Source organism: Pseudophryne corroboree, chromosome 10 (genome assembly GCF_028390025.1).
Source record: "Pseudophryne corroboree isolate aPseCor3 chromosome 10, aPseCor3.hap2, whole genome shotgun sequence".
Classification (NCBI taxonomy): domain Eukaryota; kingdom Metazoa; phylum Chordata; class Amphibia; order Anura; family Myobatrachidae; genus Pseudophryne; species Pseudophryne corroboree.
This window is the reverse complement of record NC_086453.1, coordinates 17,568,912-17,641,000: the sequence shown is the minus strand read 5'-3', so window position 1 is coordinate 17,641,000 and position 72,089 is coordinate 17,568,912. Positions and strand designations below refer to the sequence as shown.

The window sequence follows — 72,089 nt, the reverse complement described above, 5'->3', positions numbered from 1 at the left end:
ACTTCTTCCTGACAGGCACTGTAGTTTACTGATGAATATATATATATATATTCCAATTGAAGTAACTATGTTTAATCCTGTCATAATATATCTCTGGGCAGTAGCAGTTCCATATCCTTTTAAATAGCTAATCTGTGTAGACTATCAATTTTGTATCCAAATACTCTTCCTTCCACTGAGAATTGTATCTTTTAAATAACACTGGCCCTCATTCCGAGTTGATCGCTCGCAAGGCGATTTTAGCAGAGTTACACACGCTAAGCCGCCGCCTACTGGGAGTGAATCTTAGCTTCTTAAAATTGCGACCGATGTATTCGCAATATTGCGATTACTAACTACTTAGCAGTTTCAGAGTAGCTTCAGACTTACTCTGCCTGTGCGATCAGTTCAGTGCTTGTCGTTCCTGTTTTGACGTCACAAACACACCCAGCGTTCGCCCAGACACTCCCCCGTTTCCCCGGCCACTCCTGCGTTTTTTCCGGAAACGGTAGCGTTTTTTCCCGCACACCCATAAAACGGCCTGTTTCCGCCCAGTAACACCCATTTCCTGTCAATCACATTACGATCGCCGGAGCGATGAAAAAGCCGTGAGTAAAAATACTATCTCCATTGTAAAATTACTTGGCGCAGTCGCAGTGCGAATATTGCGCATGCGTACTAAGCGGAATTTCACTGCGATGCGATGAAAAATACCGAGCGATCAACTCGGAATGAGGGCCACTGTTTCCTCTTCTTGTTATATTAACTCCAGAACGGTGTTAAAAATCCCCACTAGGTGTCGCTGTCCTCTCACTATAATCCTTTCAGAACTCAGTTAAATTGTCTATCATAACCTGCTTATACCTGTGGAACAAATAAGGTTCTGTTCATAGTTCTGTGTTTTTTTTCTCTGAGGACACCTATACTCTTATTACTTGAATATAACAAATGTCCAGTCTGTTCTGTTAGTCACTGCAGCCCTAAAAGTTTATGTAATTAAAGTATTCCTCTTAGCTCATGGCAGAGTTGGTAATTACTTATTTAAAACACAGTCATTACATATCCTGTATAGTCTATCCTTTGAAGAGCCACCTATTGTTTGTGTCAGCTAGGATGGTGGTGTAAATGATATGTAATAGAGTTATCACAGACCTTAGTTGTCTTCAGCCATAGCTCCTGCTGATGGCCAATCACTGTAAGGATTAACTCCTCCCCTGCTCACCGATTGGAGGATAGTTGGATCTTACTTTGATCTTGGTATTCACAGCTCTCCCCCGCTCTCTGAAATAGCTAGGAGGCTGCCTTCCTTTCTCCTCTTAACCGTAAGTAATATTTCTATTGTCCCAGCTCTCCCCCGCTCTCTGTGTTAGCTAGGAGGCTGCAAACAATTTACTCACATCTGGGTATAATGATAGGCAACCCGCTGTCCTGCTTTCCTGCTTTGAATGGATTGTCCTTTTTTGTTTCTCTCTGCGGCTCTTGGGTCTCCCTCCTCTTGTCAGCTGTGTGGCTCCCGTGTGGGCTGTATTACAGCTGTCAGCAGCGGTCCCTCCTCCCGATGCCTCTCGTGTACTTCACCACATAGCCAGCACCGCCTTCTTGATTAGCCGCGCCTTCATCCCCCACTTGGGGCCGGGGTCTTGACGGAGGGGAGTCACCGCCAGCGCTGCCTCCAGACGGCCGCGCCTCCAGTCGTCCCCTTGTGTCCGCCTCTTCGGATGGCGGCAGCCAATGCTGGGGCTCCCTTCACCAGCCGCCTCTTCTTCCGCTCTCCGCCTCCGTCGGATCAGGTTGCCAGCCGCCGCAGCTCATCTCATCCCAGGAACCGCTCACAAGGTAGGCTGTTTCCTCTCCCTCTGGCGCTGCGATGTTTACAGCACAGCTCTGGTGCAGCGCAGAGGAGACAGAGGGAAACAGACTCCTCAGCGTCCCTCGTACTTCTCCCTCTGTGGCCAAATCTCTCCCCTTTTATAGTTAATAACGGGGCTCTCGTGCCCCTGTTTTCCCGCTCACTCCTCGCGACTCCCCTCATCATAGATTGTCTCGTGCATTTAGGATGGGGTGCAAAAGACAGCCACGGTCTCGTGCTGACTATAGGGACCATAGACCAATATAACAGACTCATTAATTACCTCAGTTACTCCAATCAATTTATTATGAGGTACAATACATGGTCCCTATGTAACCTATCACATATATATATTTATATAACATTTACAATTTATTTATTATCCATACTTATTTAATGTACATAGCCTTTAGGGTCACATGAACAGAAATCTTCCGTGACAAGGTGACCTCATGGAGACCTGTACCTGCCCCCTGCCATGTCTTACCTTGTCAGGCGTCTACCCTCCCCTTTACAAACTAACCCTAACCATCCCCACCCACAGCCTAACCCTATCCCTACTCTCTCTCATAGCCTAACCCTAACCCTCCCCTCCTGCAGCCTAACCCTACCCTCCCACAGCCTAACCCTAACCCTCCCCTCCCACAGCCTAACCCTACCCTCCCAGAGCCTAACCCTCCCCTCCCGCAGCCTAACCCTCCCTCCCCGCAGTCTAACCCTCCCCTCCTACAGCCTAACCCTCCCCTCCCACAGCCTAACCCTACCCTCCCAGAGCCTAACCCTCCCCTCCCACAGCCTAACCCTAACCCTCCCCTCCCGCAGCCTAACCCTAACCCTCCCACAGCCTAACCCTAACCCTCCCCTCCCACAGCCTAACCCTCCCCTTCCACAGCCTAAATCAAACAATCCCCTTCCACAGCCTAACCCTAACCCTCCCCTCCCATGGCCTAACCATCCCCTGCAACAGCCTAAATCAAACAATCCCCTTCCACAGCCTAACCCTCCCCTTCCACAGCCTAACGCTAACCCTCCCCTCCCACGGCCTAACCATCCCCTGCCACAGCCTAAATTAAACAATCCCCTTCCACAGCCTAACCCTCCCCTTCCACAGCCTAACGCTAACCCTCCCCTTCCACAGCCTAACGCTAACCCTCCCCTCCCACAGCCTAACCCTCCCCTTCCACAGCCTAACCCTAACCCTCCCCTAGTACCAAACCACAACCTTTCCCTTCCACAGCCTAACCCTAACCCTCCCCCTAATACCTAACCACAACCTTCCCCTTCCACAGCCTAACCCTAACCCTTGCCTCCCACAGTCTAACCCTAACCTTCCCCTCCCACAGCCTAACTCTCCGCTGATGGCACGTGAAGAATGTCGACATTTCACAATGACTTTCTGCAGATGAAGACATGTTCAACAGTGCTGACATCCTATGTGTCGACATTGTAATGCCAACGTTATGACTACTTCCCATATGAGGGTACCTTAAGGATATTTAAATGTGTACTAATCCATGACAACCATTCAAACTTTTGTTTTCATTGTCAATTTTATATTACCAAACAAATAACAAGTGGCGCTTGACAGTCAGAAAGTTGAAAACATTTATTTTAAAAATGTATATAAATTACAACAACCTCCCGGGGGTATATAACAATGTTAAAACCTCACAATGATATAAGTGTACAATGTATTATAACTGAGTGTTCAAACTATAATTTTTTGTAATTTATATACATTTTTAAAATAAATGTTTTCAACTTTCTGACTGTCAAGCGCCACTTGTTATTTGTTTGGTATTTTTGCGTTTTAAGGGACTGGCAATTCCCTTTTACAAGAGGCTGCTGACAATCACATTGAAGTGCTACTCACCAGAGCGCTTAGTTCCCTTTTTTCTTTTTTCAATTTTATATTAGATGCAGGGGGCAGTAGGAGTAGAAAGCACAGAGCCATGAGATTGAGGAATACATCACAGTCATTAGTTTTCATCATTGTCTCTCTTTCTCTCTCTCTCCCCAGACACGGGAGTCAGTACAGCGCCAGGACGCAATTTCAGCAGCCAAAAATTCCAGCACAGCCTTTACCTTGAATATGGTGGCACTAGGGATTGGAATCTGTATTCATCTCATATGGATTGCATATGTCATATATTTATGTGTGGTGGTTGGCACGGTGGCCTCTACTTACTATGGGTAAAACAAGAAAACTGCAAAGGTGAAGAACAAAACGCAGCGCAATAACACCTCCGGCGGAAAAGTGTAATTTTATTGTGAACAGAGGCGCAAATATAACCAATCACAGCTGTCCTAGAGAAATCACACATAAAATAAATACATTTTTTAATACAGTTTATAATGTAATAATAAAGTTGTCACACGAGGGCGCTCTGACTGATCCACTGAATGTATTTATCACCCTCATGTATGGTCCACGCATAACGCTTATAAACTGCAGGCTGAGGAGCTAAAGAGAAAAAGATTCCGGAGAAACACAGAAGGCACCAATTCTCACCCATCTGTTATTTGGGATATGTGAATATAATCCAATTTCAGCAAACACCGCGACAATGGAGGGAGTGTGACCTTGGTGAACTTCACCGGAAATTTTTTCCTTTATTGGGAAATATTTCCTCTATTCAATGGACACTTGACTTCATTTATTCATTTATTGTTAAGTGTTTGAACACTTTTAGCCACTTCCGATAGTTTCTTTGCGCTTTTTACACCAATTCCTTTTCTATTCCTGTTACAAGATTGTATTTAATTCTTCATATACTGTACATGCTCAGATCTCCTTCACTATGGGCATTATAGCACTGAGTGGACAAGATTAGTGGGGTGTGGAATGACTGACGGTCTACAATCGTAAAGTCGACACCAGAACGTCAACAGTAAGTACGTCTACATGGTCAGTAGTATGTCCAACAAGGTCATCTAGGTTGACGACCTATGTCACATGCTTTTAGGTCAACAAGGTTAAAAGTTTGGCTTTGAAAATGCCGACACACAAAGGCCGACGTGTGATTTTCTAATCCCTAAATATAAACCTAATCCTATTACTAACCCTAAAGGTGATGACGGCACCTCAGCCGGTCCATAAGTATCACCTGGGACTCTCTATTATGAATATTGGGCCTAATTCAGTAAGGATTGCAAATTTTGCTAATTAGCAGAATTTGCAATCCTTTTGTTAGAATGCTGGGGGGCGCCCATCACAGGAGGCCCAGCCGCCATGTTTCCCCCCCCCCCCCCGTTTTCCGGCCCCCGCATCGCTTCATCTCCTCCCTGGAAACGGAGAATTGCCGCCACCCCCCCCCCCCCCCCCTGCCCCGCGACCACCTCAGCCCGCATCTTTTTCTCATTTTTTGCTATTGGACTGCACACTGCAATCCAACCTGAATCAGCATCACAATCTGCTGCATCTTGGCGTTGCTGCTCTCATCTTCTCCATTCAAATGTGTACATGGGGGGGGGGGGGGGGGAGGGTGTACAGGTAAATGTGTGTCTGTGAGAGGAGGGTCACTAAGGTGATGCATAGATGTAAATTTAATTTATTATTGTCATTTTTTTCCCCAGGATAAAATAAATAAATAACTTACATGTTTTATTGTTCAAAATGTATTTATTGCTAACTAGTTTTTGAACTGATGACTTGCAGAGTTTTAGTTGAGCGAATGTCTCTTGGGAACTGCAGAATATTGCACCGGCGCAGCAGACTGCAGAGCATCAGCTATGGTTACCTTTGTTTTTTATCTTTTCTTTTGAATTAAAGGGGGTCATTCTGACCCGATCGCACGCTGCAGTTTATCGCAGCGGTGCGATCGGGTCAGAACTGCGTATGTGCCGCAGTGCACCGGCGCATGCCAGACGGCCGAAGGCCGTCGGGCCGCTACGATCGCCTCTGCCTGATTGACAGGCAGAGGCGGTCGCTGGGCGGGGGGGCAGAATGGCGGCGTTTAGCCGCCGTTTTGTGGGCGCAGTCCGGCCAATGCAGGCGTGGCCGGACCGAACGGGGGTGGGGGGGGCCACAGCGGCTGCGTGATGTCACACGCAGGCGCTGCGGGCCGGGGAGCGATAAGTAGCTCCCGGCCAGCACGCTAAAGCTGCGCTGGTCGGGAGCTACTGTTAAAGTGCAAAGACATCGCCGCTGTGCGATGCCTTTGTGCTTCTGCAGGGGGGGGGGGGGCGGCACTGACATGCGGGACGGACTAGCCCTGTGCTGGGCGTCCCTCCACATGTCAGTGTGAATGATCGTAGCTGTGTTAAATTTAGCACAGTTGCGATCGTCTCGGAATGATCCCCCAAGTGTAGCGTTTTCTGGAAGGAGCTCTGTACCTGCACGTATTTCTCCTGAGAATGTGCTGCCGCGCACAAGGTGATATAAGATTAATAGCAGCTTATTATTGGATAACTGCGCTGATGCCTTTTTTATTCATTTGAAAAATGTCACTGATTTCTTCCTGTTTCTGGAACTAGTTATAAGAAATAAATATTAGACAAAACCCGGATGTTTATCTGGGCACCGCTGAGTACTGCCAGTGGTTTCTATAATAGGGATTCTATACGTCTGGGGTCATATTTTCCAGGATCGTACTGCTCTTTGGGCCCTCCTCCCGGTGTCCCGAAAAATGTGTTCCAGTTTATGGTGAAGCCGGGCCTGGGCACTGGAGGGCTGAAGAATCACCGGCCAGTCAGTCACCGGAGGGCGGAAGACAAGGTGTGGAGCTGGTCGATGGTGGCCGGTTGCATTTTAGGCGTCGACAGTGGCCCGACGTCGTTTTCTTCCCGCCAACCACACTGACAGAACTGGATGGCGCTGCAGCGGACCATCGGCCTGCATGCTGACAGCCATCTGCAGGCTACAACCTCACTGCAATCCTTATTAATCACAGCCCACACAATGGGGGTCATTCCGAGTTGTTCGCAACGGAGCGATTAAGGCGAAAATGCGCATGCGCATGGTACGCAGTGCGCATGTGTTAAGTAATTTAACACAAAATTTAGTAGATTTACTCACGTCCGAACCAAGATTTTTCATCATTGAAGTGATCGGTAAATGATTGACAGGAAGTGGGTGTTTTTGGGCGGAAACTGACCGTTTCCTGGGAGTGTGCGGAAAAACGCAGGCGTGCCAGGATAAAACACGGGAGTGTCTGGAGAAATGGGGGAGTGGCTGGCCGAATGCAGGGCGTGTTTGTGACGTCAAACCAGGAACGAAACGGGCTGAGCTGATTGCAGTGTAGGAGTAAGTCTCCAGCTACTCAGAAACTGCTAAGAAATTTCTATTCGCAATTCTGCTAATCTTTCGAACGCAATTCTGCTAAGCGAAGATACACTCCCAGAGGGCGGCGGCTTAACGTGTGCAATGCTGCTAAAATCTGCTAGCGAGCGAACAACTCGGAGTCACCCCCAATAGTGATGAGTCTGTAATCTGGTCAGAGTGATCTATAATTACAAGACACCAATAAGCTGCGGAGAGAGCTCGATATCTTTACCGCACAACCTAATGACTATCTCACCCCTAGTGACAGACACAGTAATGCATAGCAACTAACAGGATTTGCGGACTTCATTTTGGAATATTACCAGCCTGCAGCCTTTATCTTATACTATATGTTATGCAGCAGCGTTTCTACAGAGGAGGGGACCCGTGTGCAAACTCCATGTGTGGGACCCCTCCTATCTTGTAGCCGTCACCGCTGCTGTCAGCGCTGAGACTCTGGCACAGTGCTCGTGTTGACAGCACATACACAGGACTCCGAAAAATGGCCGCTGCGCCATTTTTCCGGAGTCCTGCGCATGCGCTGTAGACTCTTGCATTGTGCCAGAGTCTCTAAGTCTCTAGCGCTCAGTGTGCTAGCAGCGACGGTGACGGCTACAGAAGAGGAGGGGGCCCACGTATGGTCACCGGTGGACACTGGAAAGGTAACTTTATCGAATGACTGTGCATGTGTATGCACCGCAATCAGGTCTGAATTACGCCCATGATACTGACAAGAGCTTTCCTTTGTTTCGCTGTCTGCATTAACAATTCAGGTGCTTTAATTGGGAGCTGGCGTCAGACACCCTCCCTGAAAACGCTTGGACACGCCTGCCTTTTTCCGGACACTCCCTGTAAACGGTCAGCTGCCACCCACAAACGCCCTCTCCCTGTCAATCTCCTTGCAAACGCCCGTGCGATCGGATTTTTTCGCACCATCCCGACGCTGACCGGCGATGTCCGTTGTTGATCGCCTGCTGTGTGGAAACGCACCGCAGCGACCAGATCTGAATGACCCCCGTTGTCTGGAGGTTTCCAATTTTTATTGGCTTTCTATATGAAGCTGCGCAGATATTTTTTATGTCAAATGATGTGTTTTAATAAAACTGACTTTCTGTTTACTATTCATTGTTTTCTCCATTAGGGATCTCTTATAATTGTTCTTCAAAGTATACACAGAGTTGCCCCTACGTTATGTCCCCCTGGCAGGCGCTACCCGCACACAGCATGCCCGCTATTCCCACAGTGTAAGGCTGACAGCCTCTGCCTTATACTGATACCAGAGGGGCTTCCCCGCAGCAGCTGGAGCCCCTCTATGGGTTAGGGGACCTGTGTGTGTGACTCCGCCTCCTGAGGGGAGGAAAGGAAGGGATCGTAGTGAGGGGCCGGAAGCCGGGTTTTACATATAAGCTGCAGCTGTCTTTTTCTATTGCTTCACCCCATCATTCACCTTCTCACACACCTCCCAGCTATCTCTATATCAGCAGGACAGTCACACTATTTGGACACAGTCCCGCGGTCCCAACCGTGGCTCGCTGATTCCTGTGGGCAGGGGCAGAGGTATAGCAAGGTGTCATGGTGCCTGGAGCAAGGTATGTTTCCGCACCCCCCTCCCCTGCACTGAATTGGGGGCGTGGCCACCTGGGCCGGTTCTAGACCTTCTGGCGCTCAGAGCGAAAGTTTCCTTTGGCGCCCCCTCCCCACACCCCAACACCCCCCCTTCCCCCGGCATAGTGCGCGGCGAAGGCGCGTGGCAAAAAAAAAAGGGTATGGCTTCATAGGGAAGGGGCATCGCCACAGTTGTGCCGCCTGTAGTTATGGACCCAGTAGTTGTGCCCCCTGTAGCTGTGCCATCTGTAGATTTGCCCCCTGTAGTTGTGTCCCCTGTAGCTGTGCCCCTCGTACTTGTGCCCCCAGTAGTTGTGCCCCCTGTATATTTGCCCCCAGTAGTTGTGCCCCCTGTATATTTGCCCCCAGTAGTTGTGCCCCCTGTATATTTGCCCCCAGTAGTTGTGCCCCCTGTATATTTGCCCCCAGTAGTTGTGCCCCCTGTATATTTGCCCCCAGTAGTTGTGCCCCCTGTATATTTGCCCCCAGTAGTTGTGCCCCCTGTAGATTTTCCCCCAGTAGTTCTGTCCCCTGTAGCTGTGCCCCTCGTACTTGTGCCCCCAGTAGTTGTCGCCCCTGTAGCTGTGCCCCCTGTAGATTTGGCCCCTGTAGATTTGCCCACAGTAGTTGTGCCCCCTGTAGATTTGCCCACAGTAGTTGTGCCCCCTGTAGATTTGCCCACAGTAGTTGTGCCCCCTGGTAGCGCCGCTTACACACACAAAGAAAAAAACAATACCCATCTGTCCCGCTACTGCTGCTCCGTCTCCGCAGTCCTGTCCAGTCTGGCTGCGGCGCGTCTCCACCCGTCTGGCGTCTGACGTCATGACGTCAGCCGCCGGCGCATCACGAAGCACGGAGCAGGGGAGGGAGGTAGAGAGCTGAAGCTGCTCAGGCTCACAGCTGTCAGTGACTGTCAGCTGCGAGCTCCGTGCGGCCAGGCGGAGGTCTCGGTGGAGTCGAGCTGCGGTGCCCTGTACTGTTTTGAGCGCCTGGAGCTCGAGCTCCACCGGAACCACCCTCCGTACGCCCCTGGGCAGGGGGAAGGTTGGGAGAGCCTGTGGGTGATCCCTGAATACATGCCATGCAGGGACGTGAACCTGTGGGATGCCCAGCTGCTGAAGAAGTGCTGGGTACACCCCCTAAAATGAGGAAAATGGGAGATTTGACTTGAAGCCACACCCACCCAAGGTCATGCCCCTTATCAGGAGAAGCCACACCCCTTTTGGAAGCACGCACCTACTTGGGACGATTCAATGTTGGGAGACATACTCTCAGTAGCAGCAGGGGGCCGGGTGTTACAATCAACTGCAGTCTCCAGCTTCTACTACTCACCCCATCATTCATCTCGCAGCAGCAGGGGGCAGGGATGGCTGGCACCGTGATCTGACACAAGGGGCCTAATTCAGACCTGATTGCTAGAAGCGGATTTTTGCACTGCTGCGATCAGATAGTCGCCGCCTACAGGGAAGTGTATTTTTGCTGTGCAAGTGTGCGATCGCATGTGTAGCCGAGCTGTACAAACAGATCTTCTGCAGTCTCTGCGCAGCCCAGGACTTACTCAGCCGCTGCGATCACATCAGCCTGTCCGGGACTGGAATTGACTCAGGAACCCGCCCTGCAAACGCTTGGACACGCCTACGCTTTTCCAATCACTCTCTGAAAACGGGCAGTTGCCACCAACAAACGCCCTCATCCTGTCAATCTCCTTGCGCTCGCCCGTGCGATCGCTTTTTTTGCGGCATCCCATTGCTGCCCAGCGACCCCCGTTGCTGCGGACAATACGCCTGCACATTGCGGTGCATGCGCAGTTCAGACCTGATTGCAGGCTGTACGAAAAATGCAGCCTAGCAACCAGGTCTAAATTACCCTCACCATGACTGGGGGATAGAGGTGTTGAAGCGCACTATGGCAATGCCAGGCTAAGTGTGACATTACATGTCTTACCCGGCTCAACACTGTCCTGATATACAGTACAGTCCATCACAGGGAGCAAATATGGACATTCTGCTTCACTCCACTATGAAGGCTGACTGCCTTAAAGGGGCAACACTCATACCCCTCATGGTTTAATGCCCCTCATGCTTATAATATCATTATCAGCCTTCAGTGGAACTTACATCTTCATTGCTCTTATTATTGCCATAATATGAAGTGTTGCCTTTTATCTGCATAGCATGACGTGTTGTCTTGTGGTGGTACATGGGGGGTAATTCCAAGTTGATCGCAGCAGGAAATTTTGTAGCAGTTGGGCAAAACCATGTGCACTGCAGGGGGGGCAGATGTAACATGTGCACTGCAGGGGAGGCAGATATAACATTTGCAGAGAGAGTTAGATTTGGGTGGGTTATTTTGTTTCTGTGCAGGGTAAATACTGGCTGCTTTATTTTTACACTGCAAATCAGATTGCAGATTGAACACACCACACCCAAATCTAACTCTCTCTGCAGATGTTACATCTGCCTCGCCTGCAGTGCACATGGTTTTGCCCAACTGCTAAAAAATTTCCTGCTGCGATCAACTTGGAATTACCCCCATGTTACTGTGTGTTGTGCCAGCGATGTAACTTTAGGAGAGAGAATTGACTACATAGGAGAGGAATGAGTTAAACATCCTGTGAGGGGTGGACCTAGCTGTGAGGAAGTACAGCCCTTAGGAAAAGGGGAGGGTTAGGATATATATAGGCAGGAGTGGCCATTTTGGGTATCTTTGCTTGTTGAATTTCCTTCCCGCCCTCCCGCCCTGAGGGTAGAGGTTGTGTTTTGTTTTGACGCGGAGTGCATTGGCGTTTAATTGCTTGGCTGTTTTCATTCGTTGGCTATTTATAGGCGGAAAAGAACGGCAGTTTGTAGTTGTATGGTTTTTATAGGTAGTAAGTTTCAGTGTTATATGGTTTAGGTACACTCACCTCCATCGACTTAATGGCCGCTCGACCACCCATCCGGGAGGCAGCGGCAGGGCACCCAGGAGCGGTGGGAAGTCACTGTGGGGGTTGTGTTGACACCTATTACCGGTTTTGATAGGGTGCTGGACGGTTTCGGTCAGTTTACCATTTTAAGTTTACCAATAGTTTAATAGAGCCGTTCTTTTTTCTGCCACCATTATGCCGGCTGATTCGGCATCTTAACAAACTTTTTTCCAATTACAGGTTTTGCTATGGTTAGGGTCAAATAAATAGCTAGCAATTTTTCTGCCAAAATCAAGTCTCCGTGTCTTTATTTACTGGTATAAGAGGTAACTAAGGTTTACTTGAATAAAGGGGGTCCACCAAATATCACTAGGATGTTTAAGGGGGGAATTCAAATGTGTGAAAAGTCAGTTGGGTGCCTGTTTTTTCCTATCTAATAGACAGACACCCAACCGACTTTTCAAACATTTGAATTCCCCCCTAAATGTCCAGACAAGGCCATATTAGATGTACAGCCTGTATTTTGCCATCACACCAATATAATTCTCATATTATGGGGTTTATGTAATGGGGTGCGGTGCACGTTGACTGTGCCGCCAAAATCCCTGCAAATGTGTCCCAGTTATTAATTTTTTAAATATAGCAACCCCAAATGCGCAAATGCTACACCAATGTAACGTGCTGTATATGTGACTTCACTTGGGTTTTATACATGTGATAAAAGTAACAGACAGCAAATATGTACGCAGTCTTTATATTCCTCCAGGTGGGAGAAAGGAACCACTAAAAAGATAAAGGTTTGGGACTTGCTCTGGTACCCTGGCAGCATTCCCCCCCCTCGCCCCCCCCCCCCATGACTAATTGAGCAATTGGAAGTTTCCAGTTAGTTTACTTAGTCATTAATCACACACCTAGCCACAGTGGCCTCCACTTACCATGGGTAATACAAGAAAACTGCAAAGGTGAAGAATAAAACGCAGCGCAATAACAATTTGCAGCGGAATTATTACTATTATTTTTTTTTTTTTCAATTCGGTTTAGAAGGTAATAATAATATTGTTTCCACTTGAGCGACTGGATTTCTGCATAAAGGACGGGCTGGCAGCTCCTGCTACATACATGCTCTATTTGGGGGGGGGGGGGGGGGGGGGGCGCTCCAGGCTGTTCTGTATGATCTTGTACAATGTGATGTTTGCTTCCTGCGCTGACATATAGAAGGATAAAAAGATCTGTTTGCACGGTTGTGTTTCTGCTCAGTGACAGGTTTACTCATTTGTTTGGCCCAGAAGCTGTCAGTGCCTTGTTATGAGCCACACCGCAACCAGCAGTGACCCCCATACATATTGGTGGACATTCCGAGTTGTTCGCTCGCAAGGCGATTTTAGCAGAGTTGCTCACGCTAAGCCGCCGCCTACTGGGAGTGAATCTTAGCATCTTAAAATTGCGAACGATGTATTCGCAATATTGCGATTGCAAACTTCGTAGCAGTTTCAGAGTAGCTTCGCACTTACTCGGCATCTGCGATCAGTTCAGTGCTTGTCATTCCTGGTTTGACGTCACAAACACACCCAGCGTTCGCCCAGACACTCCCCCATTTCTCCAGCCACTCCTGCGTTTTTTCCGGAAACGGTAGCGTTTTTTCCCACACGCCCATAAAACGGCCAGTTTCCGCCCAGAAACACCCATTTCCTGTCAATCACACTACGATCGCCTGAGCGATGAAAAAGCAGTGAGTAAAATTCCTAACTTCCTAGCAAATTTACTTGGCGCAGTCGCAGTGCGGACATTGCGCATGCGCACTAAGCGGAAAATCGCTGCAATGCGATGACATTTACTGAGCGAACAACTCGGAATGACCACCATTATTATTATTATTATTATTATATCTTTGATAGTAATTGCTCATGTGTAATAATTAGACATGTCTTGCTGTATTTTGTTTAATAATATTATTTACACCAAAGTTTATCATTAAAAATGTATTTTTTTGGAGTGATTATTAGTGATAAACAGCATGTATAACTAGTGCTGCCATCTATGGGCAGTGAGTGGAATTTTACATTTTACTGTTAATAATTGCCAATATGTTACAAGTGGCTTTATATGGTTCAATAAACTACCCCCATATGGTGTCGTGGTTTATTGCATCTTATGGATATCTTATGGATATACTGTATCAATATACTACAGCCAGGTATATACCTTTCTGTCTTCTGCTCTGACTGGGTAAATTGTGGATACGTTACAGCTTTCTCTACCATTTCTCCCATTCCTTCCCCCCCCTCTCTCTCTCTCTCTCTGATGCCCTATTCCTCATCTCTCTCTCCGACGTTTCTCCCATTCTTTTCCTCCTCTCTCTCTCACATTCCGTATTCCTCCTCTCTCTCTCTCTCTCTCATGCCCTATTCCTCATCTCTCACTCTCTCTCCCGCTCTCTCCCTATTCCTCCTCTATCTCTGCCATTTCTCCCATTCCTTTTCTCCTCTCTCAATTCCTTCTCTCTCTCTCTCTCTCTCTCTCTCTCTCTCTCTCTCTCTCATGCCCTATTCCTCATCTCTCTCTCCGACATTTCTCCCATTCTTTTCATCCTCTCTCTCTCTCATTCCGTATTCCTCCTCTCTCTCTCTCTCTCTCTCTCTCTCTCTCTCCCGCTCTCTCCCTATTCCTCCTCTATCTCTGCCATTTCTCCCATTCCTTTACTACTTTCTCTCGCTCTCTCCCTATTCCTCCTCTCTCTGCCATTTCTCCCATTCCTTTCCACCTCTCTCTCTCTCTGCCATTTCTCCCATTCCCTTCCTCCGCTCTCTCTCTCTTTCGCTCTCTCCCTATTCCTCCTCTCTCTCTCTTTCTGCCATTTCTCCCATTCCTTTCCTCCTCTCTCTATTCCTTCTCTCTCTCTCTGCCATATCTCCCATTCCTTTCCTCCTCTCTCTCCCTCTCTCTCTCCTCTCTCTCCCTATTCTTCTTCTCTCTCTGCTGTTTCTCCCATTCCTTTACTCCTCTCTCTTTCTATTCATCCTCTCTCTCTCTCTCTCTCTCTCTCTCTCTCTCTCTCCCATTTCTCCCATTCTTTTCCTCCTCTCTCTATTCCTTCTCTCTCTCTCTGCCATTTCTCCCATTCCTTTCCTCCTTTCTCAATTCCTTCTCTCTCTCTCTCTCTCTCTCTCTCTCTGCCATGTCTCCCATTCCTTTCCTCCTCTCTCTATTCCTTCTCTCTCTCTCTCTCTCTGCCATGTCTCCCATTCCTTTCCTCCTCTCTCTATTCCTTCTCTCTCTCTGCCATGTCTCCCATTCCTTTCCTCCTCTCTCTATTCCTTCTCTCTCTCTGCCATTTCTCCCATTCCTTTCCTCCTCTCTCTCTTTCTCTCTACTATTCCTCCTCTCACTCTGAATTTCTTCAGTGACTCATTGTATGACTCTGCCCACCACCAGTATTCCAAACTCAAAAGAGCCACTTAGCTGTAACATGAAATCGGAAAGGGAAACATTGCTGCAGCACCTCTAGTGTGCCTAACACACCGATTGTCCCATGTGTCTCCTACTGACCAGCTGTGTGGAGGCCTCCCGCTCAGCTGTGCTGGAGATTCTTGTCAGCCCGGGCACTTCATGCTGGTCTCTGTTGCTGCTGCCGGTGGCTCCCCAGTCCTGGCTCCTGTGGCTTCTCTGCTGACTTGTTGCACTGAGGGCTGCCACTTTAATGCCTCCTGCTGGGCTAGTACCTTGCACTTGGACATTGCTTTGGCTGCTGGCGAGCCGCAGCCGATGAGGGAGACCTCAGGTGCAAGGACCCGGGAGCCCCGGTTCCTTGCACCTGAGGTCTCCCTGGATTAGTCTGTGGCTGCTCCCGGCCATTACATCTCAAAGATTGTCTGCCACTTTACAGCCTCTTTCCACCATGCTGCATGTACAGGGTGAGCCTAAAGCAATTGAAGCCTGCACATCCTACAAAGGTGAGCCTGCGCATCTTATAAGTGGGAGTCTGAACATTTTATATTGGGGAGAAAGCAAAACTTAAATGGAACACTACTATGTGGTGTAATGTGTATAAGGAGAACTACTGTGTGGCGTAACATGTACAAGGAGCACTACTATGTAGCATAATGTGTATAAGGAGCACTACTGTGTGGCGTGACATGTATAAGGAGCACTACTATGTAGCATAATGTGTATAAGGAGCACTACTGTGTGGCGTGACATGTATAAGGAGCACTACTATGTAGCATAATGTGTATAAGGAGCACTACTGTGTGGCGTGACATGTATAAGGAGCACTACTATGTAGCATAATGTGTATAAGGAGCACTACTGTGTGGCGTGACATGTATAAGGAGCACTACTATGTAGCGTAATGTGTATAAGGAGCACTACTGTGTGGCGTGACATGTATAAGGAGCACTACTATGTAGCGTAATGTGTATAAGGAGCACTACTGTGTGGTGTGACATGTATAAGGAGCACAACTATGTAGCGTATTGTGTATAAGGAGCACTACTGTGTGGCGTGACATGTATAAGGAGCACTACTATGTAGCGTAATGTGTATAAGGACCCTACTGTGTGGCATAATGTGTATAAGGACACTACTGTGTGGTGTAATGTGTATATGGAGCACTACTGTCTGACGTGACGTGTATAAGGAGCACTATTGTGTGATGTATTGTGTATAAGTAGCACTACTGTGTGGTGTAATTTTTAAAGGAGCACTGCTGTGTGGTGTAACGTGTATAAGGAGCACTGCCATGGCATAATGTGTATAACGACACTACTGTGTGGTGTAATCTGTATAAAGGAGCACTGCTGTGTGGTGTAACGTGTATAAGGAGCACTGCCATGGCATAATGTGTATAACGACACTGCTGTGTGGCGTAACATGTATAAGGAGCACTACTGTCTGACGTGAAATGTATAAGGACCACTACTGTCTGACGTGAAATGTATAAGGAGCACTACAGTGTGGCGTGACCATCATGTGACCACTGCCTAGGATCCCGGCGGTCACCATGCCAATGCTGGGATGCCAATCGATCAAACGTTAGACAGTCGGCATGCTGACTAACAGGGACTATTCCCACTTGTGGGTGTCCACGACACTTGAGTGGGAGTAAAACCTGTGGCGAGTGCAGCGAGGGGGCTCTGTGGCGCTTGCCCCCTCACCACCGGCATTCTGCAGTCAGGACCGCCAGTCTCGCAACCCCTAACCCCAATGGAGAGGTGAGTATACTTAAATGGGTGCAGAGCAGGGGCGTAGCTATACTGCACCCATTATAAATTCGCCAGTGGTGCAGGGTGTGCAGTAATTGGGCCCCTCCAGACCCTGGGCCTATGTGCGGAGCACACCTTGCCTGTGCCACCTGGGTAAGTAACAATACCTTACCCATACCTCCCCACTGTCCCGATTTTCGTGAGACAATTCAATTTTTTGGGGACTGTCCCGCTGTCCCACACGTGGGCCACAGTGGGGGTGGCAGCTAGGAGGCTCCTGTCACTCAGTGCTCTGCGCTTGTGCACAGCGTCTATTCACAGGAGACAGATAGACTGGGGGCATGCCAGCCGCTGATACAAAGCTAGGCATGCCCCAAAAGTGAAGCCATTCCCCTTTTGTAGAGGTCACGCCCCTTTTCAGGAGCACACGTGAGTAGTCCTGACTCCTTCTTTGAAAATGTTGGTATGCCTTACCTACACTCTGTGTAATAGTGCTATGTGTTAGTTCCTGACATTGGCTCTGACACATATGCGGTTACTAATGAACTTATAGTATATGCGCTCAGAATTGCGTACAACTGCAGAATAACATTAAGAATTTCTGTCTACATCCAACATACGCACTAGCAGCCCGAATCGCTGATGCTACACAGCAGTATAAATAATAAAACAACCACGCCCACTACGCACAGCGTACAACATCATACACACTAGCAATTGCGTTTGTACTGTAGCTATGTGGCAGCCAAAGATCTTGACCAAACATATACTAAACATCAATACCTCTAGTGAGGCAGGAGAAGCGCAGCCCACTGGTGTCAACTACCCCAATTAAACCCATGAATACATCAATTAAACTCATTAGAACATCAAACACCTTTTTTTTTTTTTTTTTTTGCATTATACAAAGAATCGCATTTGAAAATTATTAAAAAATAGATGACATATTTAATGTATATGCAGTCTATATAGAACCTATAAAAAACCCCTTTACACTAGCACTATTTTAATGCCTACCTATATCTGTCGGGATGCGATCACATGACCGGCGGTCGGGATCCTGATGGTATTGGTCGGCATGCCAACACACCGGGACTATTCCCACTCGTGGGTGTCTACGACAGCCATAGAGTGGGAATAGAAGCTGTGGTGAGCGCAGGGCCGGTCCTAGCCGGTGCTAGGGTGTTTCGCGCTTCCCTGCAAACTGTTAATTTGCGCCCTCCCTCCCATGTGTTTGATGATGCAGTGGTGGCAGGTCCGTCAGGCACCACTGGCACAGTGTTAGTTACGGCCCTGCGCAGCGTATCTAGGGGAGGGCGGCACAGTGGCTGTGAGAGAACACGTGGGGGTTGGGCCGACACAGCAACTGAGTGACACAGTGACTGAACACAGAGAGGGCGATTGTGACACAATGACATAACACAAACTGGGGGAGAGGGGTGACAGAGTGACGTGACAGGGCACAGAGGGGTGTGTGACAAAGTGACAGAACACGGGGGGGGGGGCACAGTGACAGAACACGGGGGGTGAAAGTGACAGAACACGGGGGGGATGTGACACAGTGACAGAACACGGGGGGTGGTGACACAGTGACCAGGGACGTGCGGTGAGCTAAATGGCTCAGGAGGCACTGGCTAGCCCCAGAGCCAGATTTACATGCAATATATGAGCCAAAGGGTACATCTGGGCATTATACACGGGTGCAGCAGTATAAACTCCTGTAAATTTGGCGAGTTTTGATCAGAGATGTGCGGAGAAGTTAGCCAGGTGAGGCACTGCCTCACCTGCCATAGACTTTTTACTCCAGAGTTTTGGCTATAAAAATGATTAGAATAATGCAAAAAAGATATTTCAAACAGATTATTTGTATTTGTCATATACTTTATACAGTCAAAACTCTGGCACAAACGTTAGTATGACAGGAAAGGCTCTGCCTGACCTGCCTCACCCCACCGCACGTCACTGACAGTGACAGAACACGGGGGGTGGTGACACAGTGACAGAACACGGGGGGTGACGCAGTGACAGAACACGGGGGGGTGACGCAGTGACAGAACACGGGGGGGTGACGCAGTGACAGAACACGAGGGGGGGTGACGCATTGACAGAACACGGGGGGAAAACACAGTGACAGAACATGGGGGGGATACACAGTGACAGAACACGGGGGGGATACACAGTGACAGAACATGGGGGGGATACACAGTGACAGAACACGGGGGGGATACACAGTGACAGAACATGGGGGGGATACACAGTGACAGAACACGGGGGGGATACACAGTGACAGAACATGGGGGGGATACACAGTGACAGAACACGGGGGGGGGTGACACAGTGACAGAACACAGAGGAGGGGGGGGGGTACAGCGTGACATCAGGGTGTCTGTAATATCACCAGATCCTGGAGTCTCAGTGGGTATGTTACCCTAGGAGCTTGCAGCCTGGGCCGTACCCTCCCCCTGCAGAATGACCTCTGACCTGATGTGCAGCGCTCAGCGCCGCCCACTCGGGATACCGGATTTCTGCCTCAGTGCTGCCTGTCTCTCTCTGCCTACAGCGGCCACCACAATGCTGGTCTACTTACTTGGGGCCAGACAAGCGCGTTTCCCCTTGTGCGCCGATCACCGCAGCTGTAAAGACTCTGGGGGAAGGGTGCTTCATGGCGGCAGCGGAGGGGCACAGCGTGGCTGATTGCAGCAGCAGCAATATGAGGTTCTTGAGGGGGCGTACTTGCTGCAATCACGCTGGGTGAGCTGGAGGGGTGGGGTTTGCTGAATGCTGACCTGGCCCACTCTGGACTCTGGAGAGGACATGGTTTGTTGTCAAAAAATATAAAATACATATCACACATAGCTGCCGCCCCCCTCCCCCCACATACACTCGCACACACCCCTCCCACACACACACACACACACACACACACACACACACACACACACACACACACACACACACACACTTTGTCAATCACTCTCCCCCAACTTACCATTCTGTTTGTCCTCCTCGGCAGCCTGGTCCCATGTAGCTACGCCCCCCGGAGCAGTGTGGCTCCGCCCCCTTTTTGGGCTGGGCTGTGGAGTGTGACATAACGCTGTCACAGGAAGGAGGAGGCTTCATCATGCTGCCGGCGGCGGCAGCAGCAGCAGCAGGGTCCCAGGCGCAGCACAGGGATGCAAAGCAGGCAGAGCGCCTCTCCTACCCGGTGCCTACCTGCTTTGCATCCCTTTGCTGAGCGGGTAGCGCCGGGCCTGGGTGAGCGCACAGCTCCTATCCGGCTCCCCTTCCTCTCTGTCATATTGTGAAACTCCGCCCCCAAAGCAGAGTTCTATGAGCAGGAGGAGGGAGAGCAGAATAACAGTGCTGGTGGGCTAACGCTCACCAGCGATTATACACCCCTTGGCAATGAGGGTTACCCTTTGCAATGAGCATGGATCCCAGAGCATGACACCCAGCGCATGAAACCCCTGGCAACAAGCATGGATCCCAGAGCATGAAACCCCTGGCAATGAGCAGATCATTTGAAAGTAATTAGAAGCTTTACTGTAGGGCATAATGTATCGCGGGCATTGCAGTGAACGGCATAATATGGTGCAGGGGACATAATACGGTGATAAACAAGAAGAAAATGGGGTTGTACTGCTAGGTGCACAAAACTGAAATAAAATTTAACTTTTATTAATACATTGTATTAAAAGACCGATATTTCGGACAGTGGCCCTCATTCCGAGTTGTTCGCTTGGAAAATTTCATCTCATCGCAGCGATTTTCCGCTTAGTGCGCAGGCGCAATGTCCGCATTGCGACTGCGCCAAGTAAATTTGCTATGAAGTTAGGATTTTTACTCACGGCTTTTTCATCGCTCAGGCGATCGTAGTGTGATTGACAGGAAATGGGTGTTTCTGGGCGGAAACAGGCCGTTTTATGGGCGTGTGGGAAAAAACGCTACCGTTTCCGGGAAAAACGCAGGAGTGGCTGCAGAAACGGGGGAGTGTCTGGGCGAACGCTGGGTGTGTTTGTGACGTCAAACCAGGAACGACAAGCACTGAAATGATCGCAGATGCCGAGTAAGTCTGAAGCTACTCAGAAACTGCTAAGAAGTGTGTAATCGCAATATTGCGATTATGTCGTTCGCAATTTTAAGATGCTAAGATTCACTCCCAGCAAGCGGCGGCTTAGCGTGAGCAACTCTGCTAAAATCGCCTTGCGAGCGAACAACTCGGAATGACCTCCAGTGTGCGAAAAATAGGGTTAAAATTGAATAAAGAATCCAACAATGTGCTCTAAGATATAGAAGTGATGAGAATTAAAAAATGTGTCTGCTCCTTTGATTGCACTGACTCTCTAATGGGGTGTTTTTAAATATATATTTGGTATACTTAATATGTATTATATACCCCTAATAGAGAAAAATACAAAACAATTGAATTTAAGGGTACCGATCCTTTGATAACCCACTGTAAATTGAGTGGACTGTGTTATATAGGGCAGAAATGACCTCCGTAAATTCTGCTATTACCACCTGTCACCATTATCTGCAGATGTTAGGTATTATAGAGACTCAAATTGTGACGTAAGATGCAAGCTGCTCACTATTTTCAAATATATTTAGTGGGGCAATATGCTCAATATAAGGGAATCTACCCTATTCCCCAATTACCATGATGGCAAGATACTGAATACTGGGGGTAATTCCAAGTTGATCGCAGCAGGAATTTTTTTAGCAGTTGGGCAAAACCATGTGCACTGCAGGGGAGGCAGATATAACATGTGCAGAGAGAGTTAGATTTGGGTGTGGTGTGTTCAATCTGCAATCTAATTTGCAGTGTAAAAATAAAGCAGCCAGTATTTACCCTGCACAGAAATAAAATAACCCACCCAAATCTAACTCTCTCTGCACATGTTATATCTGCCTCCCCTGCACTGCACATGGTTTTGCCCAACTGCTAAAAAATTTCCTGCTGCGATCAACTTGGAATCACCCCCACTATTTGTAAAATAGGCTGCTACAGACACACAGACCGCTGATCAAGCTAGTTGCGAAATGCGCGCAACGGCATTGTGGTCTGCTCTGATGCTCTTGCAGTGACTGTTATCTATATTTTTTGTGTACCGGGGCTCCGTGACACCCATCATAACACTACTTTTTATACCTGTACCATATATTAGGTTATCAGAGTACTGCACAGCGAACACGGGAACAAATGCCGATCAAAAGCTGATGCAGTCGAGATACCCATAATAATACTATCTTTCTAATCTTTTTTCATATATTGTAATTACATGACAATTGACAAGCTCTGCACAGTGTGTTTGGGAACAGCGGCCAATCAGACCAGGGTGGATTAGAATTAACAGTGCTCTAGCGCTGTCACTTATTTCAGGAATAAACCTAAATATATCAGTGGGAGCGTAATACAGGTGCAGTTTAGAATAAGAAAACATCCCGCTAATCAGACCACTGCTGAGCAGCTCACAGATCGCTGTAGCGGTATCACACATTCATAGTAGGTTCTCCACAGCTGTTAGTGTGCAATCAGAGGTGTCCCAGCACTACACGGCTAGTACTGGCCAATCTCCAGTCATGTTCCAGCTGGTATGACTGGAGATATTTAGCGGGATTTAGAAATGACAGTACCAATCAGCTGCGTGTATATGCAGAGGACTGTCGGTTAGTAATTAAGAGAAGTCCCACAACATTTATTAGATGTGTTTTATTTTCAGATTATTCACACTGGCAATATAGGAAAATTCAATACCTGAAACTTACGGGACAGATGTGTAATTAATATATACAGATACAATCATTTACCCAGTGTTTTTCAGCGTCATTGCCAACATTGCCCTTGTCAATCCTAATAGTACTTAGGACAATTTATTACCATAGAATGATTAGGGCAATACTTATGTGAATCAATACAAAGGAGATATATATCCATAAGGCACTGGGCACTCCACAGCCATTCTTGTGATTTGTTACATCAGTATATATGGCTTTTTGCACACACAGCTTCTAATTGACGTAGGCTCAGCGGTCTGTGTGTCTGTAGCAGCCTATTTTACAGATAGTATTCAGTATCTTACCATCATAGTAATTGGGGAATAGGGTAGATTCCCTTATATTGAGCATATTGCCCCACTAAATATATTTGAAAATAGTGAGCAGCTTGCATCTTACGTCACAATTTGAGTCTCTATAATACCTAACATCTGCAGATAATGGTGACAGGTGGTAGTAGCAGAATTTACGGAGGTCATTTCTGCCCTATATAACACAGTCCACTCAATTTACAGTGGGTTATCAAAGGATCGGTACCCTTAAATTCAATTGTTTTGTATTTTTCTCTATTAGGGGTATATAATACATATTAAGTATACCAAATATATATTTAAAAACACCCCATTAGAGAGTCAGTGCAATCAAAGGAGCAGACACATTTTTTAATTCTCATCACTTCTATATCTTAGAGCACATTGTTGGATTCTTTATTCAATTTTAACCCTATTTTTCGCACACTGTCTGAAATATCGGTCTTTTAATACAATGTATTAATAAAAGTTAAATTTTATTTCAGTTTTCTGCACCTAGCAGTACAACCCCATTTTCTTCTTGTTTATTAGGTGTTACTCATGGTTGTCTTAGGTAGCACCCCCGACATGAGATTATAGGATTTTTCCAGATATTATAATCGGGGTCTTGTCCAGATATTTCTTTATGGCATTTTGAGAGTGCAGATTTTTCTCTGTTTCTTGTTGTCGGACATAATACGGTGCACGGGGCATTACTGTGTGGGGCTTAATATGGTGAAATGTCTTATTTTTTTTTTCCTGTGGTGGTCGAGGTCTGTTGTTGGTAAAAAACTGGGGTGTAGGGTAGTCTTTTCCTGCAATGCCACGCCCATTTTAGAGAGGCCACGCATATTTTAACCTTCAGCTCGCGTAAGATATGATATTTTTTTTATATCTACGAGAAGGGTCATTTTTTAATGTCTATGGGAGGGGTGCATTTTTTTAATGCTCGTACTGGGAGCCAAATTGTCTAGAAACAGCCCGGCCTGAAGGCAAGTACAACACTGTGAACATCTAAAGTACAGTAGCAGACTGGACAGATGGCACGCTCACAGGAACTGGCAGGCAGAAATCCCCAACTGGGAGAGGCAGGCATAAGTCCCCTGACTGGGACTGACAGACATGAGTCTCCTTCTGCGACGACAGACATGAGTGTCCCTCTGGGACTGAAAAGTTGGGAGTCCCTAAATTAGGCTGTGGTCATAGAGTCCCCTCCTGGGGCTGTGGCACTAGACCCCCTTCCTGGAGTTGGACACTTGGAACCCTCTGCTGGGGCTGGAAACTCAGAGGCCCTTCTAAGGGCTGAAAACCTGAATACCACAACACCTGAAACTTGGGCTCGCTCAATGGTGGGATCCCAACTGCCAGGATTTTGTACCTAACCCTCCATGACGCTAGTTTACGTGAAGCTCCGAAACCCGCCTTCGCTCCAAGCAGGAATTCAGTGCCCAGATTCACATGTATTTTTCTCTCATAGGACATCTTAACTGCAGAAGACATTTTGCTGGAGTCCAGGAATTCCCTCATGAACTTGGGTAGAACATGTAGTATTCCAGATAACTTCTTTTCCAGTTGGGACAGAATACATTTTAACACTCACAGTTGATTTAGGTCTAAGCAATTTGGTGACTCAGAAACGTGACGGGTAACTGGTGAGGAAATACTTCCTTGAGCAGCCTCCACCTAAAGTTACTGCAAAAGTCCATGGGGAATTCCGGTGAGTGTATAATGCCGGAAGCAAAACAGAAATAAATTAACGTAAGGATTTTGTAAACACACAGGGTCAGAGGCGGATTGGCCATAGGGCCTACAGGGAAGACACACCCTCGTGACCTGTTTTGTTTGAGGACATGTGGTCCTATTTATAGACATAATGAATAAGATGCCAAACAATTTGCATATATGAAAATGACTTTGCCACTTAGCCTGTGATTGCAGATGATCTAGTGTATGCTCTGTCTGCCTTCTTGGCTGACATATAAGATTGAGTGAATAGTGATTGGGATACGGTTGGTGTAATAAGCAAGAAAATATATCTTTCTAAAGAATTATATAGTTTCCTAAATTCTGAAGGTGTATCATATAATGTGCTCATAATATTTAATTTTATTTCTTTTTAACTTCCCCCTTGATGCTGGACATGCCCACTATCTGGAAAGTCTTGAGGAGAGGGTGCTGCTGCCATTGCCCATGGCTAGACCTTACACCTCTGGTGCTGCCCATGTGGGGCCACTAGTACAAATTTTAACCAGGGCCGCTTTTTGTTCCCAATCCGCCCCTGTATATAAACCATTAAACAGTGAAGTCCAATATGACGATGAAACAGTGGAATTCAGCATATGTGAAACACTGGGAAACAGCAGGTAACTCACAGGTGAATCAGAAGAGCAGCACATGAAGACACTACACAAGTCCAGACACCTGTGGTAGACTTGGGGGGTCATTCAGATCCGATCGCTGCAGTGCGTTTTCACACATCGGGCGATCAGATCCAAACTGCGCATCCGTCTGAGCCACAATACGAAGGCGCTTTGGACGGCTGCAACAGGCATCGGCAATCAGCGACAGGATTGTGTGAAGGATCCGTTCGCACAGGCGTTCGCAAGGAGATTGACAGGAAGAGGCCATTTGTGGGTGGCAACTGACCATTTTCAGGGAGTGTCTGGAAAAACGCAGGTGGGATCAAGCGTTTGCAGGGCGGGTGTCTGACATCAAATCCGGTCCCGGACAGGCTGATGTGATCGCAGCGGCTGAGTAAGTCCTGGGCTGCGCAGAGACTGCACAAGATCTGTTTGTACAGATCTGCTACACATACGATCGCACACTTGCACAGCTAAAATACACCCCCCCTGTAAGCGGCGACTATCTGAACGCAGGACTGCAAAAATTGCTGCCTAGCGATCAGATCTGAATGATCCCCTTGATGTTCTGGCAGTAAGTAAATCACAGGGGCTGGTTTAAGTATGGTGCTCATAGCAGTCATTGGTCGGGAGAGTCACGTGAGAGTAATCCTGCCCACTGATTGGGCTGCAGTGTTGACCAGGCAGGAAACCAATATGGCTGCACTCATGCACCCAGACTGTTTGAATATAATGCAGTACAGTGATCCAGGATTGTCATGGATGTCCAGAAGAAGGGCTGGACACCATGGCATACAGGGGCGGATCCAGAAAAAAATGACAAGGGGGGCACCATAAGGGACGTAGCTTCGTTGGAATGGGCGTGGCTTCGTTTGAATGGGCGTGGTATTGCAGGAAAAGACTACCTTATACCCCAGTTTTGCAACCTGCACGCCCAGACGTTGGCCACCACAGGAAAGAAAAATAATCCTGATTCATGCCCCTTACATTATTTGTCATTTTTCCTCCTTATAGTAATGCCCAGTATACATTATTCCACATACTGCAATGGCCCTTAGACATTATTCCACACACAATAATGCACATGACACAATATGCACACACTGTAATGCCCCAGACACATTATGCCACACACCGTAATGCCTGTGACACATTATGACAGGAATCGCAATGCCCGTTATACATTATGCTACACACTGCACTGCCCCTGATACATTATAGCACATACAATGCCTGTGACACATTATGCCACACACTGCAATGGCCTTGAGACATTATACCACAATGCCCGTGATATAGTATACCATACACCGTAATGCCTGTGACACATACCGCAATGCACGTTATACCCTATGCCACACACCGCAATGCCCGTTATATATTATGCCACACTGCAATGACCCTGAGACATTATACCACATACCACAATGCCCGTGATATAGTATACCACACACCGTAATGCCTGACACATTATGACACACACCGCAATGTCCGTGATACATTATGCCACACACTGCAATGACCCTGAGACATTATACCACATACCACAATGCCCGTGATATAGTATACCACACACCGTAATGCCTGTGACACATTATGCCACACACCGTAATGCCCATTACACATTAAGTCCTACAGTAAGGCTTCTAATTACTTTTCAATTACCTGCTCGTTGCCAGGGGTTTCATGCTCTTTGTTCCATGCACGGTGCCAGGGGTTTTCATGCTCAGGGTGTCATGCTCGTTGCCAGGGGTTTTATGCACTGGGTGTCATGCTCGTTGCCAGGTGTTTCATGCACTGGGTGTCATGCTCGTTGCTAGGAGGTAGTCCTTGTTGCTAGGGCTGTGCTCCCAGTGCCACATATGTCCCCAGTGCCAGATATTCCCCCACGGTGCCGGGTACTCACATGCCCCAGTGCCAAATATAGCCCCCCCCCATGTGCCAGGTACACATATACCCCCCCAGTGCCACATATGCCCCCAGCGCCACATATTCCCCCCCAGTGCCACATATGCCCCCAGTGCCAGATATTCCCCCCAGTGCCAGATATCCCCCCCGTGCCATATATGCCCCCAGTGCCAGATATTCACCCCAGTGCCATATATGCTCCCAGTGCCAGATATTCACCCCAGTGCCAGATATCCCCCCAGTGCCAGATATCCCCCCAGTGCCAGATATCCCCCCAGTGCCACATATGCCCCCAGTGCCAGATATTCACCCCAGTGCCAGATATCCCCCCAGTGCCACATATGCCCCCAGTGCCAGATATTCCCCCCATGCCACATATGCCCCCAGTGCCAGATATTCCCCCCCAGTGCCATATATGCCCCCAGTGCCAGATATTCCCCTCCAGTGCCATATATGCCCCCAGTGCCAGACATTCCCCCCAGTGCCATATATGCCGCCAGTGCCAGATATTCCCCTCCAGTGCCAGATATTCCCCCGGTGCCATATATGCCCCCAGTGCCAGATATTCCCCCCCAGTGCCATATATGTCCCCAGTGCCAGATATTTCTCCCCCCGCCCCCCCCCCCCCGCTCCCCCACTTTTTGGAGGGACACGGAGGGCACAGCTCGCCTCTCCTGTGTCCCTCCTGCTGCATCATCTCCGGCGGCCGCGGGTCTAATAGGGGGAAGTGCCGGTTCGTGAGCCAATTAGAGATTGGAGATGATGCAGGAGGGACACAGGGAGGCGCGCGCTGTGCCCTCCATGTCCCTCCAACAAGCGGTGGTGGGAAGGAGACGGCAGACTGACATGCGGACGCTCGTCAGCATGTCAGTCTGCTGTAAATCAGTGGCGCCCCCGCAGCCCCTCGCCCCCAAGCCGCTGCGGGGGCAGTAGTTACGCCACTGATCCATACTACAGGGTATATCATACTGCCCTGGGCCGGTTCTAGGCCTTTTTTCGCACCAGGTGGGAAATAGGGGCGTGGCTTCATACAGGGGGCGTGGTCAGTTACGCCCCCTGTAGAGTAGCGCCGCTGAAATGCTGTGCGGTGCGCGATGACATCATCGCGCACCGCACATAAAGGTCCTCTCTACGAAGGGAAACTAGACGCTACGCGTCTAGTTCCCTTCACAGCGGGCAGCAGGACACAGCGGGGGGCACAGCAGTAGCGGATCTTGCCATGATGCGGCGCCCTCCGGAAGACGGCACCCCGGGCAAAAGTCCTGCTTGCCCGTGGCAAGATCCGCTACTGCTACTACCACACATGTATCAGTGTTTCCATGTATGCACTGGGACCTTTTATGGCTTATCTCCCACAGTGTAACCTTCGTAGCACACCCAACATGGCTGCCTCACCTGGTACGCTTGGGGATGGGATGATAAATACATGAAACCTGCTTTGTGCAATATATATATATATATTAATGCACCTCCCCCTCATCCACTCCTCCTCTCCCTATATCTACATCAGGGCCGGTTCCGGGACTTCTGGCGCCCCGGGCGGCATTAGGGGGCGTGGCTTCATACAGGGGGCGTGGTCAGTTAGCCCCCTGTACTGTAGTAGGATGTGCAGTGCGCGATGACGTCATTGCACACCGCACAGCAAAGGTCCTCTCCACGAAGGAAAACTAGACGCTAATCGTCTAGTTCCCTTCTTGGAGAGGACCTTTGCTGTGCAGTGCGCGATGACGTCAACGCACAGCGCACATCATTACAGTTAAGGTCTCTCCAGGAAGGGAAACTAGACGCGAAGCATCTAGTTTCCCTTCACAGCGGACAGCGGGCAGCGGCAGCGGGGGGCACCACAGCAGCAGCGGATCTTGCTATGATGCGGCGCCCTCCGGATGGCACCGGCACCCTCTGGAAGGCGGCGCCCCGGGCAAAAGTCCCACTTGCCCGTGGCAAGATCCGCTACTGATCTACATCTTATATCAAAACAGTCCCGACTGCCCTCTCCATTTTTCCACTGACTGCTGCCCCTCCTCATCCCTGATCATCTCCTCCAATGCCCATCTATAGGATTTCTCCTGTACTCCTCCTATCCTCTGGAATGCCTTTTCCCACATTCTATCAGACACTAACCCTGCCTTCCAAGTTACCCCCAAAACTCACTGATTCACCCAAGCTTACCAGCCCTCCTCCTAATGCACCTATCTCTGCAATACCCAACTCCCCCTCTATGTGTCCATCAACCCCTATAAAATATAAGATCTTACTCTTCTTCTGTGGCCCTACATCCATAAGTAAGGTCACAACACCTCTCACATGTGCCATGGTCTCTATTTCATTCTAATTTCCTGCCAGGCCAGAGCTAGTAGACCACAGCTTCCTCACACAGCCATTACACTGCGCCTCATATCAGTCATACTGTCCCAGCATCAGATGTAAGCTGGTGGAACCATGGTCACACATTGAGATGCATAGTGTGATCAGATTTCTGCATCTACAGGGCTCATCAGCAACTTGTCGAGGTGCACGGTGATAACGTCATGTTAATTCAGATGATTTATAACTCCAGAGGCTAACTCATACTTGATGACTTTTTGGCTGCTCTCCCCGGGAGAGAGCAGCCAGGTCGGCTCAGCAAAGAGGCGGGCTGCGACGTGCCGTGCAGAGTGGGCAGGCCAGAGGCGGAACAGGGGCATGGTGGAGGCGGAACGGGGGCATGGCTGCGGGATCACATCATGTAAGCCATGTACTCCCCCGCTGTGTAATGCCGCTATTACCGGAATTATACAGCAGGGGGCGTGGCTATGATGATGCGATTCAACAAGAATCGCGTCATCGTCTGCCTGGACCACCCACTTTACTTACTAAGTGGGCGACCGGGCAGGAGGGGGCCCCCTGAAATCTGGAGACTTGCCTGCTCTCCGGGGGCTGGGAGAGTCACCCGATTTTCGGGAGCCTCCCGCCCATTCCGGGAGAGTAGGCAAGTATGGGATAACTTCTCATTTCAAACAGGAAATGCAGTGAGGCTCAGACTGGAGACTAGATTTACGGACACTAGTATAGCGAATAAAAAAAATTCTAATCTCTGCCTAAATCTGGTCTACAGACCCCCTCAGGGACACCTCATGCAGTTTAGTTTATTTCAAAAGAGTCAGCTCCATAAACTTGAGCCCTTTTCTACAAAGGAGTGTGCACCACCGAAAGAATGGTCAATGGTAGTGTGTATTAAGACTATTTACCTTGTAATTTATTTAATAGTTAACAATTTGTAGTATGGGTAGAGAAGCATGGAGAAGAAGGGAGTGAATGTGAGCAGGGGTGGTTTAAGGGAGGAGGGGGTCCATGTGCATACTAGGTTCAGGTCCCTTCCTCTCTGCAGCACTGTAGACATTGGAATTGTACAAGAGTCTACTGCACATGCACGGGTCTCCAGGAACATGGCGGCCCCACCTTGTTCCTGGAGGCTTCCCTACTGTGCATGAGCAAATTACCAGCTATATTCCTGGAGGTTTGTGCACCTACTGCAGCACTGACTTCAGAGAGGTAAGTATTTAAGGGGGAGGTGGACACAGGATGTGCAGTGTGGGCCCCTGAGAACCATGTGCTCCACTCACCCTACACCAGTTATACAGTACATACGCCAATGAATGCAAGTAAGGAGAAACAATTCTCAACTGAAGCATTGATTGAACCTACATACTGTACTAGGACTGTATTCTTTTCTGGGTTTATTGAGACATCTCAACATTAAAATCTGTGGAAGGAGCACTAAACAGTAGAAAAGCTTTCCTCATACACCACAGAAATGTATATAACCCTACAGTTGACATGTTTTTTTTTTAAAATTGTGCTTATTGGAGAGAAGAAAAGTAACACACATGTAACAGTATTAATACATCAATAAAGGCGAACATAGACATCCACTGTCCGTATATTATTGTGACGTGTTAAATGTGGGAAATTGCGAAACAAAATAGTATAAACCCTAATGATCATGAAATACTGCATATCAAAATTAGTCAATTATACATATGTATGACTGTATTTATAAGTGAGGTGTTAAAAGTCCAACGGCAAAAGACCTATCTAAAGAAGCTCAAAACGGTGGTGACCCATCGGTGAGGGTTACCATATTATACCACGTCGTTAACCGTACCACTTTACGTATACTTTCTTTGGTGTTCACAGGTAATGTGATCAAAAAAGGCAGCCATATTGCAAAAAACTTAGGAGCACGAGATTCAACATCTAGAGAACATTCGGTCCAATCCATTTGGAATAGAAATATTAACCGTGGTAACACAAGAGACACAGGAATATGATCTTTTTGTATCCACTGAGATAGTATTGTTTTCTTTGCTGCTGCTGTAATGCGAGCCAGAAGCAGTCTTGTACCCTTGGATAAAGCGGGAGTGTGAGGTTCTACATAATTCCAAAGGGCCCATGCCATTGTCATTGTAAATGGTATACCCAAGTTAACCCCGATGTACACCTGTATTAGTTCCCAGAATGATTGTATAATTGGGCAGGACCATAAACAGTGTATAATATCAGCATCGGGGGACTTGCATTTGTAACATTGAGAATTGTCTGCTGCCCCTGTAAGGAATCGCAGCCTAGGGGTATAGTAAGCTCTATGTAAAATTTTTAAATGCATCTCTGCATAAGAGGAAGATACCAATTGTTTATTAAGCAAATTAGACCATTCAATAATAGTGTGCAAATCTACTCCCGGAAAGACATACTTCCATTTAGCTATGCCCGCAGTAAGTTTAGTATAGTCAATCTTCCGTCTGGTGTAAGAGTATATTAAAGATGTAGAATGGGGGGAGTCTAAACGTCGTCGTACAATGCCATCCAGTAGAAAAGTACGATCAATGGGCTGTAGGTGTGTCATAATGTGTGTAGCAAAACTACGCATCTGAAAATTTGCAAAAAAGGGAAACTTCAAAGTCGGGTATCTAGTTTGTAATTGGGACAGCGATAATACCGCCGAACAGTCATCATTCAAAAATTGAAACAATGAACGGAGTCCCTCGAGGTGCCAACCACGTACAATCCTCAGTTGACATGTTTTAATCCTATGTTACTATGGCTAGTGGTTGTCACAACTGAGGGTTTGAGCTGACGGGAGGAAGCCTCAGTTGTAGGGGCTGAGATGAAATTAAACTTGGGAGGTTTAATCAGACCCCTGGACATGTAAGTGCAGAATGATTACCCGAAGGTGTGACCATGACAACCAGTTTAAAATTCAAAATAAAAGTTTATTAACAGACTCCGTGTGATAACAAACAGCATTCAAAGTTCAGCAAAGACAGTGGCAAATAACACAGTTCCTGGAACACATAACCATAGAAGGTATCTCAGAGCACTGGTAAGTTTAGAACAGATGTAAAAGTCCTTTGATGGAATCACCTTACCAGGCCTGGTTGTAGTAGTAAAAATAGCCGAGGAACATGCCAGTAGTTGTAACAGGTGAATCTGGTAACTTGAGTGAGCTGCTGTATCAGCTGGATGGAACCAGCCAGGTGGTAAGACACAGAGTGGATGCTGAGTGGAATCAGCCAGGTGATGAAACACAGAGTGAATGCTGAATGGAATCAGCCAGGTACTAAAGTCACGGAGTGGATGCTGGGAGATGCTAGGGAGCGTAGAAACAGAATAGCTGATAGATGATTACCGGTGGTAGTGGATACTGCTGGTAAGATAGGATCCGCTGGATCAGCACCGGTGTTTAGTAGAAGCTGAAATCTGTTGAAAGCTGGATGCTGGAAGCAGATAGTAGATAGCTGGAAACTGGACAGCCACAGAGGACTGTAGAGTCAGGCTGCACCGCAAGATGTAAAGCAGGTGCGAGTCTCTTTGTGGATGCTGGAGACAGGAACTGGAACCTGGAGAAACAAGCCACAGGAGAGAGAGACTGGAACAAGGTATGACATTCAAAGCACTGACATCTATCTGGTCCAGACACAGGATACTTATACCTGCTGCTATGCAGGCATTGGCTGGGCAATTATGCAGACTCCAGAGACGGTGGATTGGAGGAATTGGAGCATGTGATCAAATCCAACATGGCTGCGCCCATGCTGGAACCTGGAGGGAAAACTGGTTTGAAATGAAATGTGCAAACATAGTGATAATGGTGGCGCCGGCTGCGGAGGACAGGAGACGCCAGATGACAGCTATATGCTGAGACACTTGGAGGGCAGCAGAGGCCGCGGCAGGCATGATACACTATTCTGAGAACCTGCAGCCATAACACAGGAACGGCGGCGGAGGCCGCGGAGGACGGGAGACGCCATGTTGGATTCAAACATGGCCCCGCTGTGGTAGTGTCTCAGAATGACAGGATGGATGTGCAGAGTGTTTACACAGATGAGATCCGGACTTGGAACGCTGGGCCAGTCTCAGAAGACACCTAAACGGCAGGTAATGGCGTCCAGGTACCCGGATCGTGACAGCACCCCCCCCTTTAGGAGTGGCCCCAGGACTCTTCTTAGGCTTTAAAGGAAACTTTGAGTGGAAATTTCGGACCAAGGCAGGAGCATGGACGTCTGAGGCATTGGTCCAAGAACGTTCTTCAGGACCATAGCCCTTCCAGTCAATGAGATACTGTAACTGACCATAACGGAAACGTGAGTCCAAAATCTTGGCCACCTCATACTCGACTCCCCGTTGAGTCTGAACTTTAGGAGTTGGAGGAAGTGTAGAATGAAACCGATTCAGGATCAGCGGTTTCAACAAGGAAACATGGAATGTCCTGGGTATTTTCAAGAAGGGTGGTAACTGTAATCTGTAGGCAACAGGATTGATGACTTGTTCAATCTTGAAAGGACCGATGTAGCGAGGTGCAAATTTCATGCTGGGAACTCTCAACCTCAAATTCTTCGTGGACAACCACACATGATCACCCACCTTGAGAGCAGGAACCGCTCTACGCTTCCTGTCGGCAAACTTCTTATACCTGAATGAGGCTTTAAGCAGGGCTGCGCAGACGTTCTTCCAGTTATTTGAAAACTGATGCAAGGTGACATCCACTGCTGGGACAGAAGTTGCGGGAATCGGTTGAAATTCTGGGACTTTAGGGTGGAATCCATAATTGATGAAGAATGGTGTAGAAGAAGATGAGGAATGGTATTGATTGTTGTGGCTGAACTCGGCCCAAGGAAGGAGTTGAACCCAGTCATCTTGAGAGGAAGACACATACATACGGAGGAAGGCCTCCAAGTCCTGATTCACCCTCTCGGTTTGACCATTGGTCTGAGGATGGTAAGCTGTGGAAAACTTTAACTTGACTTGGAGGGCTTGACAGAAACTTCACCAAAATTTGGCTACAAATTGTACTCCACGATCCGAGATGATCTCTTCAGGAAGACTGTGAAGTCGGAAGATCTCTTGTATAAACACTTGAGCCAACTTGGAAGCTGACGGAAGACCGGTGAGAGGGATGAAATGTGCCATCTTGGTGAACCGGTCAACTACCACCCAGATGGTATTAAACTTGTTGCAGATAGGTAGATCAGTAACAAAGTCCATCGACAAATGGGTCCATGGTCGACGGGGAACAGATAATGGAACCAGATGCCCCGCAGGCGACTGGCGGGAGACTTTGTGTTGGGCACACTTTGGGCAGGAGGCAATAAATTCCTTGACGTCCTTCTTCAGAGTTGGCCACCAGTAGGACCTAGAGATAAACTCAAGGGTTTTCTGAATGCCTGTATGTCCAGCAAAACAGGAAGCATGAGCCCAATGCATGAGCTTCTTCCTTAGAACTGGCTTAACAAAACTTTTCCCTGGTGGGGGCGTAGAGTCCATCCCTACCGTGGAGAATGCCAACGGATTAATAATAGGATGCTTGTCTGCAGACTCGGACTCATTTTCTTGCTCCCATGAGCGGGAAAGGGCATCGGCCTTACGATTCTGAGAACCCGGACAGAACTGGAGTTTAAAGTCGAAACTAGAGAAGAAAAGTGCCCATCTGGCCTGATGAGGGTTCAGACATTGTGCGCCTTTGAGATAAAAAAGATTTTTGTGGTCGGTAAGTATGGTGATTGAATGCAAAGCTCCCTCCAACAGGTATCTGCACTCCTCCAGAGCGAGCTTGATGGCTAGCAACTCCTGATCGCCAATGGCATAGTTGCGCTCAGCTGGGGAGAACTTCTGGGAGAAGAAATTGCAAGGATGTAGATGACCATCTTTGGCCCTCTGGGATAACACCGCTCCTACTCCAACGGAGGAGGCATCCACCTCTAAGATGAAAGGAGAGTCGGTGTCGGGCTGTTTCAGAACTGGTGCAGAAATGAACCGTTGCTTCAGAAGGTGAAAGGCCTGCGTAGCTTCTTCGGACCACTTGGACGGATTAGCACCTTTCTTGGTTAATGCAGTGATAGGCGCCACAATGGTGGAAAAGTCTCGTATAAACTTTCTATAATAATTGGCGAACCCTAAGAACCTCTGCACCCCTTTGAAGGTTAAGGGTATAGGCCAATTCTGGATTGCTTGGAGTTTCTCAGGATCCATCTCTAGTCCGGAACCGGACACAATGTAACCTAGAAACGGAATGGTTTTAACTTCAAACACACACTTCTCCAATTTACAATAGAGGTGATTGACACGGAGACGGGAAAGAACCTCCTTTACCCAAAAACGATGATCTTCTAGATTATTAGCAAAGATGAGGATATCATCTAGATAAACCACGACATGGCGGTATAAGATGTCCCTGAAGATCTCATTCACGAAGTGCTGGAAGACGGCTGGAGCGTTGCTCAATCCGAAGGGCATGACGAGGTACTCATAATGTCCGTCACGGGTGTTAAAGGCGGTCTTCCACTTGTCACCCTCACGGATCCGGATGAGATTGTAGGCACCCCTCAAGTCCAGCTTTGTGAAAATGGTTGCACCACTAACTCTATCGAAATGCTCTGTAATCAGGGGTAAAGGGTATCGGTTCTTGACGGTAATGTCGTTCAGACCTCTGTAGTCGATGCACGGACGCAGACCACTGTCTTTCTTGTTAACGAAGAAGAAGCCTGCGCCAGCTGGAGAAGAAGATGGTCGGATGAAACCCTTCGCCAGGTTCTCTTTGATGTACTCTTCCATGGAGTGTGTCTCAGGCAGAGACAATGGATAAGTTCGGCCTCGCGGTGGAACCTTCCCTGGAATGAGGTCGATTGGGCAGTCCCATTCTCTATGAGGAGGAAGAATATCAGCGGAGGCTTTACTGAACACGTCCGTGAAGTCTTGATATGGAGGAGGTGGAACATCAGACGACCTGGGGAAGGAAGAACTTTGGCTAAACAAGTCTCAGCACAGGAGGGACCCCATGCCAGTATTTGCGTAGTCGTCCAGTCAATCGATGGGTTGTGGAGACGGAGCCATGGAAGGCCTAAAACCACTGGATGTGTGGCTCTTGGAATCACTAGAAAAGAAATATACTCAGAATGAAGAACTCCCACTCTCATACAAACTGGAAGAGTCCTTAAGGAAATGACTGCGTCAAAAATCTTGCTGCCATCCACGGCCGTCAAAGAGATGGACGAGGACAGTCTCCCGGTGGGTAGGGACCACCGTTTAACATAAGCTTCGGTTATGAAATTCCCAGCTGCTACGGAATCAAGGAGGGCAATGACGTTCCTGTAACGTTGAGCAATTTGGAGCGACACTGGGAGGTTACAATCATGAGGCGATGGAGAGGAGATAATTACTCCTAGCCGGCCCTCTCCTTGGCGAGCTAGGATCTGGAGTTTGCTGAACGTTTGGGACAGGCGTTGATTGTGTGTGACGGAGCTGCACAGTAGAGACATAGAGACTCGGAGAGGCATCTTCGGTGCTCAGCGGGAGATAGACGGGAACGACCAATTTGCATAGGCTCATCCTTGGATGGAGATGGTTGACGAGGAGGAGGAGCAGAGGATTTAGGAACGGATGATCTTCCTCGCTCGGTTGCTCTCTCTCTGAACCGTAGATCAGCCTTCGTGCATAGTGAAATTAGCTCATCCAACTTAGAAGGCAAGTCTCTGGTAGCTAACACATCTTTAATGCGTTCTGACAAGTCATGCCAGAATGCAGCATACAGGGCCTCGTCGTTCCAGGCCAGTTCAGATGCCAGGATTTTGAACTGTATAAGATACTGTCCCACAGTACGTGTTCCATGGTGTAGACGGAGAATCTCAGATGAAGCAGAGGATAGCCGGCCCGGCTCGTCGAAAATGCGCCTGAATGATGCTACAAAGTCAGTATAGGAGGACAGCAGGGGATCAGACTTCTCCCATAACGGTGATGTCCAATCAAGGGCTGAGCCATTGAGAAGAGAAATAATATAAGCAACTTTGGTACGGTCACTAGGGAAGTTGCCAGGTTGAAGCTCAAAATGGATTTCGCATTGGTTGAGAAATCCCCTGCAGAACCTTGGAGATACGTCAAATTTTGCTGGTGTTGGAAGATGAAGACGTGGTATGGAAATGGGTAAGGTGGGTGGGGTTACAGCTGGAGTCACTGTGGTGGATGCACCAGATGTGCCAGGTCCACGGAGGGTCGTCTGAATCCCATCCCGCCGAGTAGAGAGATCCTAAAGACAGCGGATGATGTGACCTTGTGCAGCCTCCTGATGTTCGGGTCTGGCTGCCAGTTCTTGTATAGGTCTAGCCGCTTGATCCTGGTCTCCGGCTGGACTCATATGGTCAGTGCTTACTGTCACAACTGAGGGTTTGAGCTGACGGGAGGAAGCCTCAGTTGTAGGGGCTGAGATGAAATTAAACTTGGGAGGTTTAATCAGACCCCTGGACATGTAAGTGCAGAATGATTACCCGAAGGTGTGACCATGACAACCAATTTAAAATTCAAAATAAAAGTTTATTAACAGACTCCGTGTGATAACAAGCAGCATTCAAGGTTCAGCAAAGACAGTGGCAAATAACACAGTTCCTGGAACACATAACCATAGAAGGTATCTCAGAGCACTGGTAGGTTTAGAACAGATGTAAAAGTCCTTTGATGGAATCACCTTACCAGGCCTGGTTGTAGTAGTAGAAATAGCCGGGGAACATGCCAGTAGTTGTAACAGGTGAATCTGGTAACTTGAGTAAGCTGCTGTATCAGCTGGATGGAACCAGCCAGGTGATGAAACACAGAGTGGATGCTGAATGGAATCAGCCAGGTACTAAAGTCACGGAGTGGATGCTGGGAGATGCTAGGGAGCGTAGAAACAGAATAGCTGATAGATGATTACCGGTGGTAGTGGATACTGCTGGTAAGATAGGATCTGCTGAATCAGCACCGGTGTTTAGTAGAAGCTGAAATCTGTTGAAAGCTGGCTGCTGGAAGCAGATAGTAGATAGCTGGAAACTGGACAGCCACGGAGGACTGTAGAGTCAGGCTGCACCGCAAGATGGAAAGCAGGTGTGGGTCTCTTTGTGGATGCTGGAGACAGGAACTGGAACCTGGAGAAACAAGCCACAGGAGAGAGAGACTGGAACAAGGTATGACATTCAAAGCACTGCCATCTATCTGGCCCAGACACAGGATACTTATACCTGCTGCTATGCAGGCATTGGCTGGGAAATTATGCAGATTCCAGAGACGGTGCATTGGAGGAATTGGAGCATGTGATCAAATCCAACATGGCTGCGCCCATGCTGGAACCTGGAGGGAAAACTGGTTTGAAATGAAATGTGCAAACATAGTGATAATGGTGGTGCCGGCCGCGGAGGACAGGAGACGCCAGATGACAGCTATATGCCGAGACACTTGGAGGGCAACAGAGGCCGCGGCAGGCATGATACATGATTCTGAGAACCTGCAGCCATAACACAGGAACGGCGGCGGAGGCCGGGAGACGCCATGTTGGATTCAAACATGGCGCCGCTGTGGTAGTGTCTCAGAATGACAGGAGGGATGTGCAGAGTGTTGACACAGATGAGATCCGGACTTGGAACGCTGGGCCAGTCTCAGAAGACACCTAAATGGCAGGTAATGGCGTCCAGATACCCGGATCGTGACAGTGTTGCCTTACCTTCTCTCGGTGGCAGTGGCAGGTCCCAGCGGACACGTGAAGAGCATTTCCGTCGCAGTAGTGGCCTTTCTGAGAATGTTGACAATGGTGCCCGCCAACATGTTGAAGGATGTTGGCATTCTAATGTTAACATTGCGGTAACTGTTGTCCGTGTGACTACGAGGTGAACCTCCATGCAGGAAATTGTTACAGAAGTATCAAAGAGTGCTATAACGCCAGATTGTATCATTGCTGCTACCTGGATCCGGTAACGGTTACAATGAAATATTTCTGTCCAAAACGAGAATAAAAGAAGCGTTCCAGATCAATGAAACATACTGCAATTGCTAAATTGTGTGTTGTTACTGTGTCTTGTGCTGTAGGCAAATGAAGGAGGAAGCTGGAAGGTAAAGGTTGCACAAAGGTAATCATTATACAATTAGTTTAAGACGTATTAGTCACTTACCTTGGAAACGTTCCCAGGTCCGCTTCCAAGAAAACGAGCATATCAGAGGACTGGGAAAATACAGTTAGTGGTTACCTATCATCTACGTACCTACCTTTCAGCATGTTGTAATGAGTTGTGTGGGAAGAGTCCCTGCCTGTGTATCATCTTTTAGGTAATACTATATATATGAGGGAATCTCCACTTGTCACCTCATTCTCTGTCACACCTGAGCCTCAGTTTTGTTGCAGCCACTGGAGAGAAGACAGGTCACAGATGGAAGAACTTGGGGAGAGCATGTATCCAAGCATGTATCCACCACTAAATCCTGAGCCGAGCACCTTCGGGTACCCCAAGATCCCCCCCAATCCTGCAGTGATGACAGTTCAGCCTGCAGAGGAGATGATGGCACCTCAGCCGGTCTGTAAGGAATACCTGGGGCTGTCTATTATGAATATGGTCATCTGCTGTCCGCCACTGGGAATTGCTGCTCTTGTCTTCTCCATTCTGGTAAATAAGTGTGTGTGTGTGTGTGTGTGGGGGGGGGGGGGGGGGGGGGGTGAAGATGGGTGGTGTGTTGGTGGTTTGGGCTGTTCTTCACTAAGCTGATACATAGAAGTATATTTATTATCATTTTCATTGTCTCCCAGGTAATAGAAAGCATTCATTTATACGTTCTAAAGTTCAGCGTTTAGGTTTTGCTAGTTCTAGTTTTTGAACTAATGACTTGTAGTTCGTGTTTACCACCTCATCCCTTTAATACCGGACACATATTGACACATATTAATTACACAGGTTCTGTGGACCCCCACGAGGGAGAATAAGTGTCGGTATGACGGCTGTCGGGCTCCCGGCGCTGGTATGCTGGTCGCCGGGAGCCCGACCGCCGGCATATTGAAGACCACCCCATATGCAATATAGCAGAAACAGGTAGCATAAAGGGTCACAATAATTAGGATCACAGCCGGAGATCTTAAAGTTTTTAATCACACATTCTGTCTTTTCTATCACACTATATTTTAATTATTTCACCCATGATTTAAAAATCTATTAATACATACCAATAAAAGTTTAATTTTAATAAATATATTTATATATACATAGGTTCCAGTGTGCACCCCTTCAAGGTGTTTCCCCCTTTTTTTTTGTCTTTTTGATTGCTAAATATGGCAGATTTTTGACCTGAAATATTGGGGTTGCACCTAAACAAGAATGGAATACATTGTGATAACAAATTTAATGTGAAAAAAAATAAAAAAAAAATATTCCATTCGATAAGAACCTTAGGAATACAAAACAATAATCTTATTATACTATTAGTTCTTTGGATACTGGTGCAGGATTAAAATTGTGTTTTTTGGAGTAGGCGATTCTGGGTATCCCTATGGTGGAGCAGCATGGCTGTCAGAAGTAAGACGTCGGAGCTACTGTAACGGTGTGCGAGATCGCAGCTGCGGGCTGCGCATTGCGCAGTGCGACTTAAATGCATGCGCACTAGCAGAAACTGCCCCACTGCATAAAACATCAACACTGTATCCATATCTGACGCACCGCCATACATAGGCCATACTCAGATTGAAAACCTGCGCCTACTATAAAGTTGCTGCAAGTTCAATGGTGTGACCGATGGTGGCATCTAAAGGTGTCTATGGACGCTGATCATGGACGTCTCAGTCCTTGTCTATGCGGGCGTACGGGTGTTCCCTCGGGAAAGAGCCCTGCAGCGGCGTTTGTTAAAGTCTCAGACATGTGACCACCAATTAGGAAGATACAGACGCGGCTGCATCCAGCTCATAATCAGCCCCCTAACATGTATTACCTAGAACTGGCATTGCCGATGCTCAGAAAATGAGCTGGCACTCACCTGACGTTACATGGTGACATAATACTCCTTTCACACCGCACAAATAACGCGGTATCGACCCGGTATATTGCCAGGTTGACACGGGTCGGTGTGCGTTGTGAAAGTGCCATGGTCAAAATCCCCGGTCACCTGACCCGGTAATTCAACTCGGGAATAAAGCAGTGTTATACCCGGGTTGATTACCGTGTCAGTGGCTGCGTAAACGGGCTCCCGGGTCGATGCGTGCCGGGACCCGTTCACTACAACAGGGAGAGGCGGGCGCGGAGATGATCTCATCTCCCAGTGCCACCTCCGCCCCCCCCCCCGCTACCGGCTCCGCCCCCCGTCGCTACAGCAACCCGCTTGGCATATTGCCAGGTCAGGGAAGCCATCAGTAATGCCGGATCCCACCCGGGAAGGACCCGTTTCCAATCAGCAGCTGACACTCTCTGTATGACTGCGCAGACGCTTGTGTTATTGATGTTACTGATTCCCTTCTGTTTCAGGAGCTAGTGTGTGTGTCTGTGTGTGTGTGTGTGTGTTTTGTCTATATGTATAAATGCAAAACGCGACACTCACTCTCTCACTCATTCACTCACTCACTCAATGACTCACTCAATGACTCACTCACTCAATGACTCACTCAATGACTCATCACTAATTCTCTGACTTCCCGATATGTCAGGAAGATGAAAAGTAACATCGGTATTCTTCAGGTGGGAAATAGGAAAACTACGTAATTAGAATTATAATAAACCTCCCCTAAGGGGATGAACAGGGGGGTGACATAATGACATAATTACCGATGCGTGGCTTGCATTGCGTGAACAATAACCCCCAAACAGACAATTGGATCACAATTTGGATTGCACCTTCAGTGGGTAGAATTTCATAAACGACAATAATGGTCTGGTCCCTTTTTACCGTATCTGCTACGGGGGCTCCTCGGCTAACGCCAAGAACCATGGATTAATATTTACTTACATTAACACGTCTCAGATTTATATCTCTATAGATGTACAAAATTTTTAACACTTGTTTATATTTACACTGGGCTTCCGGTCTGCAACCCAAACTCAGTTTAAACTCAGCAGATTTAAATACAATGTAAAGCATCAACGTTTCCTTCAAGGTATGGAAACTTTCACATGTAAATATTCGCCTACCTATTGGACACAATTATATATTGGATGCAGGGGCACTGGGAGCACAGAACCGCCAGTTCGAGGAAAACAGTCTGATAATTCGTTTTTTGTTATCTCTCTCTCCCTTCCCAGACACGGACCTCAGTACAGCGCCAGAACATGGCGTCAGCTGCCAAAAATTCCCGCACCGCCTTTAGGTTGAATATGATGGCGTCAGGAATCGGATTCTGCATTCATCTCATATGGATTGCAGTCCTCGTATATGTCTGTGTGATGAAGACGGGCTTTAATGTTCTTCGGTAATACAAGAAAACGGTGAAGAACGAAACACAGTGCGAAAAGGCTCGCAGTAACAGCCGTAGTTACATAGTGAGCAGAGGCGCAAATATCATTTATTGCAGACGTGCCGGAGAAATCACAAGTGAATTAAGCACTTTTTTTTTTACTTATTTTAATAAAAATTATCTGTTGTGTTTGTGCCCAGTGATAGTTTTACTCATTTGTAAATGGGGTTTTAGCACCTTGTAATGACCCACACAGCAACCAGCAGCAGTTTTTATATTATTATTATTATTATTATTATTATTATATCTAAGTAATACTGTGATAACAAAAAATATGTATAATCCCTATGCTGTATTATAGGTAACTAACACAGGCAGATATTACTACTACCTGCATTATTATCAATCTACTTGCCAAGAAAATAAAAAATCTTTTTTTTTTGGTTAAATGGGAATTTCTGTTTCCTCCACACACATGTTCTGCATAGGAAAAATCAGGAGAAATACAAATTTGCGGTAGTTTACTGTTAAGAGCCGAGTAAATGTGAACCACCAGGCCCGCCATCAATGGGGAATGGAGGGGACTCCAGTCCTGGGCCCTGACTGAGATGGGGCCCGTGTCCAGCAGTGAGGAATCGTCAGGGCAGGCAGCCACAGAGGGACAGAGCTGCAGCGGTATCCAACTATATAGCTGGCCGTGAGCCAATCGGAGCTCACGGACCGGCAGCCAATCAGGAGTAGCCAGTTGGCAGCTCCTGATTTGCTGCTAGTCAGCAAGCTCCAATTGGCTCACAGCAGGCTATATATTAAGAATGGTAAAAAAAACAAAGAAGCGCTGTCATTGAAAGTATTATACAATTTTATTAAAAATATATATATATAATAATCACAAGTTAGTGAATAAAACCTGGTATCCTGTAATTTGATAACACAGCATATATAATATAGCAAGCATCAATAATTATCAGTAGCAGTAATTGATGGACATATTAACACATTCCCCTAAAACGATATAACCACCTGTGCTTCAGATGGTAATATAGCACTTGTAATTATAAAGGCTCCTTGCTGGGAGCTCCACATGTGGGTTAATTAGACGTATAGGCTCATAAGATAATTTTATGGATTTAAAAGTCCATCCGTGGTGTGGATATAGACAGTTCACATTTGTTTTGTCCACTTTATAATATCTGCTCCCAATACTTATTCCGTATTTTAAAAACGGCTTTTAATAGGTGGTTTTATTTAGCACAATTCTGTGCACAGCACAATGACATTTAAGCATGGAACGTTATTTAGACAGTCTCGTGTTGTGCTTACCCCAACCTCTGCTGATTGCAATTATTCGGTAATTCCTTTGAAATGGTGGGCGCCGGCTGCCCACACCGCTTACTGCGGCACCGAAGGGGTAAAAATTGAAGCAGAATGTGTTGGTGAACTGAATGCTCAAAACCGCTCACTTGCAGTGATATAGCGGGAGCCGTCAGAGACGCGCCTGTAGCTGGAGCCGTTCAAAGACGTACTTGCAATCTCTGGTGATGGAAAGAAGCAGGATACCAGACGGGATACTGGGAGGAATGATTGACGCGTTTCTCAGCCTCAATCCTGGGGCTGTTTCATCAGAAGTACCGCCTCCAGATCCTTGGGCATTTTTATACTCATAGCCTCACTAATCATTGATACAGCTGTCTATAAACAATTAAGCAATTAGAAACTGAAATAATGAGTGTTCGCAAGCTTCTATTCATATAGCAAGACAATCTAGAAAAATATAAATAATAAAAGGTTTTTATACCTCGCCATTTACATCATTATACAATATTTAAAATAAATAAAACTAGACAGTGAAGCAGGAGAATTATAACAAAACAATTCTTAAAATTTAATTAGCTTATAAATACACAAATATACCTATAAATGTCTCATAGCCAAACAATTACCATATATTTGTTCTATTAGAATGACAGTGTCAATGATCATTATAATGATAAAAAAATATATGTATGTATATTCCTGATAATATAAATTCTAAAACTAAAGGTGCATACACACGGTGAGATTCGGACTTATCCGATTCTCACCGTGCGACAGGGGGCCGGGTCGGCACTTAGCCAGTATCGCAAGCACATAATGACTGTGCTTGCGATGCTGGCTATGTGCGATTTCAATCCTGACTATCTCTTCTATAGAGATAGTCAGGATTGACTTGCCTGCACAGCCTATTTTTTCTGCCGATGCCGACCGCGCGGGGCCGCGCATCGGCATCGGATCGGGATCGCAAGGTGACTGTCACCTTGCGATCTGCACTATCTTTTCTTCCGATTCTGACTATATAGTCAGAATCGGAAGAAAAAATCGACCCGTGTGTACACACCCTTAGACACACTCTCAGAGGCCAAAAGGCTCCTCTAACAATTCTTTAAGGATTTTTTTTTTTTAAATTCCGGAAAAAGCAACAGAGTAGAAAAACATTATTACATTGATTTTTCAAGAACCCTTAGATATGAATATCCAATTAGTTCATGTCACGCCTATATGTAAACATATGTATATAGTATCATAAGTTTTTTATTATTTTTATATTTTTTATATTTTTCGTGAAAAAACATGTAAAGACTACACCCAATTAGAACTACTGATTAAATTACTACGGAGCTATCTACCCCAGTATAATGTTGGGGGGGGGGGGGGGGGGGTCTAGGTGATATTAGGGGCTTCGCCAGTTCTTTTCAGAACTTCCTCAATGTTCTAAACTTACTAAATATTATACCTAAAAATAAGAGAAAGATGACCCGGACCTTTGTTTGGAAGTCTACTATGGGGGAAAGATGGGGAATTTTCTTGGGAATGATGGAAGAGGAAAGAAAGGAGCAGTGCACCAGGGATGACTACCCATAACCTCTATTTATACAATTAAATATTGTTGAGCTCGATGGTATCATTCAAGCCCACAGGAACCATAGTTCCAAGTTTATAGATCCAAAAGGCCTCCCTGCGGCACAACTTCTTATATCTATCTCCCCCTCTGGTCGATGGGGGGATCTGTTCAATAGCTTGTACTTTAATGTCCTTGAGAATCCCCTTAGGACACAATCCAAAATGACAAGGTAAACTATGTGTTCTATTATCTTTAATAAGAAGCCTCCTATGTTCCAGAAACCGAACATTAAGTGTTCTTGTGGTACAGCCCACATATTGAACCCCGCACCCACATGAGATGACATAAATAACATAACACGATTGACAGTTGAGAAAAGATTCTAACTTATATGATTCATTATTGCTAAATGATGTGACGGTATTACATCGATGTGCTGCATGATCACATGTGTGGCACCTAGGCTTGCCACATCTGAAAAACCCTTTTGGTTTCGGGTTTGACCCCAACCAATTCCCCGTAATCGCCTCTTTAGTGGAATCTGGTCTCAGCATACTTGGTGCTAATTTAAGTTTTAGGCTATCTGCTTTCCTAAAAACAATTTTCCGAGATTCTTGTATAACATTCTTCAAATATTTATCAAGCTTCAGCGCTCACTTGTTTTATTTATTTATATATTAAAAATACTGCCGCAGCTCTGTCCCTCTGTGGTTGCCTGCCTGTGCGCAGGCAGCTGGCTTGGCCCCCCGATCCTCACTGCTGGTCCCGGGCCCTCTTAAATTGGTAAGCTTTGGGGGATGCATGCAGGTAGGGAGTTATGGGGCATTGTGTGTCATGGGGGCTGCTGCCAAATTTGTCAGTCCTGGGCCCCATCGTTTCTGATGGCAGCCCTGTGAACCATCAACATTTCAAACGGAGGGAGTATATTCCAATTAACCGCTACAGCTCAGCCTATTCGGGGATCCGGACTATATGGCCAACAGGCACAAGGTCAACATATGAAAGGTTGACACTGGAAAAAGTTGACAGCTTCAAAAGATCGACAGTGGTCAACACACGTATGTTCGACACATGTTTTTTGTTTCTTTTTCTAGTTTTTGGACTTTTTCTTCCTTGACTATCCATGCCAAAAATGATCACCTATAGTTGCCTTGTGGGAAGGTGAGTGGTGTGTGACACCGTGCCCAAAGCATAGTGAACGAAGCAAGACGGTGAGGGGGCGCGTTTCTACAAACGGTGGTCCCAGATGGAAAAGCTATTCCCACTAACCCCCCCCCCCCAAAAAAAAAAGTGTGTCGACCATTGACCATTGTCATGTCAAACGTTTGACCCTGTCAACATTTTGTACCTGTCGACAGCAGCGCTGAGAGGGGGGAGCAGGTACTCTTGAACCAGGCCAGTTGGAGGGGCACGGCGAGGGTCCCACTACTCCCCCCTATTGCAGAGGTACTTTGTGTGTAAGGGGGAGAGAGGACTGTCTGCTGCACCGGCCTCTCTCCCCAGCACAGTACACGCTGCTGTGTGATGCGGTAGAGAGGCAGAGGCCAGTCCTCTCTCCCCAGCACAGTATACGCTGCTGTGTGATGCGGTAGAGAGGCAGAGGCCAGTCCTCTCTCCCCAGCACAGTATACGCTGCTGTGTGATGCGGTAGAGAGGCAGAGGCCAGTCCTCTCTCCCCAGCACAGTATACGCTGCTGTGTGATGCGGTAGAGAGGCAGAAGCCAGTCCTCTCTCCCCAGCACAGTACACGGTGCTGTGTGGTGCGATAGAGAGAAAGGCAGAAGCCAGTCCTCTCTCCCCAGCACAGTACACGGTGCTGTGTGGTGCGATAGAGAGAAAGGCAGAAGCCAGTCCTCTCTCCCCAGCACAGTATACGCTGCTGTCTGATGCGGTAGAGAGGCAGAAGCCAGTCCTCTCTCCCCTTGCGTCATATGCGGGGAGAGCGATCGCAAAATCCCTCCTTCACTGCTCACAGCCCACCGCATAAGGGACTGGTGCCCCCTTGTGCGGTGTATGCGCCCGCTTTGCACCCCCCCCTCACTATCAGATTCTGGCAAGGCTGTCGGCACCCCTGCCTGTCAACCTTTCATATGTTGGCCTTTTGTCCGTGTAGACCTTGTGCCTGTGTCGACGATATGGAGTCGATGTAATGACTGTAGACGCACTGAATGTAGATATTCTATACACATCCCTAAACTCGGACCACAGTGATGGTAAAAGAGTTGGTCAGCCAAGGAAATTTCAAACGCCTAAATACATTTAAGGAGTTCAATTAACTCTCAGATAAGTTCAGGTTTAGCTAATACAAGTGAGGACAGTGACATCTAGTGGAGAAATATGGGTATTATTGCTAAACGCTAATAACTACAGTACAGCTCAAGGAAGTAGGAATTAGGGAGGCCAGTCCCAGGAATGGGATCAGCAGGATGCCAGGATTCTGGCCCATAAATGCCAGGATTTGAATACCGGGATTGGAGCCTACTTTTGCCGGGTAGCGCTGAGCACTATAGCACAGCGCTGCTCGGCTGTACGGTCCGGGTGGCAGCGGGGTGTTTAAAGCTAAGGCGGGCGGCATGAACACCCACTGATCGCGCCGGTGGCATTTCGAATGTAGCGCCGGCTGCTAGCCAGTCAGAGCTGGCAGACTGGCAGCCAATCAGGGAAGCGGCCGCAACAGGGGCTCCTTATTGGATGCCGGACTGCCTGTTCTGACTGGCTGGTGGCCAGCGCTACATTTGAAATGCCCCTGGCGCGGTCAGTGTTTGTCCATGGCTGCCCGCCTAATAGTAAGTTTTGCTACCTAAACCCACCCTCCCTCACTGCTTCCTACATCCCCTCTCCCGCGCTGCTCCCTACACCCACCCTGCTCTCTACACTCACCCTCCCGCGCTGCTCCCTACACCCACCCTGCTCTCTACACTCACCACCCCGTACTGCTCCCTACACCCACCCTGCTCTCTACACTCAGCCTCCCTCACTGCTTCCTACATCCCCTCTCCCGCGCTGCTCCCTACACCCACCCTGCTCTCTACACTCACCCTCCCTCACTGCTTCCTACATCCCCTCTCCCGCGCTGCTCCCTACACCCACCCTGCTCTCTACACTCACCCTCCCTCACTGCTTCCTACATCCCCTCTCCCGCGCTGCTCCCTACACCCACCCTGCTCTCTACACTCAGCCTCCCTCACTGCTTCCTACCTCCTCTCTCCCGCGCTGCTCCCTACACCCACCCTGCTCTCTACACTCACCCTCCCTCACTGCTTCCTACATCCCCTCTCCCGCGCTGCTCCCTACACCCACCCTGCTCTCTACACTCACCATCCCGTACTGCTCCCTACACCCACCCTGCTCTCTACACTCACCCTCCTGCGCTGCTCCCTACACCCACCCTGCTCTCTACACTCACCATCCCGTACTGCTCCCTACACCCACCCTGCTCTCTACACTCACCCTCCTGCGCTGCTCCCTACACCCACCCTGCTCTCTACACTCACCCTCCCTCACTGCTTCCTACATCCCCTCTCCCGCGCTGCTCCCTACACCCACCCTGCTCTCTACACTCACCCTCCCGTACTGCTCCCTACACCCACCCTGCTCTCTACACTCAGCCTCCCTTACTGCTTCCTACATCCCCTCTCTCGCGCTGCTCCCTACACCCACCCTGCTCTCTACACTCACCCTCCCTCACTGCTTCCTACATCCCCTCTCCCGCGCTGCTCCCTACACCCACCCTGCTCTCTACACTCAGCCTCCCTTACTGCTTCCTACATCCCCTCTCTCGCGCTGCTCCCTACACCCACCCTGCTCTCTACACTCACCCTCCCTCACTGCTTCCTACATCCCCTCTCCCGCGCTGCTCCCTACACCCACCCTGCTCTCTACACTCACCCTCCCGTGCTGCTCCCTACACCCACCCTGCTCTCTACACTCACCCTCCCGCGCTGCTCCCTACACCCACCCTGCTCTCTACACTCAGCCTCCCTTACTGCTTCCTACATCCCCTCTCCCGCGCTGCTCCCTACACCCACCCTGCTCTCTACACTCACCCTCCCGTACTGCTCCCTACACCCACCCTGCTCTCTACACTCAGCCTCCCTTACTGCTTCCTACATCCCCTCTCTCGCGCTGCTCCCTACACCCACCCTGCTCTCTACACTCACCCTCCCTCACTGCTTCCTACATCCCCTCTCCCGCGCTGCTCCCTACACCCACCCTGCTCTCTACACTCACCCTCCCGTGCTGCTCCCTACACCCACCCTGCTCTCTACACTCACCCTCCCGCGCTGCTCCCTACACCCACCCTGCTCTCTACACTCAGCCTCCCTTACTGCTTCCTACATCCCCTCTCCCGCGCTGCTCCCTACACCCACCCTGCTCTCTACACTCACCCTCCCTCACTGCTTCCTACATCCCCTCTCCCGCGCTGCTCCCTACACCCACCCTGCTCTCTACACTCACCCTCCCGCGCTGCTCCCTACACCCACCCTGCTCTCTACACTCAGCCTCCCTTACTGCTTCCTACATCCCCTCTCCCGCGCTGCTCCCTACACCCACCCTGCTCTCTACACTCACCCTCCTGCGCTGCTCCCTACACCCACCCTGCTCTCTACACTCAGCCTCCCTTACTGCTTCCTACATCCCCTCTCCCGCGCTGCTCCCTACACCCACCCTGCTCTCTACACTCACCCTCCCGTGCTGCTCCCTACACCCACCCTGCTCTCTACACTCACCCTCCCGTGCTGCTCCCTACACCCACCCTGCTCTCTACACTCACCCTCCCGCGCTGCTCCCTACACCCACCCTGCTCTCTACACTCAGCCTCCCTTACTGCTTCCTACATCCCCTGTCCCGCGCTGCTCCCTACACCCACCCTGCTCTCTACACTCACCCTCCCTCACTGCTTCCTACATCCCCTCTCCCGCGCTGCTCCCTACACCCACCCTGCTCTCTACACTCACCCTCCCGTGCTGCTCCCTATACCCACCCTGCTCTCTACACTCACCCTCCCGCGCTGCTCCCTACACCCACCCTGCTCTCTACACTCACCCTCCTGCGCTGCTCCCTACACCCACCCTGCTCTCTACACTCACTCTCCCGCACTGCTTCCTACATCCCCTCTCCCACGCTGCTCCCTACACCCACCCTGCTTTCTACACTCACCCTCCCTCACTGCTTCCTACCTCCCCTCTCCCGCACTGCTCCCTACATCCACCCTGCTCTCTACACTCACCCTGCCTCACTGCTTCCTACCTCCTCTCTCCCGCACTGCTCCCTACACCCACCCTGCTCCCTACACCCACCCTGCTCTCTACACCCACCCTGCCTCACTACTTCCTACCTCCCCTCTCCCGCACTGGTCCCTACACCCACCCTGCTCTCTACACTCACCCTGCCTCACTGCTTCCTACCTCCCCTCTCCCACACTGCTCCCTACACCCACCCTGCTCTCTACACTCACCCTGCCTCACTGCTTCCTACCTCCTCTCTCCCGCACTGCTCCCTACACCCATCCTGCTCTCTACACTCACCCTGCCTCACTGCTTCCTACCTCCTCTCTCCCGCACTGCTCCCTACACCCACCCTGCTCCCTACACCCACCCTGCTCCCTACACCCACCCTGCCTCACTACTTCCTACCTCCCCTCTCCCGCACTGGTCCCTACACCCACCCTGCTCTCTACACTCACCCTGCCTCACTGCTTTCTACCTCCCCTCTCCCGCACTGCTCCCTACACCCACCCTGCTCTACACTCACCCTGCCTCACTGCTTCCTACCTCCTCTCTCCCGCACTGCTCCCTACACCCACCCTGCTCTCTACACTCACCCTGCCTCACTGCTTCCTACCTCCTCTCTCCCGCACTGCTCCCTACACCCACCCTGCTCTCTACACTCACCCTGCCTCACTGCTTCCTACCTCCTCTCTCCCGCACTGCTCCCTACACCCACCCTGCTCCCTACACCCATCCTGCTCTCTACACTCACCCTGCCTCACTGCTTCCTACCTCCTCTCTCCCGCACTGCTCCCTACACCCACCCTGCTCCCTACACCCACCCTGCTCTCTACACCCACCCTGCCTCACTGCTTCCTACATCCCCTCTCCCGCACTGCTCCCTACATCCACACTGCTCTCTACACTCACCCTCCCACGCTGCTCCCTACACCCACCCTGCACCCACTCTCCCTTGCTGTTCCCTATACCCTTCTTCTCTGCCCTCCACTTCCACTCTCTATACTCCCTACACGGAACCCTACTGCAATCCTGTGAATCCTAGGATTGAGCGTTTCTCAATCCCGAATCCCTGAATTGAAAAAATGTCCCGGGATTGGCCTCCCTAGTAGGAATATCCATGGGATACTGCAGAGCAACTAAGGCTGGGTACACTCTTTTCGATGTCAGTGACGTTGGCAAGATCCCCCCTGCAAATGGCATCGTTCATACACACTGAACGATATTGTTTGCGTCTTGTCAGTGACGGCGTACACCCACATCCAGGTGCATGCCGTCTCGTACAATGAGCCTGATTCAGACCTGATCACTGCTGCAAATTTGTTAGCAGTTGGGCAAAACCATGTGCACTGCAGGGAGGGGGGGGGGGGGGTGCAGATGTAACATGTGCAGAGAGAGTTAGATTTGGGTGGGTTATATTGTTTCTGTGCAGGGTAAATACTGGCTGCTTTATTTTTACACTGCAATTTAGATTGCAGATTGCACACACCCCACCCAAATCTAACTCTCTCTCTGCACATGTTGCATCGGCCTCCCCTGCAGTGCACATGGGGGGGTCATTCCAAGTTGATCACTCTCTGCCGTTTTTCGCAGCGCAGGCTCTACTGCACATGCTTATGCACCGCAATGAGCAGGCGCATCGTACGGGTACAAAGCGGATCGTTGCTGAGCGATGGATTTAACAAAGAATCCATTCGCACAGCCGATCGCAAAGATATTGACAGCAAGAGGGTGTCAACTGACCATTTTCTGGGAGTGTTTGGAAAAATACAGGCATGTCCAAGCGTCTGCAGGGCGGGTGTCTGACGTCAATTCTGGGACCAAAAAGGCTGAACTGATCGCAGCGGCTGAGTAAGTCCAGAGCTACTCAGAAACTGCACAAACTGTTTTTGCCTAGCTCGGCTGCAAAGGCGTTTGCACACTTGCAAAGCGAAAATACACTCCTCCGTGGGCAGCAACTATGCGTTTGCACGGCTGCTAAAAGTAGCTAGCAAGCGATCAACTCGGAATGAGGGCCAAGGTTTTGCCCAACTGCTAACAAATTTGCAGCAGCAATCAGGTCTGAATTACCCCCAATATCTTTAGATTTCAAGTTAAAAACGAAAGATGTTGTACCTCATTAATGACCCACTGGAGTGCTCATCATTAACTTGCTGATGTATATGATAAATCATCCGATCCACCGGTTAAAATTATGTACACATCGGCAGATGTGTACCCAGCCTAAGCTTTCATTTTATAATGCAACAAAGCACTGAGTAACTTCTACTTATGCACGTTGTAGCAATCCATTATACTGACTGATACCTTTCTCTTACACAGCTGATATAAAGTGCACTTGGAATTAGCAGCAACATCTCTGAATGTAAATACATAAGTTACTGCCAAGTTATATTGGAAGTGTCAGAGAACAAAACACAGTAAATATAGTGAACAAAACACAGTAAATATAGTTTTGCTAACCTTTTTATGGGGTGTTGAGAGAAGTCTTTTATCTACAGTCAACATCGTTTTAAAGATCATATCTGTCTTAGAAGAGATATATTGACGATATTTTAATTATATGGTACGGGATTCTGGATCTCTTGCACCAATTCCTTGTATATTTAAGTAACAATGATATGAACATCTCTTTTACCTCCAACACCAATGGAGTATCAATTGAGTTCTTAGATCTAGTACTAACAGGAACAGAAGGAGAAGTTAGAACTAAGAATTTCATCAAAGAAGTGGTTCGAAACAGCTATTTTCATTTCAAAAGCAACCATCTCAGAAAGTGGAAAAGCAACATACCATATTCCCAGTTCCATAGACTAAGAAGAAACTGCAGTGACTGGAAAGAATGTGAAGCACAACTAGAGGTATACAAGGGGAGATTTGAAGAAAAGGGGTAACCCTCTGATATTTTACAAAAGGCCATTACAAGGGCAAAGTCTTTGAACAGGAAAGATCGACTTGAATACAAGGTCAGAAACAAAAAGAAAGATTCAACAGCATTCATCACCACGTACAATTGTCATGAAGATCTAATAAAGAAATCACTTAGAGCCCATTGAGTTATTCTCTTAATGGTTCCAGTCTTGAAGGAGATACTTCCGTCACGTCCAGAAATAATTTATAAGAATTCAAAAAACCTTAAGGACTTACTGGCACCAAGTATGCTCAGAAACAAAACGGGAGATACCAAACAATGCTGAAGTGCGTGGGATCTTATAAATGTGGCCGTTGTAACATTTGTAAATTCCTCCACCTGTACCGGAGAAGCTTCAACGATGTTGGAAATTCTAAAGAGTATAAAATTAAAGACTTCATCAACTGCAACAACTCATCTGTGATTTACCTGCTAGAATGCACCTGTGGAAAAAAGTATGTAGGCAAGACCAAGAGACAACTGACACTCAGGATACAAGAACATGTCCGGAACATCAAGAATAAAATAGACAGTCATACCATTTCAAGACATTTTACTGAAAAACACAATTCAAACCCAGAAGAACTTACCTTCAAAGCTATAGAACTGGTCAAATTGGGAGAAAGAGGGGGAGATCTGGCAACTAAATTGTCACAGCGGGAGATGTTCTGGATGTTCCATCTAAGAACCATGCACTCCCTAGGCCTCAACGAGAGCTATGAGATTGCTCCCTTTCTGTGAAGGTGTCATTCCCCAAAAAAAATTCTGCCTTTTCTTCACCACTTTCACTGTTTCTTAATCACGTATACAAATAATAATATTTTTTTTTTACAAAGAATGTCATGGCGTCATCTGTTGTGTACGAAGTAAATACAGTCAAACCACACTGGAAATACCCAATCTCGGACGATCTTGGAAGCTAAGCAGTGTTGGGCCTGACCAGTACCAAAAGGGGCGACCCATTGGGAAGATTAGATACTGTACTGAAAATGAGGCGACCCCTGAAGCATAGGGTAAAAATTTATTAATATAATAAATAATATAAATAAATTTGCACTTATCACTCACTGATATACATATGGATATAAATAGAAAACTCTCACGAATACATCTAAATATCACGATAATGATAAATATTATAATCGAAAATATACTATCTACTTGAAGCAACTATATGGCACTTTATTACCTCTAGGTATAATGGATACCCAAATCACTATCACTTTATATATATATATATATATATATATATATATATATATATATATATATATTAGAACAATATGCACACCACTTTACTTTTCCTTACCAACTACCTCTGCATTCTGGCTATTAAATTGCAATAATTCATATATATATATATATATATAGTCTGAGTAAATAAATCGTTGAAATAACCATAAATTCTATAAAAAAAAATGATAGTATATATAGAACAGTGCTGGTCCGATAAATGAACCACAACTGCATGCCACGTTTTTTATTATATGTGTTCTTAAACCTGTATTTGTTTACTTTTTCTATGTATTGTGACAACTCTTGGAAAGAGTCATATTTACGTGTTGCGGTACCGTTTCCATAACAACCAACTAAAACTATACACGTGATGCGGGCCAAATTGCGTTCCAAACACACTACTTCCGAGTCCGGGAGTCATATGACAGCAGGAGCCTCAGAAAGGAAGTCCGCGCATGAGAGAGCAGAATGAAAGCCGCGTCACCGCCGAGTCACACCCGCTTAAGACCATGCGAAGAATGTCCGGAAGTGTGGCGGAAATACCGTATCACATATAAATGATGTAAAAACTTTACTTATGATTATCAATGCTTGTTCAAAACTACTGTTAAGCAATTTACTACATCTGATTAATGTCCCAGTTACAATTGTGAATGTGTTCTGATCCAGAATATAGTATTTGACATTGAATTACCCGCCCAAACAGGATATGAGGTCATGATTAACTATACAAATATGGGGGGTCCCAGTAAGTCACTACCCCATGATGAAGTCTCAGAGACGAAACGCGTTGGTCCTTTCCCTAGAGACCTCCTGCTGAATCAGTTAAGATTCTTAAGCTTGGTTTTATCTATTTGGAGATATCTGTGTACTTTGCAATTTGCACTTTAAACAGAGTTCCCCTATAGTGTATTGTACCTTGATTTTATAGTATTTTTATTTATATATATTTTTGAAAACTTTTCTTGTCACCTTTTTTATAGTATTGTAAAATAAAATGTTTTTATTTAAACATATGTACACTCTAATGTGCTGATAAATTTGGTAATATTTGTGAGTACCACACCGTTGGTCGCTAGAACCCCTATCCGGTATTCCTATTTCGATTTCCTGCAGCAACACACCACTGCTGCCTTCTTAGGGGACAGCTGACGCCCAGATAGTTGGGAGTGTGATTATATATTTTTGGAGTTGCAGTCTAAAAAGTGGCGAGGCATTTCTTTGCTATTATATATATATATATATATATCTGGGTATACAGCGGCGGCACTCACTCGGAACTTATACAGCATCGTAAAAGAAAGAGACTACGCTCTGTTCTATAGGTAACGTTTCAGTTTATAACTTTTGTTAGACGAAAATTATAATCTGAAACGTTAACTGTAGAACAGAGCGTAGTCTCTTTCTTTTACGATGCTGTATAAGTCCCGAGTGAGTGCCGACGCTGTATACCCAGCTATGTTCACTGCTATGTGACGGAGGGCACCATGGCATTTGTTTACAGAGGAATTGAGTGCCGGTAATTTCGTGGCTATATATATATATATCACAGGGGCTTTGCACTCTCTGTGTTAAGTAACAATAATAAACAGTGGAGTTTTAGTTCATGTATTGAGCAATACATTTGAGCCTGCAGCCCCCGACAAGGGACCCCACTATACTGCAAGTCCTAGAAATTTAACAGAAATCTCAAATTGAGAGAACTCTTTCCCCAATCTGATGATACACAAGTATCTCTGGTGCCATCAATCCGAAAAAAATCCACCTTTGAACCCCAATCCTTCAATCCGTCAATCAAAAGCTTTATACGCTAGTCGATCAGGACATTTTCGATCACCATAAAAGAGGTAATCACGTAACACATCAGAATCTGTCCAAGGATGAATTTCAAGCATTGAGATCCTTGAGTAAAGATAACACCATAGTATTTCGGCCAGCAGACAAAGGTGGCGCCATGGTGGTACAAGACACAGAATCTTATTTGGAAGAAATGTACAAACAACTTAATGTACCAGAAGTGTACAGGAAACTATCAGGTGATACTACCAACATCTTCAAAGATGAGCTCACACGTATATTAACTACAGCAGCATCCAAGGGTAGCATTTCAGATACCACACTGACGGCACTTACCGTACAATTTCCTGAGGTACTAATTTACAGTTTGCCGAAGATTCACAAGTCATTACAAGCACCACCTGGCTGCCCCATTATCTCAGCCAGAAACTCTCTGTACAGCAATATTTCAAAATACCTAGATCAATTTCTTCAACCTCTGGTTCAGTGTGAGAAAACGTATCTCAAAGACACCAACACCTTTTTGGACAAGCTTCGTAGTTTGGATCGACTCCCAGAGACCATGTTGCTCTGCACAGTAGACGTCGTTTCCCTATATACAAGCATCCCGCATGATGAAGGATTGAGGTATCTTGAAGAGTTCATCACACAAAAAGTGGAGTATGATGGTCCTCCGGTGCAGCTGTTCATGGAACTAATGGAGAAGACGCTCACCTGGAATTATTTCCTGTTTAACAAGGAATTCTATGTCCAACTCAGACGGTGTGCCATGGGCAGCCATGTGGCACCTTCTTATGCGAACATTTACATGTTCAAGATTGAACAATCCCTGTTTTTCCAGCATCAGTCTTTCCAGCAACATTGCCTCTTTTTTATAAGATACATTGATGATCTCTTCTTGCTGTGGGTAGGATCGGTCACCAGCTTCCAAAACATGATGGTAGATATCAATGGTGCTCATCCCCATATCAAGTTTACCCATGAATGCCATCATCAGCAAATCCATTTCCTGGATGTCAACATACATTGGGATGGGGCCGAACTGAGTACATCAATATATATGAAGCCCACTGATGTCAACAACGCACTGCATGCACAAAGTCATTATCCGGTACCCTTAAAGAAGGGCCTTCCGTATTCCCAATTCTTGAGAATTCGAAGAATCACCACGGACGAAGGGCTTGCGCTGGAAGAGATTGATCGGATGAGCTCTAAGTTCATGGCACGAGGCCACACCAAGAAGGAACTGAATTGTGCCAAGACAAAAGTCATGCAGTTCAGTAGAGAACAGCTGAGGAAGCCTCTACCTAAGGTGAAGGGACGAACGACTATATTTGTTAATAATTTTAACACAGAATCTAAGTTCATCAATACAGTTGCCAAGAGATATTGGCCGATTGTTAATTCGAATCCTTCCTTGAAGTCCCTACAAGGGTCAAGACTCATGATGGCTTATAGACAAAATAAGAATTTGAAGGACTGGTTAGTTCACAACAACATTGAAACTCCAATTAAAGGCAGTAAAGAGCATTTCCTTACCAAAAAGGCAGGCAGCTACAGGTGTATTGGGTGCACAACTTGCCGATATTTGGAGACCGGGAGTTATGTGTTACACCCATATTCGGGCAAGAAAATGACTATCCATCATGTTTTGACGTGTATCACGAGATATGTTGTGTACCTGATTCGCTGTCCCTGCAGGCTTGTTTATATTGGGAAGACGACATGCACTCTACGAGAAAGGATGACACAGCACAGGTCGGCCATACGCATGGCTCTGGAGGGAAAGCCGGTCGACCAGCCAGTTGCACTGCCCTTTAAAGAGAAGAAACACACGTTATCCTCTCTAGTGTACAAGTTAATCGATCATGTACCACCCTCCCTTTGAGGAGGGGACAGGGACAGGAAGCTGTTACAATTGGAAGCGAAGTGGATCCATCGAATGAACTCCGTTGTTCCATACGGTCTGAACGAGACTTTGTCCTTTTCCTGCTTTCTTTAAACTAGAGGCAGCAAGAGGCTGTCATCATCATACTTTGGTAGAACATCTGGTGTCGACATTGATTACAACATGTTTTTCTCATGTGCAATAACCCTTAGAGTAACAATAAGACGAGCCTAGGGCAATAGCGTCATTAGGGTTAACATTATTGGAAACCAGTAAGTGGATTTAGAGGTTTTCTTTCCCACATATACCGTATTATTTAACAAATACATATTAAGCACTTGCTGATATGCTGCTCCTGATGTTCTTGTCAGAAGCAGCAGTACACCGGATTAGCTAGTTGTGGCCATTGTACATGTCGATACAGTATTATCCTATTACTATATCCTCAGCATAATTACACTGCATTAGGCAGTGCTTTGCACCACCTTTTTAACATTTTTAATATCTATATAGCACTTATTATCATTGCTTTTCACTGACACTGTCTTTTTTTTGATCCATCCACAATATGTGGTCTTATCTCAATACATCATCTCATCACTAGCGGCTCAGTTCATGTTCATGATGTACACTCCTATTGCACTCTGTTTGTGTTGATGTGTTTTTTTCATGTCACTCTGTTGGTATTTTTTATTTTTTGGTCTGTGCATCATGCCGCTTTGTTTACAGATCCCCATGGTTACCGCACAGCGTTTCCCTGACAACTGGAGAGCGGAACAGGCGCTGCGTTCCATCCGCCGGCGGGTGACGTGATCACGTTGTTTGAGTATCACGTGACCAGAGATGCTGGGACGGAGTATGGACGCGCGCTAGGTGACGTCATCCGGCGAGGCCAGGCGGCGTCTGGAAGCGCAACCGGGGACACTGGACGGAGCACACTATTTAAGGTATGTTTTTGTCACTGTACACCTGTTCTTCATAAAAGTCTCACGACTGAAACGTTGAACGCAGGGACGCTGTCCGTCTGATCATTCCTAACAAAAAGTCTTGTGAGTGCCGCCAGTTGGTGTGTGTATGTATATATATATATATATATATATATATATGTGATAGCCCACTAGTATTAGGTATGCAAGATCTGCAGTCACTGTGTATAGTACATCACCCTTACCTTGCCCCGGCTGGTCATGGGTTCAGGCACAGTTACCAGAGGGTCCCCTGGAGAATCAGGTCTTTAACTACAAGTACATTGTGGGTGTGGACTACAGGTGTCGGTGCAGCGCATAAAGAATTGGGCGCCAGCCCATCTCAGATAAACAGCATAAAGTTTATTTAAACATCAAACAGGGAGATTGCAGGGATAACTTGTGAACACTCCTCCAGCACAAAGCATAAGTTACAGTGGATCCCATATCAGGGCACCTCCTCCAGCGCATCGCTTAGTCACAGCGGCACATACATGGCAAACAGCATTACGTACCAGGGCATTCTGTGACCAGTAGTGCTACACATCAGGTGACCGTCTCTCTCTCTCTTACTTAGCGAGGATTCTTTTCCTTGGGGGCGCTTACTCACGCCGCGTGGCTTTCCGACCACTTCACCCAGATACCTCTCGAGATACTTTTCCATGGGGGCGCTTACTCACGCCGCGTGGCTTCCGACCACTTCACCCAGATACCTCTTGAGACTCACACCATTAGCACACTTTTCTCCTGGCATCACGCTTTCACTGGATTCTGCATACTGCTGCTCTTACACTGCGATGTCTCCCTCTGTCATCAAATGCTTTGCTGTGGCTGGCATCACTCCCCACCTAAACATGTGGGGAGCCCTCACTGGGGCTACATCTTTCTGGCTAAATCCACCTCACTGTCTGCTCACTCTCCTCACTGACTGTCCTCCTCTAGGCTGCTGCAGGACAACCTTTTTATAACCCTGCATTCCCAGGTACACATTCTATCTGGGATTTCCCGCTCTGTGTTTCCCGCTCTCAGTTTCCCGCTCTGAGTCTGCAAATGAGTGAGTCATGCCCTTTGCATTTTGCAGACTAATCTGTATAGCTATGAGCTGTGCTGTTAACTCCTTCTGTGCTGCAAGCCGTAGGCTGCTGGCACAGTGCTATGCAACTCCAGCAAACATTTTACTTTTATTAAAGTCATGCTGGCACCTGTAGTGCCACAGTTGATTTGGGCTGCAGTTTCAGGGTATCACATGCACCCCTGCTGAAATCTTGCGTGTCCTCACGCAACAGCAGTTTTCAACATAACATATAATGACAGTACATGTGACAAAAAAACAACAATCACATATTCAGGAAAACATGGCATGTCAAACATCACATTACATACAAATCACATATTCTGTTGCGGTTTTCAAACGAGTTACAGTCCAGAGTCACATGTGATAGTAAAATGTTCCAGACATCTTGTGGCAATTGCGCCAAACACAGAGAACCTGCCCTCGCCTGCCCTTGTCTTCCCCCACGTCTGGGTCAAAAGAGACAGGTGGCTCTCGTGGGCCCCTCCCATTAAACAAGTTTCTCCAACTTTAGGAAAATAGATATAGGGGACTACATTCCCCTTGCGATCCTTGGCTCTTTCGGACACTCAGAAATGGCCAAACACAGTGCCCCCAAGGGTATTGCTCCGACCGGGTGCACTGCATAGTCCCGATGTCCTGTTACATAAGTTCCACCTCCACAAATATTGCCCTTAGAGCCCCACGTTGGTAACCATGTTTGCTCGTATCCTGTTCGCGGACGCCAAATGTGATAGCCCACTAGTATTAGGTATGCAAGATCTGCAGTCACTGTGTATAGTACATCACCCTTACCTTGCCCCGGCTGGTCATGGGTTCAGGCACAGTTACCAGAGGGTCCCCTGGAGAATCAGGTCTTTAACTACAAGTACATTGTGGGTGTGGACTACAGGTGTCGGTGCAGCGCATAAAGAATTGGGCGCCAGTCCATCTCAGATAAACAGCATAAAGTTTATTTAAACATCAAACAGGGAGATTGCAGGGATAACTTGTGAACACTCCTCCAGCACAAAGCATAAGTTACAGTGGATCCCATATCAGGGCACCTCCTCCAGCGCATCGCTTAGTCGCAGCGGCATATATATAGCGAACATCAGTACATACCAGTGCATTCTGTGACCAGTAGTGCTACACATCAGGTGACCGTCTCTCTCTCTCTTACTTAGCGAGGATTCTTTTCCTTGGGGGCGCTTACTCACGCCGCGTGGCTTTCCGACCACTTCACCCAGATACCTCTCGAGATACTTTTCCATGGGGGGGCGCTTACTCACGCCACGTGGCTTCCGACCACTTCACCCAGATACCTCTCGAGATACTTTTCCTTGGGGGCGCTTACTCACGCCGCGTGGCTTCCGACCACTTCACCCAGATACCTCTTGAGACTCACACCATTAGCACACTTTTCTCCTGGCATCACCCTTTCACTGGATTCTGCATACTGCTGCTCTTACACTGCGATGTCTCCCTCTGTCATCAAGTGCTTTGCTGTGGCTGGCATCACTCCCCACCTAAACATGTGGGGAGCCCTCACTGGGGCTACATCTTTCTGGCTAAATCCACCTCACTGTCTGCTCACTCTCCTCACTGACTGTCCTCCTCTAGGCTGCTGCAGGACAACCTTTTTATAACCCTAAATTATAAATGTGTGTGAGTTCTGGCGCAAAAGCTAGCTGCCCAATCCTAACCTTCCTATGATCTGCCCAAATCCAGATCACAAAAGGGATACAAGTGAAGAAATAACAAGTGGAAGGGAGATCAAAGGCGCTGCTATACAAGTGACAAATATAATAAACAAAATTTGTATAATATACTTGCAAAACCTTGTGGTCCTTCGTTAATCTTTTTTTCATATAAATCCAGTAATTACCAGATGTTTACATGCAAAGAACAAAAATAAACAACAAATGTGTAGTAATATCTACAATAAGTTCAATTTTTTGTGTGTTCTCCGATGAAGCAGAGCCCTGTGATGTGGAAGTTTTTCTTGATAGGAGATAAGGATAGTTTCTCACCACCACTTCACAAACATAGGTACACGTACCAAAACTCACTTAGAGTTAAATATCACCATACGCATAAAGGTTTCTTTTATACTTCTACTTAAGACACGTGAAACAAGATCCGTTCAACGAAAACGTACCACACTCACGTTTTCAGCAGATGGTATCCCACACGTAGCGGTTTCTTTGAATAGATGAATAACTCTTCTCTTCCATAAAGAATTAGTTTATTGGTGCGTGATAACAAATTTTAAAAATAATTCATAAAAACAAATCTCCTTAAATAATTACCAAAAAAATCAGGATAGAGCAAAATGTGTGTCAGAATGGAAAATGACAATCACAAGTGAATTCCGGACTTACACTTGCGAACACAAATGCTGCATATTACCTTGATTTGGTATCGATATAGGAGAATTAAAAAGCACTGTCTGATATCACCTATAGGAGAATTAAAAAGCACTGTCTGATATCACCTATAGGAGAATTAAAAAGCACTGTCTGATATCACCTATAGGAGAATTAAAAAGCACTGTCTGATATCACCTATAGGAGAATTAAAAAGCACTGTCTGATATCACCTTATAGGAGAATTAAAAAGCACTGTCTGATATCACCTATAGGAGAATTAAAAAGCACTGTCTGATATCACCGTATAGGAGAATTAAAAAGCACTGTCTGATATCACCTATAGGAGAATTAAAAAGCACTGTCTGATATCACCTATAGGAGAATTAAAAAGCACTGTCTGATATCACCTATAGGAGAATTAAAAAGCACTGTCTGATATCACCTATAGGAGAATTAAAAAGCACTGTCTGATATCACCATATAGGAGAATTAAAAAGCACTGTCTGATATCACCTATAGGAGAATTAAAAAGCACTGTCTGATATCACCTTATAGGAGAATTAAAAAGCACTGTCTGATATCAGACAGTGCTTTTTAATTCTCCTATATCGATACCAAATCAAGGTAATATGCAGCATTTGTGTTCGCAAGTGTAAGTCCGGAATTCACTTGTGATTGTCATTTTCCATTCTGACACACATTTTGCTCTATCCTGATTTTTTTGGTAATTATTTAAGGAGATTTGTTTTTATGAATTATTTTTAAAATTTGTTATCACGCACCAATAAACTAATTCTTTATGGAAGAGAAGAGTTATTCATCTATTCAAAGAAACCGCTACGTGTGGGATACCATCTGCTGAAAACGTGAGTGTGGTACGTTTTCGTTGAACGGATCTTGTTTCACGTGTCTTAAGTAGAAGTATAAAAGAAACCTTTATGCGTATGGTGATATTTAACTCTAAGTGAGTTTTGGTACGTGTACCTATGTTTGTGAAGTGGTGGTGAGAAACTATCCTTATCTCCTATCAAGAAAAACTTCCACATCACAGGGCTCTGCTTCATCGGAGAACACACAAAAAATTGAACTTATTGTAGATATTACTACACATTTGTTGTTTATTTTTGTTCTTTGCATGTAAACATCTGGTAATTACTGGATTTATATGAAAAAAAGATTAACGAAGGACCACAAGGTTTTGCAAGTATATTATACAAATTTTGTTTATTATATTTGTCACTTGTATAGCAGCGCCTTTGATCTCCCTTCCACTTGTTATTTCTTCACTTTTTATAACCCTGCATTCCCAGGTACACATTCTATCTGGGATTTCCCGCTCTGTGTTTCCCGCTCTGAGTCTGCAAATGAGTGAGTCATGCCCTTTGCATTTTGCAGACTAATCTGTATAGCTATGAGCTGTGCTGTTAACTCCTTCTGTGCTGCAAGCCGTAGGCTGCTGGCACAGTGCTATGCAACTCCAGCAAACATTTTACTTTTATTAAAGTCATGCTGGCACCTGTAGTGCCACAGTTTATTTGGGCTGCAGTTTCAGGGTATCACATATATATATATATATATATATATATATCACAGGGGCTCTGCACTCTCTGTGTTAAGTAACAATAATAAACAGTGGAGTTTTAGTTCATGCATTGAGCAATACATTTGAGCCTGCAGCCCCCGACAAGGGACCCCACTATACTGCAAGTCCTACTCTAACACATTAGTGTTACACTATAGGTATTCTACCTGGTCTATAGCTGACAGCAACTTTCCTTTTGTAGGTGAGACAGTTACCAACACACCTCTCCTAGGAGAACAGCTGATAAAAGCTAGAATTAAGTTAAAACAGGGTGCATGAGAAAATGTGATCTCAAAAAGAGTAATGTATAAATTAATCTAATAAACAAAAAGCACTAGTCCACGGCCCTCACCTATTCCTAGATTTGGGCTGCAACACGGTTTATGATCACATTGTTTAAAAATAAATCACAGGGGCTCTGCACTCACTATATTAACTAACAATAATATATATATATATATATATATATATATATATATATATACATATATATATATATATATATATATATATATAAAATCACTAGGATTTAGAGTCTCATAGTTGTGAGAGTTATCTAATAAGTTGGTTAATAGTTCATATTTAACCAGTAGAATAACAATAATTTCACAATATTATATGGGTTTGGGCTGGGAGACCGGCATGCTAACAGGGGTTATTACAGCAACTCGTGCAAGAGAGCACAGCATCCCCCCCCCCTCCCCCGGGGTTGGTATGCTGATCGCCGGTCTCCCAGCCCAAACCCATATATTATTGGGAAATTCCCGTTATTGTACTTACTTTGTATTGTACATCTGTTTGCCATTTGTGGACACCCCAGGAGAAGATTGGAGACATCTGCATGGAAATAAGTGGTATTATTTATCAATGGTAAATTGGTATGAAATTTCCTCTGATATTACACTACATGTAAGTATGGTCTCATAGGTAGAGCTAAGCACTAGGTGTTTACCCAAGCGAATCCCAGAGATTGCAGTCTCCACTTACAGCGTATACAAAGCTTAGGTGGAGGCACCGGCCAACTTATCTTTAAACATACACTGTAAAGAAAGAGGATGTCCCTAACTCTGCCTTTAAGAAGGATTACTCTATTTTATTACCTACGCCTAAAAAAACAGTGAATTGGCCAACTCATACCATTCCATTACGCTTTTGAACACACGTTTCATCATTTTCAACGTGAATAAAAATCGTCCTGAATTGAGCCCCAAATGAGAATAGAAGAAGCGTTCCAGATCCTTAAAACATACACTAATTGTGCGTCGTTATTACGGTTTGTGCTGCAGGCAACATAAAGAAGGAAGCTGGAAGGTAATAGTTATATAATTACTATCAGACGTTCCCAGTTCAGCTTCAAGGGAAAATATCACAAGGCTTGGGTGGAGGCCCTGAGAAACCACACAACCCAAAAGTAATGAATTAATAACAGCCATCGGTCACCTGTCCTCTACCCACCTCGCACCAGGTTACAGGTGTTATTGTTGTGAATTGTGTGGGTGGACTCTCCTACTGTGTATTGTGTCCTAGGTAATACTATATATATGAGAGAGAATCTCCAATACCTCCAAATGTCACCACGTTCTCCGTCACAATCGAGCCTCAGTCTTGGCGCAGCCACCGGAGAGAGGACAGGTCAGCGATGGGAGAGATCGAGGAGAAGAGTGATCCACCTCAATATCATTCTACTAATGACTTCTGGTCATCCAAGAGCCCCAGTCCTGTGGTGGTGACGCAACAGCCTGTGGAGGTGATATTGGCGACTCAGCCGGTCCATGAGGATTACCTGGTGCTGTCTATTCTGACTATGATCTTTTGCTGTCTGCCCCTGGGCATTGCTGCTCTCGTGTTCTCTATCCAGGTAAATAAGCGTGTGTGGCGGGATAGGGGTGCTGGGGGGATGTTCAGTAAGTGAATACCTAGGGCCAGATGTCATTCCGTCCGAGTTGGGCGGATTGCCGGACAAACGCTAACTTTTTAATAAAGTGGCAATAATTTACGAGGCAAAAAAATGCCTTATAAAAGATTGCCGCTTTAAATTGTTTTTGGGTGGGTTATATTTTTTCCGAGCAGGGTAAATACTGCCTACTTCTGCATGTAGCCCGCAAATGTTAGACAGCTTTATTGTACACTGCAATTTAGATTTCAGTTTGAACCCACACAAATCTAACTCTCCCTGCACATGTTACATCTGCACCCCCCCCCCCCCCCCTTCAGTGCAGCAGCAGTTGATGATTGGTAATTTGCTTTACTTCCAAACATCAGTCATGTCCATATTTATTTACAGCTCCTACCTGCCGTGTTACAGGCTGTGCTTGAGAAATGACAGTTAGGAGCTAGTTGGTTGCTACTTTTTCTCCGGCTACTTTATCTCTCTTCGCAGCTTAGTACATTGGCTTCTAAATGCCCTATATAAGGAACAAGATGCCTGGCTTTCTAACTTTCCTTATCTGAATGCCCATAAGCAGACTTATATAGGGTTAATCTGTCTTGTGCATGGAGACTGAGGAACCTAGGCTGGCAATTAACCCTGGTTGCTACCTGAGACTATATAGGGAAAGCAAGAGCAGTGAGCTCCAAACATAGGAACAGATGTATTAACCTGGAGAAGGCATAAGGAAGTGATAAACCAGCAATATGTGCAAGGTGATAAACGCACCAGCCAATCATCTCTAATATGTAAATTAATAGTTAGGATCTGATTGGCTGGTGCGTTTATCACCTTGCACTTATCACTGGTTTATCACTTCCTTATGCCTTCTCCAGGTTAATACATCTGCCCCATTATTCCCTCTGAAGAAACTGACGATCTCTAGGGCGGAGAAATGCGTTGGTTTCTCCAAAGTGAATGGATTTCTCTGCAGCACATGTCTGCGCTCCAAGTGCTGGTGTCACTCGACGCATGCACAAAATACCTCCAAAGTCCTAAACCCAAAAGTCATTCTACGGCAAAGAGAGCGTCCTTTGGGATTTCCTTCCAGCTTACGGCTTACGGAAACGCTGTTACGCTTGTAAAGAGTGGCAGGATGCAATGCATGAAAAATGTGATGCTTGATGCATCCTGCTCAATAACTCCTCATACATATGCACTATGGGGGGTCATTCCGAGTTGATCACTAGCTGCCGTTGTTCGCAGCGCAGCGATCAGGCTAAAAATCGGCATTTCTGCGCATGCGTATGGGCCGCAATGTGCACGCGCGTCGTACGGGTACAAAGCTCGTTGTGGTTGTGCGTAGGTTGTAGTGAAGTTTTCCTTCGCACTGACGGCCGCAAGAAGATTGACAGGAAGGGGGCGTTTCTGGGTGTCAACTGACCGTTTTCAGGGAGTGTTTGCAAAAACGCAGGCGTGTCTGAAAAAACGCAGGCGTGGCTGGGCGTTTGCTGAGCGGGTGTATGACGTCAAATCCGGACAGGAATAGGCTGAAGTGATCGCAAGCGCTGAGTAGGTTCAGAGCTACTCTGAAACTGCACAAACTGTTTTTGCAGAGCTCGGCTGCACATGCGTTCGCACTTCTGCTAAGCTAAAATACACTCCCAGTGGGCGGCGGCATAGCGTTTGCACGGCTAATAAAACTAGCCAGCGAGCAAGCAACTCGGAATGACCCCCTATGTCTCTGGTTAGCTGGATTCACCTACACAGAGCTGGACTCACAGGATACGTGGAAATATGTGAATTGACAATTTGTATTCAATTGGGAGCTTTTATGTCTGTATGGGATTTTTATAAGCCTATATATATTAATTTTTAAGGTGACATATGAGCAAATGCCAATCTAATAGAGATACTGGGTCTTATTCAGGTTTGTAAGCAAACCAAAAAAGCACACTAATGGCCAAAACAGGTGGTATTACCAGTCCCTGGATCTACCGCGTTGAAAGACCCGGCAGATCGCAAGGTGGATGCTACGCTAAAATACATTTACATGGTTTCAGGGGCTATACTGCAGCCTACTATAGCCTGTCCTTGGATTGCAAAAGCTATTGCCAGGTGGTCAATCACTCTGCAGGAGGAATCGACTACGATGGATAAAGGTGACGTTGATTTGTTTTTACGCCATATTCAGGATTCTGCAGGACTCCTGGTAGATTCCATGAAGGACCTGGGTTCCATGGCTGCGGGGATCTCCTCCATGTCCGTCTCGGCTCGCAGAGGTCTCTGGCTGCATCAATGGTCTGCGGACGCGGAATCCAGAAAAAGTGTGAAGGGTCTTCCTTATACAGGTCAGGCTCTCTTTGGGGAGGCGCTAGATGCGTGGATTGCCACGGCTACAGCGGGTAAGTCTCCTTTTCTCCCCTCAGCTGCACCGGCTATGAAGAAGCCTTTTACACCAGCCACACCACAGTCCTTTCGGACCGCGAGGCCTATAAAGAACAAACATTCGAACACCTTCCTCAGAGGTGGTCGTGCTAAAGGAAAGAAGCCTGCTCCCGCTGGCTCCCAGAGCCAGAAGCCCGCTTCTGATACCCGCATGACGGTGGAGAGCTGGGCCTGGAGGAAGGTCAGGTGGGGGCAAGACTCTGGCATTTCAGCCACGTCTGGGTGTCGTCGGGCCTGGACCCCTGGGTACTGAATATAGTGTCCAGAGGATACAGGCTGGAGTTTCAAGATCTCCCGCCTCACCGCTTCTTCAAGTCAGGATTACCAGCTCTGCTGGCAGACAGAACAATTCTTCTGGAAGCTATCCAAAAGTTGGTGGTGTCCAGGGTCATTGTTCCAGTTCCACCTCACCTGTGGAACAAAGGTTACTATTCGAACCTTTTCGTGGTACCGAAGCCGAATGGTTCGGTACGGCCAATTCTGAACTTAAAATCTTTGAACCCCTACCTCAGGGAGTTCAGATTCAAAATGGAGTCTCTGAGAGCTGTCATCTCAGGTCTGACGGAGGGAGAGTTCCTGGTGTCCTTGGACATCAAGGATGCGTACCTCCAGGTTCCCATCTGGTCTCCACATCAGGCATATCTCAGGTTTGCACTGTTGGACGATCACTATCAGTTTCAGGCGCTGCCGTTTGGCCTCTCCACAGTACCGAGGGTCTTCACTAAGGTGATGGCGGAGATGATGGTTTTCCTACGCAAACAGGGGGTGAACATAATTCCGTATCCGGACGATCTCCTGATCAAGGCGCCGTCCAGGGAGAAGTTGTTGCGATCCATTGCTCTCACGACACGTCTGCTCAAGGACCATGGTTGGATCCTGAACCTTCTCATCTGGAGCCAACAAGGAGGCTGTCTTTCCTGGGAATGATCCTAGACACGGAAGTGCAGAGGGTGTTCCTGCCGGTGGAGAAAGCATTGATAATCCAATCAATGGTCCGGGATGTCTTAAAGCCTACCCGGGTCTCGGTTCATCAGTGCATCCGCCTTCTGGGGAAGATGGTTGCCTCCTACGAGGCTCTACAGTACAGAAGGTTTCATGCTCGATCCTTTCAGCTGGATCTCTTGGACCAGTGGTCGGGATCTCACCTACACATGCACCAGACGATCCGTCTGTCTGCTAAAGCCAGGATCTCGCTCTTCTGGTGGATACAACTGCCTCACCTTCTGGAAGGCCGAAGGTTCGGAGTTCAGGACTCTATCCTTCTAACCACGGATGCAAGTCTAAGAGGTTGGGGAGCGGTCGCTCAGGGGGAAACCTTCCAAGGAAGGTGGTCGGATCAAGAATCCTGTCTCCCGATAAACATTCTGGAGCTAAGAACCGTGTACAACGGCCTTCTGCAAGCTGCAAACCTTCTACAGGATCGGACTGTTCAGGTGCAGTCGGACAACGTGACCACAGTGGCCTACATAAACCGACAAGGCAGAACGAAGAGCAGAGCTGCCATGTCAGAGGTGTCAAAAATCTTCCTCTGGGCAGAAAGGCACGCGGTGGCGATGTCGGCAATCTTCATTCCGGGTGTAGACAACTGGTAAGCAGACTTCCTCAGCAGACACGATCTCCATTCAGGAGAGTGGGGCCTCCATCCGGAGGTGTTCGAGGAGGTAACCAGTTGGTGGGGGGTTCCTCACATGATGGCCTCCCGCCTCAACAATAAACTACGGAGGTACTGTTCCAGGTTGAGAGACCCACAGGCGGTGGACGCATTGGTAAAACCGTGTTCACGTCAGTGTATGTGTTCCCTCCACTTCCTCTGACACCATAAGTTCTTCAACGTGTAAGAAGAACAAAGGTTCTGACAATTCTCATTGCGCCGGACTGGCCAAGGAGGGCTTGGTACGTGGATCTGCTGGATCTTCTGTTAGAGGATCCAAGGCCCTTACCTCTTCGGGAGGATCTGCTACTGCAGAGGCCATTCGCTTATCAAGACTTACCACGGCTACGTTTGACGGCATGGCGGTTGAACGCCAGATCTTAGCTCGGAAAGGTATCCCGAGTGAGGTTATTCCTACCCTGATACAGGCTAGGAAGGGGGTAACGTCTAAACATTACCATTGTATTTGGAAAAAATATGTTTCTTGGTGTGAATCCAAGAAAGTTCCTGCGGTGGAGTTTCAACTTGGATGTTTTCTCCTTTTACTGCAAGCAGTTGTGGATATGGAAAAACAATTTGTGTTCCCTAATGCACACTGAGTGAGTAATAATACTACATAATAATCAGATATGGATATGGGCCTGAGGTTGGGCTCCATCAAGGTCCAAATCTCTGCTTTGTCCATCTTCTTCCAAAAACAATTGGCTGTCCTCCCTGAGGTTCAGACCTTTTTGAAAGGGGTTCTGCACATACATCCTCCCTTTGTGGCACCAACGGCACCCTGGGATCTGGAAGTGGTGCTGAAGTTCCTGCAATCTGCTTGGTTTGAGCCTCTGATGGAGGCTGACATCAAGTTTCTCACTTTGTTGGCCTTAGCCTCTGCTCGACGGGTGTCGGTATTGAGGGCTTTATCTTGTGCAAGTCCCTATCTGATTTTCCATGAAGATAGGGTGAAACTTAAGACACGTCCACAGTTCCTACCTAAGGTTTTATCGGCTTTCCATATCAACCAACGTATTGTGTTGCCTCCTCAATTGCTTCAAAGGCCTTGGATGTTGTGAGGACTTTGAAGATTTATGTGAAGAGGACAGCTTGTCATCGAAAGACTGACTCCTTGTTTGTCCTCTATGATCCCAAGAAAATTGGGTGTCCTGCTTCTAAGCAGTCGATTTCACGCTGGATCAGGTTCACCATCCAGCATGCATCTTCTACGGCAGGATTGCCGTGTCCAAAATCTGTAAAGGCCCACTCTACTCGTAAAGTGGGCTCTACCTGGGCGGCTGCCCGGGCGGTACAACTTTGCCAAGCTGCTACATGGTCTGGATCGAACACGTTTGCCAAGTTTTACAAGTTCGATACTTTCCCCTCTGATGAACTCCC

The 72,089-nt window shown here is 47.1% G+C and overlaps 1 pseudogene; it reads left to right on the top strand.

The window, feature by feature from the left end:
- Window positions 1-54,720: 54,720 nt before the first annotated feature.
- LOC134967148 (5S ribosomal RNA) lies at window positions 54,721-54,839 on the top strand (annotated as a pseudogene).
- Window positions 54,840-72,089: the final 17,250 nt, after the last annotated feature.